General features: G+C 39.5%; 1 protein-coding gene across 1 annotated transcript; it reads left to right on the top strand.

Moving 5' to 3' along the window:
* Positions 1–14,849: 14,849 nt before the first annotated feature.
* Znf300 (zinc finger protein 300) lies at positions 14,850–29,139 on the top strand. The gene is given in 8 exon segments (XM_063232403.1): positions 14,850–15,011; positions 15,768–15,857; positions 16,117–16,926; positions 25,585–25,711; positions 25,924–26,019; positions 27,144–28,239; positions 28,241–28,638; positions 28,641–29,139. Coding segments are annotated over 6 exon segments (1,818 nt in total). The 5' UTR covers positions 14,850–15,011; positions 15,768–15,857; positions 16,117–16,914; the 3' UTR covers positions 28,730–29,139.
* Positions 29,140–72,089: the final 42,950 nt, after the last annotated feature.

Raw genomic sequence — 72,089 nt, 5'->3', positions numbered from 1 at the left:
TTGAATTTTGGAGGTCTGAGTTTTTGTAATTCTTTATATGTTTTAGACAAGAGTCCCTTGTCTGAGAGAGAGTTCACTAAAATCTTTTCCCAGTTTGTGGGTTTTCTTTTCACTATGCTGGAGATTTCTTTTGACATGCAGAAACTTTCTAATAAGAAGTGGTCCCAGTTATTGATTCTGGGAAGTATTTCCCGTGCGGTTTGAGTCCTGTTCATGAATTCTCTACCTACTCCTATGTCTCCAAGGTTTCTACCCAATTTGTCTTCCAATAGATTTAGTGTTTCTGTTTTAATATTCAGATCTTTGACCCATTTAGATTTTAATTTAGTACATGGTGATAGACATGGGTCTAGCTATAGTTTTCAGCAAATGGAGAGCCAGTTTTTCCAGCACCATTTATTAAAGAGACTGTCATTCTTCCAATGAACCTGCTTGGCTCCTTTATCAAAGATAAGGTGGTTGAGTGTGTTTGTAGTTGTGGTTGTATCTTCCAATCTATTCCATTGATCTTCGGATCTGTTTTGATTCCAATACCATGTTGATTTTACTACTGTTGCTTTGTAGTATAACTTCAAGTCAGGGATTGTGATGCCTCCTGCTTTGTCTTTGCTGCTTAGAATTGCCTTTGCGATTCTAGGTCTCTTCTGGTTCCAGATGAAATTTAGGAGTGATTTCTCTTGATCTATAAGGTATGTTGATGGTATTTCTATTGGGATTGCATTGAATCTGTATAACAGTTTTGGGAGAATGGCCATCTTCACAATGTTTGTTCTTCCTATCCATGAGCAAGGGATGTCTTTCCATTTTCTGAGATCATCTTCAATTTCCTTTTTCAGTGTATTATAATTTTCACTGTATAAGTCTTTCACTTCTTTCGTAAGAGTAATTCCTAAATATTTCATTTTTTTTGCTTGCTAATGTGAATAGTCCAGTTTCTCTTATTTCCCTCTCTGTAATTTTGTTGTTCGTGTATAGGAATGCTATTGATTTCTGAGTATTGATTTTGTATCCAGCCACATTACTGAATTTATTTATTGTATCTAAGAGTATTTCAATGGAGTTTAGGGGGTCTTCTATGTAGAGTATCATGTCATCTGCAAACAATGATAATTTAACTTCTTCTTTTCCTATCTTTACCCCTTTTATTTCTCTTTCTTGCCTAATTGCTCTGGCTAGTACTTCCAGTACTATATTAAATAGGATTGGTGATAAAGGACATCCTTGTCTTGTACCCGATTTTAAAGTAAAGGCTTTCAATTTTTGGCCATTTAGTATGATGCTGGCTGTTGGTTTGTCATAAATGGCCTTTATTATATTGAGGTAAAGACCATTTATTCCAATTTTCTGTAGAGTTCTTATCATGAATAAGTGTTGGACCTTATCGAAGGCTTTTTCTGCATCTATAGAGATGATCATGTGATTCTTATTTTTGGCTTTATTGATATGGTGGATTACACTTATTGCTTTGCGTATGTTGAACCATCCTTGCATTCCTGGGATGAATCCCACTTGGTCATGGTGTATAATCTTCTTGATGATTTGCTGGATCCTATTTGCCAATATTTTATTGAGGATTTTTGCATCTGTGTTCATTAGGGAGATCGGTCTATAGTTCTCTTTTATAGTTGGGTCTTTCTCAGGTTTTGGTACTAGAGTAATATTTGCTTCCAGGAATGACTTAGGAAGGATTGCTTCCCTTTCAATTTCATTGAATAGTTTGAGGAGTGTCGGCATTATGTCTTCTTTATATTTCTTGTAGAATTCTGCAGTGAATCTATCTGGGCCTGGGCTCTTCTTGGTGGGCAAGGACCCAATTACATTCTCAATTTCATTAGCAGAGATTGGGTTATTCAACAGATTTATATCCTCTTGATCTAGCTTTGGTACTTCATATGCTTCTAAGAATCTGTCTATTTCTTCTGTGTTATCAAACTTTTGAGAGTAGAGGTTTTCGAAATAGGTGTTGATGATCCTCTGTATTTGTATTGGGTCTGTAGTGATTTCTCCTTTTTCATTTCTTATTGCATGAATTTGAGCTTTTTCTTTCCTTTTTTTAATAAGGTTGGCTAGGGGCTTATCGATTTTATTTATTCTTTCAAAGAACCAACTCTTTGATTCATTGATTCTTTGGATTGTTTTCTTAGTCTCTATTGCATTGATTTCTGCTCTGATTTTTATAATTTCCTCTCTTCTTTTGGCTTTGGGCTTGACTTGCTCTTCTTTTTCTAGCTGTTTGAGGTGTAGCATCAAGTTATTTATTTGTATTCGTTCTGCTTTCCTGATGTGGGAACTCAGTGCAATAAATTTTCCTCTCAGAACGGCTTTCATTGCATCCCACAGATTCTGGTAAGTTGTATCTGCATTTTCATTTTCTTTTAGGTATTGTTTAATTTCTTCTGTCACCCACTGATTACTCAAGAGTGTGTTATTTAGTTTCCATGTGTTTGTGGAATTTTTGCAGTATCCTTTGTCATTAATTTCTAATTTGAGAGCGCTATGATCCGATAATATGCAAGGGATGATTTCAACTCTTTTGCATTTGCTTAAATATGTTCTGTGAGCTAATATATGGTCTATTTTAGAAAATGATCCATGTACTGCTGAGAAGAATGTGTATTCTGATGTTGTTGGGTGGAACATTCTGTATATGTCTATCAAACCCATTTGTTCACAGGTGTGATTCAGTTCTGTTATTTCTTTGCTCATTTTCAGTCTGGTTGATCTGTCCCTTGGTGTCAGTGGTGTGTTAAGGTCTCCTGTTACAATTGTGTTACTGATAATTTGAGTTTTCATTTCTGTTAATAATTGTTTTATATAACTGGGTGCTCTGGAGTTTGGTGCGTATATATTTAAGATAGTCATCTGTTCCTCTTGGAGTTTTCCCCTTACGAGTATGTAGTGACCTTCTTTGTCCTTTATGGTCATTGTTGGTTTAAAGTTCATGTTGTCTGCAAACAGAATGGCTACTCCTGCCTTTTTTTGGATTCCTGCTGCATGAAGAATTGTTTTCCATCCTTTGACTTTCAGTCTGTGAGTATCTTTCTGGGTTAGATGGGTTTCCTGTAAACAGCATATGGTTGGATTTTGTTTCTTGATCCATTCTGCTAGTCTGTTTCTTTTGATTGGTGCATTGAAACCATTTACATTAATGGTTATTACTGTTAAATGCTGGTTAATTGTAGGAATGTTATCTCTCTTCTGTTGCATCTTTATCTTTCGCTTCTGTTTAATTATTTGCTTTGCTTAGTGGTTTTTTCCTTTGTGTATCTAAACTCTCTTTCAATATTTTTTGCAGGGTTGGTTTGGTGTTCATGAAGTTCTTCAGCTGTTCTTTGTCATGGAAGTATCGTATTGCACCATCTATTTTGAATGATAGTTTTGCAGGATATATCAGTTTGGTTGGAAATCATTTTGCTTTAGGATCTGGAATACTTCACTCCATGCTCTTCTTGACTTTATCGTTTGTGCTGAGAAGTCTGCTGTGATTCTGATAGGTTTTCCTTTATAAGTGATTTGTCTTTTCTCTCTGACAGCTTTTAATAATCTATTCTTGTGTTGGATTTCTGGGATGGTGATTATTATACGTCTGGGTGTAGTTTTATTTTGGTTATGACTGTTTGGAGTTCTATATGCTTCACTGATCCTGATGTCAGTTTCTGATCTCATGCTTGGGAAATTTTCAGCTATTACTTCTCTAAATATCCTCCTGACATCCTTCATGTTGTCTCACTCTCTTTCATTAATCCCTATCATTCTTATGTTATTCTTCTTTGCATCGTCTTGTAGTTGTTGAATTGTTGTTTCCTGGTTCCTTGTTATTTTCAAAAGATCTTTCCTTTCCTGTTCACTAGCTGCAATCCTGTCTTCAAGGTCTGAAATTCTATCTTCACTTTCATTAAGGCGGTTTTTACAACTTTCAGTGGAGTTTTTTATTTCCTGTATATCTCGGTGCATCTGCATTATGTATTCTGTTTGTTTCTTATATTGCTCGTCTAGGGATTCTATCTTTTTGTTTAGTTCCTCCAATTTTTTATCTGTGTTTTCTTTAGATATATTAAGAATCTCTTTCATTTCTTTTATCATTTCTTCTTTTATCTGGGAGATTATTTCGAGTTTGAATTTCTTTAAAGCTTCCTGGAGTTGCTTGTCAATTTCAGTGGCTATTGTGTCCGATATATGAGGTGGATGGGATATATTTTCTTCTATATACATCGCTCCTAGGGTTTCTTGAGATGGGCTGGAGGTTTGAGGTTGTAATTTGGTCTTTCGTTTTGTCATTTTCCTATATTTCTGTGTTTCAAGTGTTATTTGAAAGCTTCCTCAGGATCTGTTGAAAATCCCCTTCTATGTTTGGAGCTACTGAGACTCTGGCGCCGCGCTACCCCAAGCCATTAGGCCTACAGAACCAGTGGCCCTCCTCTGCCTGCTCAGAGCTCCGCAGTTCCAGACAAGCTGGGCCTCAGGGACACTCTGTGCCCACCTGCCCCTTGGAAGCTCCACAGTTCTTCAATCGCAGCCGGGTTAGGGTACTCACCACAGGCCGCAGTGCTTCAGGAACCTGTGGACCCTCCCTGGTTGCAGAGATATCCACAGTCCTCCAGACACATGGAGAGGCCGATGCAGGCACCCCAAATCTGCCAGCTCCTCCTCTGTAGACCTATGGCCAGGCGCGGCAGCTAAACAGGCTGGGCTAGGCTGGTAGTGTGGGCCAGCCCACCTATCGGGAGCTCAGCAGGTCTCCAAGTGAAGCCGGGAATGGGGAGGCTGATGTGGAAGCCTCAAACCCACCTCTCTCCTTCACTGCACCTGGAAGCCTGAGGGAACTCCAGCAGTCTGGGCGTAGATATCCAGAGTCCTCCAGACACGCTGAGAGGCCGGTGAGGGCACCCCAGATCTGCCCAGCTCCTCCTCTGTAGACCTATGGCCAGGCGCGGCAGCTAAACAGGCTGGGCTAGGCTGGTAGTGTGGGCCAGCCCACCTATCGGGAGCTCAGCAGGTCTCCAAGTGAAGCCGGGAATGGGGAGGCTGATGTGGAAGCCTCAAACCCACCTCTCTCCTTCACTGCACCTGGAAGCCTGAGGGAACTCCAGCAGTCTGGGCACAGATATCCAGAGTCCTCCAGACACGCAGAGAGGCCAGTGAGGTCACCCCAGATCTGCCCAGCTCCTCCTCTGCAGACCTATGGCCAGGTGCGGCAGCTAAACAGGCTGGGCTAGGCTGGTAGTGTGGGCCAGCCCACCTATCGGGAGCTCAGCAGGTCTCCAAATGAAGCCGGGAATGGGGAGGCTGATGTGGAAGCCTCAAACCCACCTCTCTCCTTCACTGCACCTGGAAGCCTGAGGGAACTCCAGCAGTCTGGGCGCAGATATCCAGAGTCCTCCAGACACGCAGAGAGGCCGGTGAGGGCACCCCAGATCTGCCCAGCTCCTCCTCTGTAGACCTATGGCCAGGCGCGGCAGCTAAACAGGCTGGGCTAGGCTGGTAGTGTGGGCCAGCCCACCTATGGGGAGCTCAGCAGGTCTCCAAATGAAGCCGGGAATGGGGAGGCTGATGTGGAAGCCTCAAACCCACCTCTCTCCTTCACTGCACCTGGAAGCCTGAGGGAACTCCAGCAGTCTGGGCACAGATATCCAGAGTCCTCCAGACATGCTGAGAGGCCAGTGAGGGCACCCCAGATCTGCCCAGCTCCTCCTCTGCAGACCTATGGCCAGGCGCGGCAGCTAAACAGGCTGGGCTAGGCTGGTAGTGTGGGCCAGCCCACCTATGGGGAGCTCAGGAGGTCTCCAAGTGAAGCCGGGAATGGGGAGGCTGATGTGGAAGCCTCAAACCCACCTCTCTCCTTCACTGCACCTGGAAGCCTGAGGGAACTCCAGCAGTCTGGGCGCAGATATCCAGAGTCCTCCAGACACGCAGAGAGGCCAGTGAGGTCACCCCAGATCTGCCCAGCTCCTCCTCTCATATAATGAGTTTCTTCTCACTTCCTGCTTTCAAAATTCTTTGTTTTTGACTTTTGACAATTTGATTAATTAATGTCTCAGAAATTTTTTTAACCAACCTTGCTTGTAGTCTTTTTAACCTTCTTGGACTTGGATGTCTATGTTCCCCTGACATTTAGATCGTTTTTGGATATTATTTCTCCAACTAAACTTCTGTACATTTTTTCGCTTTTCCTGGGGCCACCACAATTCATATATTCACACATTCTATGTTATCCAGTGGGTCCTTACATTGTCTTCATTCTTTTTTCTTTTTCATTCTTTTAATCAGCTGTGTCAAACATCCTGTCTTGGGGCCAGTGACACAGCTCAATGGTACAGTACATGTCTGGCAAGCACAAGGCCCAGAGTTTAAGTCCCAGTAACCAAAAAAAAAAATCAAATGTCCTGTCCTTGAGTACATTAATTCTTTTATCTACATGATAAAACCCTTATATTTTTTCAGTTCAATTATTGAATTTTTCAGTTGTAGAATTCTCTTTGGTTCTTTTCCACAATTTGTATTTCTCTAACTAAGCTCCATTTGCTCATCTATTGATAATTTTATTTAGTTTTATATTTCTATTTTTTCCACATTGTTATGCCACTTTAGAACAGTCATTTTTAATTCCCTTTCAGGCCATTTGTATAGCACCATTTCTTTGGTGTGGCTTATTAGAATTTTACTGGTATCATATTTGCCTTCTCCTGTTCTGGGGTTCTCTCCAGGAATCCAGTTAACCAAGGTTGTATCCAGAACTTGTAGCTAAATCAGGATATGCAGTGGAGATCATAGTTAGTGAGCCTCTTGCTAAGGGCTCTACTAGACATACACCCTATTTGGTATTTACGTGGACTGTTCTGTTTCCAAGAACTTGGTCTATGGTGCTGGTGCAGGGATGAGGCTCCACTTCAGGTACAATGGCAACCAGAAACACCAAAATGACATGCAGGATTTAGAGGCAGATTTATTTATGTAGATGGGCACTTATTGGGATCATTCCCAAATTATCAGGCCCTGATCTCTTGTAATCTGTGGCTTATATGGGATAAGCAAGCAAGCAGGAAGTATAGAGGCAAAATGGCTTGTCAACTGGGGATTAGTTCTTACACTATGCATCATGGTGACCAGCCATGCATCACCAGGACCAACCATTTTCAAGAAATGAATATAATAGAAACTGTAACAGGAACAATAACCAGAACTATTACCTGGGCAAATAATAAGCTGAAGTATACTGGCTGGAGGGTAGGGTATCTTCTGCTACATAGGGTTCAGTTGGCAGACTGGCCTATTACCATGTACCTTGACACATGTGGCTACCTAGAGTCCTCTGGGAGGGTTTATGTTGGATTATTTGGTGAATCCTTAACTTGTCCATACTGTTTCATTTGGTAACTAAGAGGGGATATGACTAAGACATGATTATTTCAGAGTTCAGAGGTGAGACTGAAATCTTCAGGCTTATCTTCATTTAATATTATGCATAGGCACGTCTCCTGGTGGGTTCCCTGGGAAATAAGGCTAGTCTTAGACTTTGAATAAGAAGGGCAAGTCAATTTATAGGACTGTTCCAAGACTGATAATGTAAATGACTTCAACTCTGCTGTCAGCCTATAGTACTGGTACTACTAAATGTGCCTTTCTTCATTCCACAGGCAGACGTAACTGTTTTTAGTTTGTAGCCAGGAGGGGCTGGGTATGGGATTCAGGGTTATTTGAAGATCTACTGTGGAACACATTTTGTCAAGCCTGGCACAGAAACTTAGATGGACATATCTGTTGCAAGGATCCTCAGTGGGGAGAACTGCTCCCAAATCATAGCTCAGAGGAACCAAAACCAGGCCTCAGTGATACTGCAGAATCTACTGTAGGACTAATGTTGACAATCCTAACCTAGAAGCTCTGGCACATAAGACTCCACATAGCTACATAGGTAGTCAATATTGCTCCCAGACCATAACTGAGAGGGGCTAGAGTCAAGATTCAGGGTCCTTTAAGGGTCTATTGTGGGACTGATCTCAGAAATCCATTTCAGTGGCGCAGGCACCTTAGCAGTTCCCTGACCAGGTAAGATGACTCTTGCTGTGGCAGAAAGGGAGGGACTGGAACTGAGACAGGATTCCTTTAGAATCTGGTATTGGATATCAGCTGTGAGACAAATAGGCAAATTTTTCTCTAGGTTCTGTGTGAACAAGATTAACCTAACACAACTAAAGGGAACTAAAGCTAAGTTAAAAGATAAATTTGGGTCCATTTCCATAATCGATACTAGCAGGCCTGGCTGCTGAGACACTAGTGTGCATGATTATACTAAGACATTTTGCTGGATGATTTTGGTAGCAAGTTCAAGGCCAAATGTGACTGTAGCTAACCTTTTCAAGGAACAGTATCATTTTCAGACTTGAACCTGGGATCGTGATGATGGATCTGCTGCCTGGGCTTGGGTCTGCACTTTCAAAACAATCACGCTAAAATGTTGGGGTCAACTGGAGTTTCATGTTTCCTTATTTGAATCCCAAGGCTCCCATGAAGACTTCTGTGCACCTTGTTGTGGGGAGAAATGAGAAGAATATCTCCTATACTGGCATCTGATTCAGTGTGTATTATTTGAAACTACTACATTTTGAGGTAACTTACATTTTAATAGATAACTAATAATACCATTTATACATAGTATTTTATTTGATGGTTAACTCTTCCATTATGTTTTACCTTTCAGGAAATATACATATATAATGTGTGTATCTGTATCTCTATATATGTGTGTAGTTGACTTGTTATTCATAGATTCCATATCTACAAATTTGCTTACTTGCTAAAACTTATCTGTAACCTCAAAATCAATACTTATGATGTTTTCTCAATCATTTGCCAACATATGCAAAGTGATAATTCTGATGGTTCATATGCACATTTCTAGCTGAGACAGAACAAGGTGGTGTTCTGCTGACTTGTTTCAGCTCTGAAACAGAGATAACCAGATGATAAAAACAAAGAGCACTGCAATGAAGCATAAGAAGCTTCAGCTCAATGGTCAGATGGAGGTTTTCTTCTTAATTGAAAAAAAGTAAAAGAATTTCATAACAATAGTTAATACTTTGCACATTATCTTCAAAGTAGTTACCCAGAGTACAAGATCTGAGCAGAAAAAATTCTCCAATAAGTATTAGCACAAATCTTCCTTTTTGATGAACTAAGACAGTAATAGTATAACTTGCATTTTTCTTTTTTCCCTTTCTTCCTTTCCCCTTTCTCCCATCCTAGTTCCTTTTTCCTTTTAAACAATTTCTTCCCATTTCACACTATTGTATATCTTAGACCTTGTTTACTGTATTAATTTCTCACACTGTGGAGACCGTACAATGTTTAGACATGTGAGTTTCATTTACTTCACTTATGAGTATGGTCTCAGGTGGCATCCATTTACCTATACGTCTCGATTATACTTCTATATGGTTAAGTAGTACTCCATTGTATAAAAATGTCACATCATTTTTATCCATTCTTCATTTGATGGGCATTTGGGGTTTTTTCCAAAATTTAGCTATTACAAATTGTGCTGCTATAAACATGGTGCGCATATAGCACTGTGGTATGATGCTTTCAATTCTTCTGGGAAGATACCAAGAAGGGGAATAACTGGCTCCAATAGGACCTCCAATCCTAGTGCTTTGAGGAATCTCCACACTGATTTCCAGTGGTTACACCAGTATACACTCCCACAACAGGGAAGAAACAGGGACTCCTTTTTCCCCACAGTTCCTCCAGCATTTGTTATTGGTTGGCTTAATGACAGTCATTCTTTCTGGAGTGAGAAGAAATCTCACTGTTGTTTTAATTTGCATACCTCGAACGACCAATGACGTTGAACATTTCTTATACTTGTTATTTGTATTTCTTCATCTGAAAAGTGTGCATTCATCTCAGATGCCCATTTTGGACTGGGTCTTTGAATTTGAGGGGATCTGATTTTTTAAATTCTTTATAAATTCTAGATAAAATTCTCTGTCTGAGGGAAAACTGACTAAAATTTACTCCAATTTGTGGTTATCTGTTCTCTCTGTTGTGATTTCTTTTGATATGTAAAAGCTTTGTAACAAGATGAGGCCCCAGTTGTTGATTCTTTGAAGTATTTCCTGTGCAGTTTGGGATTTGTTCATGAACTCTCTACCTACACCTATATCTTCAAGAGTTCTACCTACTTTTTCTTTTTTTTTTTTTTTTATTTAAGAGGAAAAAGAGAAAAACACAAAACAAACCAAAGCAGTGTAAGGGTACACGTAATACAGAACTACAAAAAAAACAAAACAAAAAAAAAAAAAAACAAAACAAACAAAAAAAAAAACATAACAGTAAGAAATCACCTGTTAGTATATTACATATTATCATCTTGAAAATAGTTCCTCAAATCACAGTATCAAAGAATACAAGGTGGACATTCAAACAGGTAGACTGCAAACAGCTGTGTTCAATGATCCAAAAACATTGATACAGTCAGCTATTTAACACCCCTAAACACACTTGCTGTTATATCCGTTAGAGCTCTTTTTCTTTTCTTTTTTTTTTCCCTCTCTTTTTTACAACAAAATTCACGCACTTTGGATTTCATTACTCCTTAGTGCTTATTACTTTTTTTGGGGGGGGGGGAAGAATACAGTCAAATATGGCAAAACAAAGCTGTCAGTCAATACCAAGGATAGACATAGCACATGGTGTAGAACAGAGTACAAGTTTATCAACAATGGTTATCAACGTTGTCCCTTGTTTCCTTAAAAAGAATTGTCTCTCGTATTAGATATTATAAAGTTGGACAAAACAGTAGAGAACAAGACCAATAAAACTTAGGCATTGTAAACATTACAGGACTTCCAAAGAAGACAATAGTCAAACCAGAATGGGTATCTTAGTGAATCTTATTGTCTTCAAAGTAGTTGCCTATGTCTTGAAACTTGATACTATCATATAGAATGGAACAGAGTCTAATCAGTCAAAACAAGATCGTGGGAGTACTACAGGACTTCAAAACAAGTTAATAGGAAATCGAAAAGAGTTACTATTTATATATCCTAATTTTTTTGAATTTTTTCTTTAATTAAGACAAACATAAGAAATGACTAAATAATTTTTTTTTGAAACAATAAGGGGGAGATTGAGATAAAACAGGACATAACAATATAACAATAGAGGTCACAGCATGACTGTTTCAACAACCTAGTACTTCACCACCTTATAACCTGACTTAATAGTAGTTACCATAGTGTCTTTTTCCTTGAAATATTTGGATAAAACTTCATATACTCTAGCTTCAAATATTTTCATATCAAGAAGCCCAGAATAAAGCCTTTCTAATTAATGAGTGAAAACTTTATAAGGCTTCAAGGCCACCTAATGGGGAATCATGATTACCACATTTTTTTATATATTTGAATCATTATTTACATTAGGGAAACTATTCGGTATTCACACATGCGAGATTGATTTATTTCACTAATGAGTATGGTCTCAAGCTGCGCCCATTTATTGATAAATATCTCAATGTGATCCTTCTTTATAGCTGAATAATACTCCATTGTATAGAAATACCACAACTTTTTTATCCATTCCTCAGTTGATGGGCACTTGGGTTGTTTCCAAGATCTGGCGATTACAAATTGTGCTGCTATAAACATAGGTGCACATATATCACTGTGGTATGATGCTTTCAGTTCTTCTGGGAATATGCCTAGAAGTGGAATAGCTGGAATAAATGGGATTTCCAGTCCCAACGTTTTGAGAAATCTCCAGACAGATCTCCACAAAGGCTGTACCAGTCTACACTCCCACCAGCAGTGCAGGAGAGTTCCTTTTTCCCCACAGCCTCTCCAGCATTTGTTGTCGGTTTTCTTGATCCTGGCCATTCTTTCAGGAGTGAGATGGTATCTCAGTGTGGTTTTAATTTGCATTTCTCTAATGACCAATGATGATGAGCATTTTTTCATGTATTTATTTGCCATTTGCATTTCTTCATCTGAGAATTGTGTATTCATCTCAGATGCCCATTTTTGGATTTCTTCCAGTAGATTTAGTGTTTCTGTTTTAATATTTAAATTTTTGGTTTTTTTTTTTTTTTTAAGTCTTTTTCATTTTTATCAGTACCAGGGATCAAACTCACGACTGCCTGCTTGCAAGGCAGGCGCTTATGGCGCTGAGCTAAATCTCCAGCCCCAATATTTAAATTTTTTATTAATGCTGTGTGTGTGTGTGTGTGTGTGTGTGTGGTGCTGGGAATCTAACCCGAGACCTTGTAGGTACAAGGGTTCTACCACTCAGCCACATCCCCAGATCAGAGGGAGGAAATTTCTTTTTCTGGCATCTTTTAGATAATTCATTTAATATTTCTAAATCTTGTTATATCAGCTGTTAAATAAAATTTAACAGTGTAAGACATTTTTTAAGACTTAAGATTACAATTTCTGTGATGTGGTCCCCTATGAAAAATGGTTCAATAAGTGCTAATTCCCTGTTACAACTTCATAGAAGAAATGTTAATAAGGAAAATGTGTTATACATGCATTCATTAATTTTTGTATTTTACATACCTAAATGGTTATGACTTTCTTTCCATTTTGTGGTTTAGCACTTTAAAATAGCATTCTGAAATTCACTCCACATTAGTGTATTCCTCCCCAGATACTACTTTTGTTATGTGCATACCATAATTTATGCAAGCAAATCTGTTAGATATGTTGGTTGTTGGCTGTGTTGAGTATTAAAAAAGTCTTATGGAGAATAAAATTTTTACTTTTTTGCTGATAAATCTTTGAGACATCTTCCTCAAGCAGGGCTCTGAATCATAAGGTTAAAGGTATGCAGTGTTGTATTTTTAGAACTATGTCATAATTCTTTGATAATCATTCCCTTGGAAGTACCACTAAATTCCCATTTATTTGACTGTCAACTGCCTTTAGTGACTCTCTTTTAGTAAACATAATATAAAAGTAGGAGAGATCTCTTCCAATTTAAGTTATTTAAAAAGACAGCAGTTTATGTTGTGTATGCTTTCTTCTGATTCACTTGGTCTGTGCAGAAATCAGCTACCTCATCATAAAGCAGCCTTGAGGAGGATGACATCCTGTTATGAGGACAAAGAGAGAGCCTGTGGAAAGGCCCACATGGTAGATAACTGAGGCCTTTAAGCAGCCATGTAAGTGAGTTTCAAAACTAATATTCTGAAGCTTGCCAATAGTCACTTGCTGAGTTTGGAAGCATATACTGCTCCAAGTGTGTCCTGAAGTAATTTCTGCCCAGATCTGTGGTTTTATTGCAACCTTAGGGACTAAACCCAAATCACCCAACTAAGCTGTTTCCATACTCTTGACTGGCAAAAACTATGAAATAATAAAAGTAATAATCGTAGTTCTGCTAGTTATCAAACCGTCTATAAAGGGGCATCACCTCAACTCAAAGTTCTATAGTTACATAAATATTTACTGACTGATATGTGTTTATGACAGTGTAACCACAAAGGGCAAGCCTGCGCTATTACTATGAGAAAACCTGCCTTAGTCTCTGCTATATTGCTATATCAAAGTACTGAGCCTGGATACTTTAATAAAAATACAGGCTTATCTAGCTTACAATTGTGGTTGGTGGAAGGCCCGACCAGCACAGCAATGGTATGTGGCAATATCACATCACAGACAAGACGAATGGGAAATACCACATTCAGAAGGGGACTAAGCACAGGACCACACTTTAACGACCCACTTTTGTGACAGCCATTGCTTACCCTCTGCTGTGCCTTCACTAAACTTTAATCAAAGTGCTCTTGTGCTCCCAACGGGCCTCTAGCCTTAAGCTCACTTCCAAGTTTAAAAATTCTAACCACAGAGCTACATTCTCATAGTAGCAATTCTGAAGGAAGCTCTCCTGTTAAGTCCATGAGAATTAGAATTACTAGTATAAAACTCGCTGCTTATTTAATTATATGGCCAAAATCACAACCTATGTGGGAAATTATGATTCAAAATCATACCCATTTATACACACGAAACAACAGTGTAAAGTGCATTTTAAAAAACTACAAAAACTCGATGTAAGGTGTTAAATTTAAGGTGGCAATTTTAGTACTCACTTTCTGTAGCATTTTTAAATTATTTCTTTTAAATTTTGTGAGTTTAGAAGAAATTCCTTCAACTCTTTCTCAGTCTTTCTCGTTCCTCCCCCATTTTGTGGTCTCTTTTCTGTGTCTAGGTCTCGCAGTGTCTGTGGTCTGTCTCTGGCGCCGCCCTCAGCTCCCACCTCCGGCTTTCCCTGCATGTCCGCTCTCCCTGCTGCCGCTCCTCCAGGTCTTCTCTTCCTCTGCTCCACACAGTGCCATCTCTGTTCCTGAGTTTCCTTCCTCTTCCCTGACTCTGAAGTTTTCGCTTCTGTTTTCCTCTGATCCGATCGTCCCCCTCTCCGCCCCCTCTCCACCCCAGAAACCTATTGCTATAGTTGCACTCCTCCGGAATTCCTTCCCGTCCTTATTAGCATAATCACCGGTAGTCATGGTTACGCATCCCTACTCCGCCCCCAGGTTTCGGCCTGCGATGGAATCTCCCGCACCTTGAGAAACACGTTTACGCGGAATCACTGACAAAAAATATTTTACCATTCCAAAGATTCCTTTATCACCAAAGCATTCTTCCCGTAAACAACGGGACCACTACACCGGCTTCCCCTCCCCTGACCCAGCAAAATCTCTCTTTAAACGTTCGCGGTTTGCTAACTGACTCCGCCTTAGTCTTTTCTGTGATCTCCAACTGTGGTTACCACAGGGCTTGTACGGAACCGACTGGGTTCAAGATGGCGACTCCCTTGCCGAAGCTGCCTGGGAGCAGCCATATTGCCTCCAGAACAAAGTCCCCGGTACAGAAGAGCAGGGGCCCAGAGCCCAGCGCCCCGCGCTCCCACAGGAAGCAAGAGAGAGCTTACCAATATGGCTGTGATAGCTGTCACTTTTAAGCTGTGATGGGCGTCTCGGGGCCTGACCGAGCTGATGGTCAGAAGAGGTACATGTCCTGTGATGAGTGAGTCAGTGGGCTTGGCGTTGGGAAAGGAGGGGTCAGTGAGGGCCTGTGCCAGGAGATTTATATTCACAGGTAAGGGATGTAGAATTAGTAATAGACTTATTCGGGAGTCAGGGAAGGAATGTGAGCTACTTGATTAACAGTTGTAGAATGATGACATAATCGGTGTCTGTGGGCCCAGGCATTGCGCGTACCAGGGTGAACTGTTATGGGTGACTGGGTACAGTGGGTTAGGCTGCTGTGAAATACTGTGGTAGGACAATTTGGACTAAATGATGAGGGCATCCATATGGGTTATATAGGTGTCAGACCCAAAGATTCCCGCATCTGGAGGTGCACTTACAGAGTCAGACCATCATGGTAGTCATTACCAGTTTTCTAAAGAAGCCTTTAACTGTGTTAAGTTTGACAGGTCACAAGCAACTTTTGACTACTTAAAAGTTCAAGTCCGTCTTGACTTCGTTCCTCAGACTATCATGGTCCCTTTAGCCTAGTGCCCGCTCAATAATGTTCACTTTAAACAAGACCAAACAAATCAAAGTGAATAGAACTGTAAAAAGTTGGTTTCAGTCCTCCTTTCATTGAAATAGTTTTATATTTTACACAAAAAACGTTTATTTAGCATCAAATGGGTATATGGACATTCATATAACTATTTCTCTTAATTTTTCTTCCATATTTATTTTAATATATATTGGAATATCCTGCATAAAATATTAATCTGTCTCCTTTTCACAGGATTCCCCTCTTGCTCTGAACCAATTCAACCTTCTCATGACTCTTTCTAAGGAAATGAGAAATACCAAGTTTGTACCTTCGTATATCATGGTATATTTCCTTTTATGAATGATTGCAATTTAGCATTTTTAAATGCAGCCAATTGCATTATTAAAATTAGTGTCATGGTTTTTGTTGGTGGCCCCCAGGCCTCATGTATTTGCATCGTGCATTTGTGATTGGTTCATTGTCTAGCTCGGATTGGAGGTGTGAGTGCTACAGTGGCCTAGGGGTGGAGCCAGGATGTAATGTAATGGCAGAAAGAAGGTGTGACTCGCTGTTTTGCCAGTTTCTGCCTTGCTATTTGCAGCCTCCGTGAACTGCTGCCCAGCCATGCCACCCTGCCTTGGGGCCAACTGAGTATGGACTGAAACCTCCAAAAACTGTAAGAAAGTTTTCTTTCCCAACTTTGGGCTTCAGGTATTTTGTCTCAGCAACAAGTAAAAGGTAACTAAGACAATCAGCAGTAAAAATTTGAACAAAATATATTAAAATTAACATTTTATTTAATGAATATTGATTTGAGAAAAGAGTTTGCTATGGTAGGGGAAAATATGAGAGCTCTTGGGATTAAAATTTGAGCTGCTGGTTCTTTTTAGAGAAAGGGAAAAACGTTTAGTCACTCCTTACTACCAGAGAACTCTATCTGCAGTTATATCTTTATGAATATATCCATGATTACTGTCTTGTGATAATGTTCCACAACAAAATTGCTGGTTCCCAGAAGGCACAATAAGTTATTAGTAAATTAACTGGAAATGTGTCTCTACATCAATGAAAAAACACTCTTCCTTGTTCTGTGAGTAATCATAATGTAGCCATTACACGGCTACGTTCGCGTAGCCGTGTAATGGCTACAATAATACACATATAATAAGCACAAGAGGAGAAAACATTTGTTGATCAGTACCTTCTGAAATGGTGCTTACTGATGTTTCTGTAAGGCTCAAACAACTCTCTCCTTCACAGTGATCCTTATCCACTTGATTTCTGATGGTCATTGTTTCAGGAATGTGGAAGCCACAAATGAGTCTAGACTGCAAAAACTTAATTCTGATCACCAAATTTTGCTTTTTCAGGCATCTGCCCTTTTGGAAGAGTACAAAAAATGAAGTCCCAGGTGAGTTGCTTTTTAAAAATTAACCTCCTTTGTTTTCCATACAGTCAAGTGCAAAGTATTAGTAGCTAAATTTTACATTATGGAAAAAGAAACAAGAATAAAAATCAAGGCTTAGAAGGAGGTGCTAAGCAATATGTGGAAAATCTGGTTTATACCATTTTTATAATTTATGTCAATTTCATGTCCATCCTTATAAACATTAGCAGCGAATTCCTTAAACCTAAGCAGACAAATTTCCCATGGGAAGAAAATATTTCTTGCCATGTAAGACTAACAAAATTTCTTTTTGCATCTTTCACTATGTCATAGAATACATACTGGTTTCACCAAACACTAATGCAACAGTAGTTGTCTATTATTAACTTGTGTTTTAAAGTTATTTATTTTTATAGAAAATATAAATGTGATATATATTAACCTTAGTGAAAGGTTTTTGAGCAAGGATTGGTACATTATTACTCATGGGCCAAATCCAATTCTCCATCTTTGCAGTGATTTATAGAGGCACAACTATGCCATTTGTGTACATATTGTCAGTGGCTGTTTTTGACTTATAATGGCAGAGTAAAGTATTACACCAGAGCCATATGGCTTTGCAATGCTAGAAATATATACTTCACCTAAAAGCCTTGTTGACCCATTCCTTAAAATAATAAATTTGTTATAAAGTTTTCCTACAGTCTACTTTTATCCAGAGATAAAAGTCTACAAATTTTAGATAGACACAATTTGGATGCTGCTTAAAAATACATTTTTCCCAAGAAGCAGTTATCAAATTATATATATCTGATAAATATTTGGAGGGCAGAGTTCCCTAATGCTCTGTCCTTTGCTGTGCTTTCAAAATTCATAGGTTTACCTTCCAAAATTTTTTTCTAATTATCTATTTTTTAAAATCCATATTAATTTTATTTTCTCTGTGTCGGCATTCATTAAATGCATGGTATAAAATTTAAAACTACACAAGAAAATTAAAAGCAAAGAGATCTTTTAACTTACATTCCTCATCCCTGAGATGATCAATTTTAATTATTTGTTTTGAACCTTCCAAATCTTTTTTTTATATAACTGCAATTTAGTATGTATGTGTGAATTTACAAATAGGAAGTGTCTCTTATTTTGTTTTATTTTTCTTTTGGAAAAATAATAGATTTTTTTCCTGCAACCTGATTTTTAACTTCCTTTCCAGTATAAAGGTTTTTGTATATGTTTTATTTAAATTCCCATGTAATACATAGAATTTTCCTTTGTTATTTTTGCAGATGTATGATATTGTGACCTGGTCACCTGAGGTTGTTTCCTCATATGTGAAAACAAAGACTATAATCTTCCTAGGATTGTTGTGAAATTTAGGGGGTACAAAAGCATAACTAGGATGTGGCTTTTACTGTATGTGTTAGCTTTTATTGCATCATCATCCTCACTCTCTAATCTTAAAATATGCTTTCATATTAGTAGTCCTACAGAATTTAACAACACATTTCTATGGAGAAAAGATGCATTTGTTTTTCTTTTTAGCTATCAATGTCTTTAGAGTGATGTTCTCCAGTATAGTGGCTACCAGAAATATGTGGTATTGAGCACTTAATGTTGATTAATCTGAATTAAAATGTTTGAAGTATGATTTATAAGAATTTGAAAATGTGTTTTAAAAACTCACTAATAGGACCAGGGATTCAGCTCAGCAGCACAGCACCTGCCTGGCAAGTGTGAACTCCTAAAGTTCAATTCCTGATACAAAAAAGAAAGAAAAGAAGAGAAAGACTAACAGTTCTTAAAGATTACATATTGAAATAATATTTTGAGTGACATATTAAGATATATATTATTGGAAATAACTTTTTGATGTAGCTCCTAGAAACTATTTTTGTACCAGGATCAAACTCATGACCTCACACTTATCAAGCAAACCCTCAAACTGCTGAGCTAAATCCCTGGCACTCCTAGAAATTTTTAAATGATCTTTCCCCTTAGCATTCTAGTTCTATTAGATAGTATCTTAATTATTTTTTCACTTCTCATACAAAATAACCAACATATAAAACTAAAGGAAGAAAACTTTGTTTTGATTCATAATTTATAGAGGTTTCAGTCCATAATCAGCTAGCTCAAAGTAGGGTGGCATGACAGAGAGTTATTGCAGAGGAGAAACAGTTCATGGTAGGCAAAAAGCAGCAAAAAAAATCTAAGAAGCATGTTCAAGCAACCAGTAGCAAACAGCTAGCAGCAGGACTCTTTGTGTCCTTTATCTTATATCCAGGATACCAGCCTTTAGGGTGGATAGCACTCACACCCTTAATCCTAGTATTATACCATGAATCAATCCCAGCATCACACACTGGATCCAGACATGTCTGAAAAAGCCCCACTTATGACCACATGAGACTTTGAGGGACATCTAAACACAAGCTATAACATTCCACCTTTAGGGCCTCAAGGTGCATGAAATCCCTTTATACAAAAATTATTTAGTCCATCTCTAAAAGTTGCCAAAGCCCTAACAGCTTCAGTCCAAGTTCAAAGTTCTCCTTGAGATTCAAGGCAAACTCTAATTGCAAGGGCCTGTACAAATGAAAAGAAAGTTAAACACTTCCAGTATTCAATGGCAAATGATAAACATTTCTATTCCAAAAGGTAAAAATAGAGGGATACAAAGGAATGAGACCAAAGCAAGTCCAAAACCCAATAAGGCAAACAATAAGTCCTGTACTTCCATGTCCAGCATCCAAGACAGACTGTGGCAAGATGTGAACCCAAAAGGGCTTGTGTAGCTCCATCCCTATAGCATTTCTGGTGGTTGTAGCTCCCACATCTTCTCTTTTGGGCTGATTCTACTTCCTCCTTTCAGTTTTCTTCAGATAATACATGATACTGGATTCTTCAAACTTCTGGGGTCTCCACTGCACATTTGGGGTCACACACTGCCTTCTCAGGGTGCACAGCCTGGCATCCCAGGCCTTCTTCTGAAATCTGGATGGAAGCATTCCTTACTCTACAACTCTTGCATTGTGCATCCACCTAAAACCATCACCACATAGATAATGCTAAGGTCAGATACCAATTCAGAGTGGTAGCCAGGCTTTCTTGTCTCTTAGCTGAAGAAGTCCAGTGCTTATGAACCAAATCCCAAGGAAAAGCTCCCATAGGTTGCCACCATTCTGGAACATGATATGCTGGGTCTGTCTTCTAAAACCAAAGTCTTTCACTTTTGCAATTTTGAAGGTGCAAAGGGTGTAGTCCTACTGGTTCCTGTGATGTTCTCAGGCCATCTTTTCTATTGTCTCCTTGTGACTATTTGTCTTTCTCTTGCTAGTCTTTTCAATGTGACCAACTTCTCCTGTGTTCCATCTTTGAACACTAAAACTTTACAGGAGCTTGTTGTCTGGCCACACTTTTAATCCTAGCATTGAACCACAGTTCAGTCCCAGCATCACACACTCTAGATCCAGCCACCTCTGAAAAAGCCCCACCTCTGACTACATGAGAACTGTCATCTAAACACAAGCCAGATAACACTACATTAGAGAATAAACAGGACTTGTTTGTTTGCTTGGTTGCCCAATAGGCTCAACTACCATAACTCAACAGCTGATAAAATGTTTTCTCCTTGAGAAGAGGGCTTTATATTTTTCTGTACCATTGGGAAGTAAAGTCATCACTTTTCACATAGGCTTTTTTTCCTCTAATAGCTACCCCTCTTCAATTGATTTCATCTTCAAATGCTGCTTCCATTCTCCAAGCCTCCCACACTATGTAAAAGTTGTTTGTGGGCCAGGGATTTAGCTCAGTGGCATAAGCAGCTGCCTGGCAAGTGAGAGAGCATAAGTTCGATCCCCAGTACCCCCCCAAAAAAAGTTGTTTGCAAATAACCACGTTCCATTGATTATGCACTATATTTTTCTCAAAATTAACAAGATTTATACCTACCTAATATACTGAAGCTTCTGAAATATCATTAATAAAATGGTAAAATAACATTAATTGTCCATCAGAATGTATTTCCTCTATATTCCACATTTATTATTTTTCTCATATTACTACTTTTTGGATCAAATGAATGTAATTCATTAATTTACAAAAACTTTTTAAGTAAACAGAAGTATTCACTTATTTTAATTTCTATAATCTTCATTCATTTTTCGCAAACATTTCTTAAGTACTGTAATTGTGTATTATGTATTGGCTAGAAGTTGACTGTCTCAAGAGATTTCTTTCCTAAGAATACTGAAGACAAAAATGAGGTACAGAGGTATGAGAATTCAAAAAAACTATTACAGGTAGAGGAGCAGTGTGATATTATCACAGAAGGAAGGAGCAACCAGCTTTATAAGTTCAGTTATCAAACTTTGAGTCAGAAAGGAAATGTGATAAAGATGGAAGGAGCATTGTAGAAGTAGAAGATACAGGGCAATTTTTTTAAAATTTTATTTAAGGAGAAAAAAGAAAAAAACAGAAAAAGGGAACAAGGTATACAAAATTTCAGAAAAAAATAAATAGTAGGAAATCACTAGTTAATTACATATTGTCATCTTAGAAATAGTTGTTGAAGTTACAAAATTAAAGCATATAGAGGGGACTTTCAGACAGTGAGACTGCAAACAGTTTTATTCAATGATCCAACAAAACTCAGTAATATGGTTATCTGTCTTATACACTTAAATATATATGCTTAAATATACACTTAAATATATACACTTAAATTAGAGAACTTTCTTTTCCTTTCTTTTGCACAATGACAATTACACATTTTGGGTTTTATTACTCCCACAGTTCTTACTATTTTTTTTTTGAAGAAAGTAAAACCAAATGTGTTATACCAGGACAGAGTCAGTCAAATCAAAAGGATGGACATAATAAATAATGTAAAAACAAAATACAAGGTGATCAACAATGGTTACCATAATGCCTCTTGTTGTCTTAAAAAGAATTACGTATATCATCAGTTTTCATAAAATTGAACAAAACAGTAAAGAATAAGATGAATAAAACCAAAACACTGGAGACATTAGAGGACTTCAGAAGAAGATAATAGTCAACCAGAATGGGCGTCACAATGAATCTTATTGTCTTCATAGTTGTTGCCTATACTTTCAAACTTGGTACTATCAAGCATAACAGAATAGAGGAAAATCTGTCAAAACAAGATGGTGAGAGCAATACAGAGATTCAAATCAAGTTAATAGGAAATCAAAGTGGGTTACTATAATATATCCTGCTATTTTTATTTCTTTTTCCCTTAATTAAAAGGATAAAAATGAGAAAGTAGATAATAAAAAAGAGATTGAGATAAAAAAGAGGGCATAACAACAAAACAGCACAGGTCAAAACATAGCCATTTAAGCAAAATAGTGTTTCACCACAAGATAATCTCGACATAATAGTAGTTACCATAGTGTCTCTTCCCTTAAAATCTTTGAGTATAACTTCATATACTGTATCATCAAACATATCAAGACAATGTAAAACTGTTCAAGAGAATGACAGTATTACAGAGTATTTAGAATCAACTAATAGAAAAATGAACAATGGTTTCTGTATAATCTCCTTGTCTATAAAGGTTTTTGTTTATATTATCACATATAATAAAATCCAATAAGATACGACACATTAAAACCGATGGAGACAGAAGAACAAAAGCTTGATGGGACTTCAAAAAAAGAGGATATTAAATCAGCACTACCTATTATGATGTCTTGTTCTCTCCAAAATGGCTGTTCCTACCATCCAACCTTCTCTGCCTCATTTCTGTTAAGCTCTTTTTCTGTCGTTAATTGTCAGTTTGTCCTCTTCATTCCGCTTTCTGCTCCATTCATTGTGGCCGCTCTGCCACTGTTTGTGGAATCTTGGTATTTTTCATTTTTAGAATATCCTACAGTAACCTCTGTAGAGTTGAATTGGTGGTTGCAAATTCCCCTAGTTCCTCTTTATCCTGGAAGCACCTTGTTTTTCCATCAATTTCTAGGGACAGTTGTGCAGGATATATCAATCTTGGCTGGAGGTTATTATCTTTCAAAGCTTGAATTATTTCGCCCCGTGCTCTTCATGATTTGATGGTTTGTGCCGAGATGTCTTCTGTAATTCTGATGGGTGTTCCCTTGTAAGTGATCTGTTTCTTGTCTCTGATGGCTTTTAATATTCTGTTCTTATATTGGATTTCTGGAATTTTGATTATTATATGCCTGGGTGTAGCTCTGTTTGGATTGTAGGTGGCTGGGGTCCTGGATGCCTCATACATCTGAGTATCTTTACCTTTTTCTAAATTAGGGAAATTCTCCTTGATTATTTCTGTGAATAGCTTTTGTAGTTCATTTGTTTGAGTCCCTACTTCTTCTTTTATGTTCTTAATTCTTAAGTTATAGATCCTCTTATCATCTTCTAGTCTTTGTATTATTGCTTTGTTTTCTTGTTATTTTTAAGAAGTTTTTCATTTCATGCTCCCACCTTACAAATCTGTCCTCCAGTTCTGATAATCTATCCTTAGTTTCTTTCAAGCTGTTATGCCAGCTTACAATAGAGTTTTTAGTTTCCTGGTAATCTCTTTGAACCTGCTTCACGTATTCTATGTTTTCTCTATTTTCTCCATCAAACAATTCTCCCCTTTTTTTCTGTTCTTCCATTCCACCATCTGTTTTTTCTTGGGCGGTGCTTAGCATTTCTCTAACTATTCTACTTATTTCTTGCTTTATTTCATTAAATACTTCATTTTTTAACTCATCTATGAGGCTGCAGAGATACCGCTTTATGCCTATATGTGCCGTGTCTGATATTGCATGTTTTCTATCTTCATTCTCTTTTGCATTTACCTTTCCTGCATCAGTGTTCTCAGGATTGGGGACTGAGGACCCTTTCTTGTTGCTCCCTTTTCCCATACTTTTTGTTCCTTCCGTACAAGTGTATGTAGAAGGCCCAGTTTTTTTTTCCCCCTTTGTTACAGTTTGTTTGAATCCGCCAGCTAGGTGTTCCCACCCACTGCAGTGTACTGGAGAGACACAGACCTGGGCAGCCTCTGCTGGGCCCGCCCCTCCAAGTCAACCTACTGAATGCTTCACTGCTAGGGTGCACCACCAGGCACAGGGACCTGATTTGGGCTAGCTTACTGGATCTTAGTCCGCAGTGTCACCAGGCCAAGCGCTCCCCACCACTCCCGCTTGAGAGGGGAATATGTGACTAAAGTCACTGCAGCGTCCTGTTCCAGCTAGTCTGCTCGTTCCCAGAATGTCCTCTGTTGGAGCCTCCTAGTCTATGAAAGGGTCCCCATTTCTCTCACTCACCGTAGGTCGATGCAGAGCTCCCTGCCAGTCCCGCTCTCAATGCCATTTGGTTCACCAATTCCAGCTCTTAGAGCTTTCGCGCATCTCTCTCCCTGCTGTGCGAATTAGGACATAGTAGCAGCAGCAGGAAATTCAAATCGAAGCTTCCAATGGCGCAGGATCCAGCTTCCGCACTGAGATTTTATCTGTTCCTGTTATAGCATCAGGATTGCATTTCCAGTTGGTTTATCTCAGCTTAGTTCGTTCCTAGGTCGGCAGGGTACATCTCCCCTTGTGTAGGACTCCTCACACAGCACTGCTCCTGGATTCTAAGCTGGTAATCTCAGAGAGCCTCCATGGCTGCTGTTATTTGTCCACCATGTTCTCCCGGAAGTCCGATACAGGGCAATTTTAGCAAGGCTAAAATGTGAATCTGAGAAAAATTGAAGTAGAGATTGCTTCATAGAAAGATTGACTAAGGTGTGGTACTAAAGTGATAAAATATTAAAGAGTATGTTTACAGTGTTTGCAGTACAGCATGGGAGAGGGTCGTGGTAGATGAAAAGCTACTCAAATCACTGTGGCCAGGAAGCAAAGAGAGGAGGAAGGAACCATGGAGGGAGGCATTTACCCTTCCAGGTCCCACAGCCAGTGATCTGCCTCATACCAGGTCCTACCTTCTAACAGCAAGTCAGCTATAAACTCATCGGTGTTCTAATCCACTGATGAATATAGTACCCTCATGATCCAGTCACTTTCAAAACACAGGAGGTTTTGAGAGGAGCACTTCACAACACTTTACAATTATTAATTTGCTATGTATACTTGGTAGATTTGTTTCTCCATTTTCCTGTTATACCGAGCTCTTTTTGCTTGAGGCAAGACCTTACATTGTTTTTGAGAAACAAAACACTATAATGCAAAACTAGGTATGAATATATTTTGGGTACTATCATGGCTAGATGTGTAGCCATGTTCCCCAAAAATTCATGCAGTCATAGATGGGGCTTTTTCAGAGTCGCTGGTCTAGAGTGTGTGATGCAGGGATTGATTCATGGTGCAATGCTAAAATCAGTGACACTAGGATTAAGGATATAAGTGCTACCCTCTCTAAGAGCTGGTGGCCTGGATAAGATATAAGGGACAGAAAGAGCTGTGGTCATCCCTTGTTGCTTTGCTACTCTCTGCCAACCATGGACTATTTCTCCCTTGTGAAGCCATCGTGCCTTGAAGCCAGCCAATGAGGGACTGAAACCACCGCAAACTGTAAGCTAAATAAACCATTCCTTCCGTAAATTTTGACTGTTGGGTATTTTGTCTCAACAAAGAGAAAAGTGACTAAGAGAGGTGCCATAGCAGAAATGGTAAGAATGAGCCCTTCAAACTGAACAGGAATGTACTCTTACAGAGGTTGGTGTCATTCAAGGATGTGGCTGTGGATTTTACCCAGGAAGAGTGGCAGCAATTTTACCCTGTTCAGAGGACCTTGTACAGAGATGTGATGCTAGAGATATATAGTCACATGGTCTCAATGGGTAAGGCTACTTTGCCCACATAACTTATGAGTTCTACAGTCAAGTGCTTTTCTTTATCAGTTACTGTATTGAAGTTGTTTAGACATACATAATTATTTTTATGATCTTCTTACCTCCCCAAATGGTGAACATTATTTTGTTAAAGTTTCATAGTAAATCATCTTCTCTTCCCATATAGTTAATCCAGTTTCTTCATGATTTCCAATCAGTAGGGTATCCTGTTTCCAAACCAGATGTCATCTCCAAATTGGAACAAGGAGAAGATCCATGGATCATAGAGACAGATATGCCAAACTGGATCTACCCAGGTGCAGATCACACAGATAAAAGACAAAGAAAGTGAAATATCTGCTTGATTGATTTTTGATTGGTCTCAAAAGCTTAATGTTTATCCTTATTTAAATCTCCTATTCTTTATTCTTGTGCTGAGAATTTAATGGGCCTTTAAGAAATATTCTTTTTAGACATTTAGTAAGCAATCAAGAATTAATTGAAGGTAATATGATCCTTTAAGTGGAGAACTGTTTCTGATTCATTTACTGAATAGGTAGATAGATAAATAGATAGGTAGATAATAAGTTTTTCTATGGTATGAAAGAGCTTTAAAGGTAATAGAAGATAAAATCTTTCCAAAAATATGGGTGTACTTTAGAGGATAAAATTTTCTGATACATAATGTACATAATTAAATGGTAAGTAACTATTTTAAAACTTGAAATAAATTCAGAATTTAAGCAGATACAGCAAAATTTGAAAAGGTATTTTTCAGAACATGCAGATGTAGCTTCTCTAAATGACATAAGTTCTGGTGATGCTGCAGAAGATAATGGAAGGCTAGAATGGTTTGGAAAAGAAAGTATATGAAAAACATTGGCATTAGGACGTTACGACTTTTCTGTGTTTAGGTAGTTTTACTTGATACACATAAAGTATTGTCATGAATAGTGACATTTAGGTGGGTATCCTTGGTGTGAATCTGATATTGAATCTTTAGAAGGATCTTGAGTTTCTTTTTTTATACTTGTTAGGAAAATAGAAGAGTGTTAAAAGTATTTTGAGTACAGAGAATACCTTGTTTTTTGGAGTAGTCTCAAATGGTTTGTATGTATAGCAAATGGTATCTAAGACAAAGGAATTCAGACAATGTAAAGAGTTTTTTTTACTAGGAAAGCAATAAAAATGGAAAGATTCTAAAAGCATAATTCAAGATTAAATAATGACCTAGACACTTTTCCATCTCCTTCAAGTCTAAATTTTATACAGATAACTTCCCTTTAACATAATCACATATTCTATCAGTCATATTTTAGGATGTACTGTCTTCCAAGGTACAGTCTTTGAGTTCACATACATGATGGATCAGCCATTCTTCCTCTTTTTGTACTCTTAATTTTCTGTTATGCCTTTTTTATTTTATTTCCCCTTCTTTTAGGAAAGAAAAATAATCTTCATAACTCACAATCATGTATTTTGGGAACTGTTTCATTCCATAATAAGATATTGAAAGGAGTGGCACCCATTATAAAAATCTACCATAATGATGGACAGCTGCAGACATTTCAGGAAAATCAAGACAAACTTTTCAAGCCATTTACATTTACCAGTAGCAAAGCAGTGTTTGATGCTCCAGTGGTGCAAGTGGTTAGCGTGTGGTACTTATACAGCAAAGGAGTGTTTGAAGCATCAAGTCATAAATATAATGCATTGGAAAAAATATTTCAAGAGTACATAAAGCCAGGTATGCTAAAAGAAAGACTTCATAAATATGATTCATTTAAAAAGAATATAAAACCAAGCACTGACCTACCTAGTTACACTGCAAATAATTCAAGGAAAAACTTAGATGAGAATTTTGGTGATGCAAAAACATCTAGCCACAATGTATCTAATTCTAATCTTGAGACATTACACAATGGAATAATAACCTATAATGATAATCTATGTGAAAACATTTTCATCAATAAACAATCCCATATTCAATATAAGAATATTGAAACTAAGGAGAAAACCTGTGTCTGTATAACATGTGGAAAAGCTTTTGCTAAGAAGTCACAGCTCATTGTACATCAAAGAATTCATACTGGAAAGAAATCACATGATTGTGGCACGTGTGGAAAAGCCTTCAGTGAGAAGTTTCACCTCATCATACATCAAAGACCTCATACTGGGGAAAAACCATATGATTGTTCTGAATGTGGAAAAGCATTCTCTCAGAAATCATCTCTCATTATACATCAGCGAGTTCACATTGGAGAAAAACCATATGAATGTAATGAATGTGGAAAGGCCTTCTCTCAGAAATCACCCCTCAATATACATCAGAGAATTCACACTGGAGAGAAGCCTTATGAATGCAGAGAATGTGGGAAGGCCTTCTCCCAGAAATCACAACTCATTATACATCATAGATCTCACACTGGAGAGAAGCCATACCAGTGTACTGAATGTGGAAAGGCCTTTTGTGAAAAGTCCCACCTGATTATACATAAAAGAATTCACACTGGTGAAAAACCCTATAAATGTGTTCAATGAGGAAGCCTTCAGCAGGAAGACAGAACTCATTACACATCAGTTAATTCATACTGGGGAGAAACCCTACGGATGTGCTGATTGTGGGAAATCGTTCTCCCATAAGTCACAGTTCATCATACATCGAAGAACACACACTGGAGAGAAGCCTTATAAATGTAGTGAATGTGGCAAAGCCTTCTGTCAGAAATCACATCTAATTGGGCATCAGAGAATTCACACTGGAGAAAAACCATATGTATGTACTGAATGTGGGAAAGCCTTCTCTCAGAAGTCTCATCTCCCAGGACATCAGCAAATTCATACAGGAGAAAAACCTTATATATGTGCTCAGGGTGGAAAAGCTTTTTCCCAGAAGTCAGACTTGGTTTTACATCAGAGAATTCACACAGGGGAAAGGCCTATCAATGTGCTACATGTGGGAAAGCCTTCGTTCAAAAGTCACAACTCACTGTGCACCAGAGAATTCATACAGTGATTAAATCATAATGAACTAACTACAGGAAAGCCTTCAGTATTGGATCAGGCCTTAATAATTACTAGAAACATATTAATTTGATAAATATGAGTATGAAATCTTTAAAGATAAATTTGTACAGGGGAATTAATTTTTCTAGGATGATGATAACTGATGTTTTCAGCTAAAATGATCAAAAATAATTGTATAAGTGGACTTTTTTGAGACAGGGTCTCACTATGCAGTTCTGACAGGCCGTGAACTCACTTTGTAGTCCATTCTGGCCTCAGATTTGCTGTGATCCTTCAGCCTGAGCCTCAAAAGTGCTGGTGTTGCAGGAATGTGCCACCATGCCCAAATAAGTGGACTTTTTTGATACAAACATGTAAAAGTTTTAAAGTTTCAAACTCATTAATCTGTGGAATAAAACATGTATACAGAATATTGTCAATTTATATCCTTCATGCCATATCATAATGTTAATGAAGCACTTAAATTGCTAATATTTGCTTGGCATAAGTATAACCATACAGTTCACTATAAAGGATATAGAAGAAATCTTAGGTAAAACTTCAATACAAAACATCAGTTGTTGGTTTTGTATTATAAGAAAGGGCTTAAGCATAACATCTAAAACTAGATATAAAATTCTTATACAAAAGTAGGAGAGTGGCTTGTGCATATTCAACAAAGATACAGACATATAATATTTTCCATCTCAAGTATCTGTGTTGACTTGCATCTCTAAAAGGACCCTAGCCCTTGAAATTGATGCGTTTTGACCAGATTCCCCCTTTACTGTACCCAACCAGAAATTTAATGTAGAGACTTTAGTACTGAAGCCAGATTATCCTGAGTTTTAATCCTCACTCACTTCTCACAGATTGTGTGACTTCAGACAAGAGTACATCACTTATCTGATACTTTTTCTTATCAGTAATAAAACTCCAATGTAGAACATATATTCATTTTAATATTAGTTCTTTATCTTTCTATTCTCGTGCAACGATGCTAAGACAAACATGTAAAATCTTTGTCTGCAATTGCTTTGCACTCTTGAATACTGCTTTTGTTCACCTATCATATTTTACCATTTGACCTTGATGGCTTTACTCTTGCTATGGTAAAATCATATTTTTAATGCTTTTGGTTTTTTACATGTATAAAATGGTGGTTAAACATAACAACCCTGCCTAATGTCTCTTCAGCTCTTTCTGACCTAGAGCTCCAACTCTTTTCCCTGAAAACTGAGTATATTTACAGAGAAAAACTCTATAGGTGAGATGATATACCTGATACCTGCAAATACTGGAGAACTTAATATCTCTAAAATGCCTCTCACCCAACTCTGGTATTCCCATTTATTCCTTTATGAGCAGCTTTAGTTGAACAACTCTACTGATAGTACCTGCAGGAAGAGCATGTTTGGCAAGGATGAAGACATCTTTGTGATAAAAACAGCACCTACATATAATTTCTGCTTGAGTCCTTCACATTTCCAGCATATCTGAGCCCTTATTGACTAGTCTGTTGTAGAAATGCAGGGTTCATCTGGGCATGAAACCTTGTAGAGGAGAGACACCACTGAAAGGAATGTGGGAAGTCGGTATGAAAGATGTCAAATTTCCCGAGTGTTGATTATTCAGGTAAATGAAAAAAAATTGAAAGTCAAAGGAACAAACCCATTTGTGAATACAAAGTTAACTAATTTTATTATTAAATAACAACAATAACAATACCATTAACACACAGGTAGCCAGGACTTGTGTATGAAGCTTTAGTGAGTTTCTAGCTCTATTTATGTGGAATTAAAGATACATTTGTCATAAAGCATCCTATTGTTGGTTATCAAATTACAGATACTAAATTTTCATCAGTAGATACACTGTTTGCTCATGCTCTCTTCTTTACTCATGAACATATTCTGCTATTGCCTCTTACAGTGTATCAAACATATCATTAGTTATATTATTCAGCATTCCTCATTGAAGTTAGATCAAATTAGTTCTCTACAATAGTCAGTGTACCTCATACCAATGTCACACTAAACTTTAAAAGTATCTTACTTTAGTTCTAGAATTATATACAGAAATGTTCCAAGCAGTGAATAATGAAGAAACTTTTGAAGAAAAAAATTTAGAAAATTTACCTGGTTAAGATTTCCTGAGAGCTAGTCCCTAAAATAATACTAAAGACAATATAGGTAGTCAAATAAACCACGGGTAAAAGTGAATACAAAAATACAATTATCTGTTGATACTTGAATTATGGCAAAGATGCCAGTGTAAAGTAATGGGAGGAATGCAAGTCAGTTACCTGGGTAAAATAGTAAGATTTGAATATTAGAGACCATTCAAAAAACTGATTGCAGATGAAAGTCTCCAGGTTTTTTGTTGTTGTTGTTGTTCATGGTATCATGTCTCTGTTACCAAACCACCTGGCGACAGAGGCAATAGGAAGTAAATGTCTCTGGTGTGATCTAAAACACAGAAGTATGAGACAACAAATGCTTTCTTTTTCCATACAATTGAAGATACCTTCCTGCAATTTAGCTAGGAATCAACTCAACATTCGTATCAAAACAGTCCAACTGACCAAATGTGAACATTTTTGCCCAACTCACTAGTCTCACACAGTTAAAGGTCATCATCATCTTACCATATTAATAATTCAGGGCTACTCATAACACTGAAAATGAGCTGTGTTAGATTTAAAGACAGTTCTAAAACAAAGAAAATTGTTAGGAAACCTACCTTAAATTAAAAGGTGGCTGGCACATGAACGATCCCAACCTCTCTCTCCCCCTCTTCCTTACCTTCTCCTCCTTTCCTTCTTTCTCCCTCCCTTTGCTTCCCTCCCTCCTTGCCTCTCCATCCTACCCTAATCAATATGATAATTTGGACTGTTAAGTTAAAATTCCCATACAAGCAGACATGGGTAGCTATATTGTGCCGTGATCTTTTGCTGGTAGAGAGCATCTTCTCTGTGTATCCTCTATGCTGAGTACTAATGAGCATATCTGGAATAAATGGATATAGGAAGTGGGCCAGTGCTTAAGCCATCCCTGTTAGATCAGTATTTTTGAGTGTCACCCACAGATCCCTAGACAAGTCAGCAATATGCAAATAGGAAAGCTCAAAAGAAGAAATGACTGATAGGACCTACGATGAAAGTAAATCAGCTTCCAAAACATGGAGAGTAACTCTTGTTCCTGATCATTCCTCCCATTGTTTCCCTTCTGCCAGGACCTGCATGTGTAGCAGGCTGCCCTTGTTCTTCTGACTACCAGCTAACCTCTCCTTGAGCCTCATAAGGAAAAATGTGCCCTGCCTCCTTGAAGAAATATCAGTCAGAACAGAAAATTAATGAAACTAAAAGTGACTATATGCTTCAGAATTTAAGTACACTTACATTTTTCCTTCTTCTTAATCTTCAATAAAGTGAATAATTGTAAGACGATGACTCTCAGTCACAATACAAGGAATGTGCTGCACACTGTTAGGGACCTCATCCGACTTCCAGAACACTTTTTCCCCTGTCAGACAGATGCCCATGCCCTGCCTCAGCTCTGCCATCATGGACTAGCACTCAGTAAAGAATTTCATATCTCTTCCCTCACTCATAAACCCCTCATAAAAACCAGCTAACCTTTCTACCTTTCACTTAACAGGCTGCATTTGGCTCTGACTTCTCTGCTCTTGGGGATCAAATCCAACACATGTATTTTCTTTTACTTTTTTCTTGGCAAATTTTGACTGTCATCACCCTAACCAAGAAAAAGGAGCTAGCAAAAACCTTTGAAACTTTCCTCACTGTGTCTCTGGGGCTCACAGTGATTAAGAGATAGCCAGACCCTCACTGTGAGGCAATCCTGCATGAGGCCCTCTGGATCGCTGGGCACCTGAGAGGTTTTCATAATGTGGTTTCCACAGCTCTGAAAACATAACTGCTCATTAATGTGCAAAGTGAGGAGGGCCAAGCAGAGTAATGAGTTCCCAGGCCCTCATTATATGAAAGACTGGGATTCACACCTGACTACTTCACCACAGTCATAGTACGTGGAACAAACAGCCCTAAACCAGCTACTAAAGTGTGGGATAGTGTTGGAATTTAAGTCAGAGACTGGCATTTTCTTCACAGACTCCTTTCCTAAAAAGGAAACTAAAAGCAGGTGCATTTTCTCCTCCTTCCAACAGAGTATATGCTTCCCTGATTTGGAGTGTGAAAGGCTCTCAACTAATCTGGTCACCCTTCACAGCTGGTTCAGTGATCCAGTGAGGGCATGAATCCAGTTGGCTAGGAGAATGGTTCTCAGTGACTGAGAGGTAAAGATTTTGGACATGCCTTCAGTAACTGTTCTTGGTATTTGGGCTGATAGAACATGGCTCTGGGATCAGTGCAAATCCAGCTCTTAGGACCTTTCTCCCTCCTGTCAGTGCTGGTCAAATGGAGAGCTCTTATCCACGCAGAGTCTTATTTACTGAGAAAGAACTGGCTAGTGGGCATTAGTGACACAATGAGACAGAGTTGAGGAATCTGAAACATAGACAGCAACTTGACTCCTCATTACCATCCCCTGCATCAGCATTGCCCAGGGAAACTAGACACTCCTGACAGCTGGATGAAATATTATTCAGGGTCACTGGCTCTCTGCCCATGCTCAGGGAACCTATCCCTCTCCTGGACAACTCAGGTAATCAGATATCTCAGTAAACAATATGAAGACCCTTGTCAATCTTAAATTTCTGCTCTTCCAGCTCAATTTCATCTCAGACTGAGAAATCTAAACTAAAGAAGAATATGCTGCTGAACTTTTCCTCCTTACACCTGTTCTTCTTTGACTTTCTGCTGTTTGGGATCTTATAAAGAGATTATAGTTGTGTGATGAGTGAAAAGTAAGAAGGTAGGGAGTTAGAGGGTCCAATGCAAGAAAAGTCTCATTCATGTGCTACTTAGCAATATGACCTCAGTGGCCTCTGCACTGGGAAATGCACACTACTGCCTCTCTCTAGTATTAGGGATCATAGGGGCTCACTCTGATATCCTACTTGAATAGACAAAGCCCAAGTCCACAGGCCTTCTATTGCTTCCTGGATGTCTACAACAGGTGGTCAGCTCCCATCTCTTTTTCTTGTAAACTCATCTTGTACCTAGAATTCTATGTCCTGCTATCTGGGTTCTTCCCCATAGTCTCCCAACAGCAAGACAGCTATACAGCTCCCATAATACACTCACCTTCTGTTATGTCCAGGTGTCCCTCCAAAGTCTCATGAAGTCATAGGTGGGGATTTTTGAAGTGGTTGGATTAGAATGTGTGAATGTGGATAAGTGCATGATGCTAGGATTAAGGGTGCTCCACACTGGAAAAGGTAGCACTAATCAATAATATTGCAGCCTGGGTGGCCTATGAAGCAATAAAAAAGGCTTTCTGCTGCATCCTGCCTTCCATGCCATGAACTGTTCTCCTCTGTACTGCTCCTCTGCCATACCACCCTGCTTCGGAGCTGGTTGACTGTGGACTGAAACCTCTACAATTTGTGAGCCAAAATAAAGCTTTCCTCATTTAACTTTAGGTTCTGGGTATTTTGTCTCAGCAAAAAGAAAAGTAACTAAGCCACTTTCCAAGTACATGAAACTTTAGGGGTCATTTTAGAATGAGACCATGACATTGTGACTCAGAAGTCTTGTGCTCATCTCTTCTTTAAAAAATGCATTTTGTCTATCTTTAGGAATGGCTAAAGTCTTAACAGGTTCACCATTTCCCTAAAGTTCATGTCTAAAATTTCCTCTGAGACTTAAACCAAACCCTTAGTTGTGAGTCCCTATAAAAATCAAAAAGAAAGTTAAATACTACCACCATACAATGGCATAGGATAAACATTCCCATTCCAAAAAGGTATAATAGGCATACAATGAAATCACACCACAGAAAGACCAGAATCCAGCAGGAAAAACATTAAATCCTGCAGCTCTATGTCCTGCACAAGTTATGGTGAGATGTTGACTCCAAATGGCTTGGTTGACCCCACACCAATGGCATTGCCAATGCTTATAGCATTACAGCGTCTTTGTTGAACTGACATTGCTCACTCCTTGTGATTTACTCAGACTTTCTGTATTTCTGGATTTTCCAACTTCTTGGGGTCTCCACTACCTTTCAACTTCACTCTCAGAGTTTCATGCAAGAACATTAACACATTTCCTAACAACGCATCCCTTTTTCTAAAATCTGTGTGGAAGCCTTCCTGATACAAGAGCTCTTGCATTCTGCTTATCTGCAAAACCACAACCACCTGATTGATGCCACTAGCTCCAGCGTAGCCAAGACCTTTTGGATCATGGATGAAGAGGCTGCTGAACATTTATATGCCTAAGCACTGTGAATCAAATCCCAAAGAACAAATTTCCATGGTAGTCATCCAGGAGTGTAGGGAGTGGCACGACAGCCCCATTGCTGCCTCCCTGCCTCTTTCTCCTTTGGGCACATAATGCATCTGCCTACATTAACCATAATCCTCTCCTGCTTACATCACATACCCGGATGTGATGATGACCCTGTTTTATTCATCCCCATAGCCTCTTCCTGTCCCACCAGCCCGCCCTTAGCCTATAAAAGATGTGATCACTTCCTGAATAAACAAGGCTTGATCGTATTCTCTCGACTTTCTTCAATCTCTCTTTGTCTCCCCCCTGTTTTATTTCATCCCCATTCCCCCTCCAGGTACACCCCAAGGATTGATCCGCGGGCCAGATCAAGTGGTGCCCAGCGTGGGGCTCCTGGCATGGGGGAGTCAATGAGGGAGCCATTCAAGAGTGCCAGCTAGAAGTAAAAGCAAATTGAATCAAGGACCAAGGCTAGAAGTGAAAGCAAATTGAATCAAGGACTGAGGCTAAGAGTGAAAGCAAATTGAATCAAGGACTGAGGCCTGCGCAGATGACCACCCAGCATGCTGCCCAAGTCACAGTGAGTGAACGGCAACCCCATTCCCTTTCCCAGACATGGGTCAAGCATTGAGCGAACATAAATTCTTCATGGGAGGCCTTCCCAAGACATTAAAGACAAGAGGGGTAAAGGTTAGAACAAAAGAATTATTGCAGTATTTTCAGTTTATCTATAAGGTTTGCCCTTCATTCCCCCCAGAGGGCTCCATAGATACCAAGAGGTGGAAAAGAGTAAGAGATGCTCTAAAAGATTATTATAAGGTTTTTCAGTCTGGAAAAGGTTCCGGTGACCACCTTTGCATATTGGAATTTAATCTCTGAGCTGCTGACCCAGCGGCATGCAGATCCTCAGATTGAGGAGACAGTCGCACAAGGTGAGGCCACCCTGCACGACACCATTAATCCTATCCCAAAACCATCCTCAGAAAAATCTGAAGCCTCTGACTACTCAGACACAGAGGCTGATAGCCTGTTAGAAGCCCCAAGATGGCGGCCACTGCCATCCAAACCGCTACCACCCAAGGCCCACCACAACTCTCTAAAATGGAGCTTGCCTCACTTCTGCCACATCAGGGTGGGTCCCTCCCTGAAATGGCGTTTCCGGTGATGGAAACAAACATACCTCACTAAGATGGCGCCGCACAGCTGCAACAGGGCATGATCACTGCACCACTAGCTCCACAAGTCATTAGGTCACATACGCCATTCACAGTGGCAGCTTTAAAAGAATTAAAGACTTTGGTTGCCCAATATGGTCTTACAGCTGATTTCACTCTTGCTGTTTTAAATTCTCTGGCTGACGGCTGGCTTACAACTACAAATTGGCAAAGATTGGCCCAAGTGACTTTATCGGGTGGGGATAATCTTTTGTGAAAATCAAAATATGGAAAAAAGTGCAGAGAAACCGCCAGGCACAATACACAAGCTGGCAATGGGTGGGACCTTAATATGTTAATAGTGAAAGATGCCTATGCATGCAGAGAAGCTCAAAAGGAGTTTAATCCAGCACTTTTCACTCAAATTCAAGCAGCAGCTACTCGAGCATAGAAAAAGCTGGCTGCAAAAGATAATATGGGCTCCTCTCTCACTAGCATTAAGCAAGGCCCAGATGAACCCTTTTCAGAATTTGTTGATCGCTTGATTACTGCTACTAACAGAATCTTTGGCCACGCTGATGCAGGCACTGATTTTATTGAAGAGCTGGCTTTTGAGGATGCTGGCACCGCCTGCCAGGCCACTGTCAGACCTCATAAAAATAGGACAGACCTAACGGGATATGTACACCTTTGCTGTGACATTGGAACTGCTTGTCGGTGAGGCCTTGCTGTGGCTGCCGCCATGCAGGGATTTGCAGTTGAACAGTTCTTATCTCAAAAGCATAAGCAAAACTGTTTTACTTACCCACAGGAGTGTAAGTCATATCAGATAAAGATGCATAGCTCCTGTTATGATGCTGTACAAGAATGTACTGGCTTAGATAATGCCACTTATTTTATAGCCATACTTACAAAAATAAAAGTGCCAACAGCTGGAGGCAATTGGGGCCTCAACCCCTCTGTATCAGGAAGCCCCATATACACCCAAGCCTCCTGCGAAGGCAAAATCAACAAGCTGGTCTGTTGGTATAAGAGGGCTCCAATCCATGTCTCAGATGGGGGAAGTCCTCAAGCCAAAATGAGAGAACTTTATGTTGAGAAAAAACTAAAAGAAATAAAAGACAGTCTATTCCCAAAGATCAATTACCATCAGTTATCTCTCCCCAAATCACGGGGTGTGGATTTAGACCCACAAACTTATATCCTTTCAGCCACTCACCATGTACTTAACCTCACTAACCCTGCTTTAGCACAAGACTGCTAGTTGTGCATGGCCTTAGGTACTCCTATGCCCTTAGCCATCCCCTCCAACTAAACAATTGACCCCTCTCGTGATCCACATAATTTTATCTGTACACCTTCCCAATCATTTCTAGTCCAGCTATTAATAACACCCAACATATCCATGACCTACCTACAAGGCTCCCTCGAAAATGATTCTACCCTTATAGATATGGGCCATTGATCTGGCCCACAGATCAGTCCGTGGGTCTCACCTGGAGAGGGAATGGGGATGGGGGCAGGGCAAGAGAAAAGAGAGACAGAGACAAGATGAAGGGTTCCAATCAAGTCTCGTTTATTCAGGAAGTGCACATGGCTTTTATAAAGTCCAAGAGAATGTGGCTTTATAGGATAGGTCAGTTTAGATCTCCTCATATGACGTGGATCTATCAGATTAGCAGGAAAGCATGCATAGGCAACTAGGTAAGTGGAAGCGGAAGTATGCAAGCAGGAGAGGATTATAGGAGATGTAGACTGAAGTGAAAGAGTGCTTATGACGTGCATGTTGTAGGCAGAGGAGGATCATGGGAAATGTAGGCTGACACAAAAATGCCCTCAGGTGGGAGGGGTGGGACAGCAGCCACCGTTTTGAGCCACTCCCTACATCTCCTCCCTTATTATATATATTTTTAGGAATATGGCAAGCCCTATGAGGACAGTGCCTGTCTTGGGTCAAGGACTCTTCATATGAACCCAACTGAGCCTTACCCGTCGTGGGCCTGCAGGACAGCAATTGGTCCTGTGCCTGTCTTAGGTGGCCGATGACGTAAAATATGTGTCCCAGTTGCCTGTCTCTGGCTGCCTGTCCAGTGCCTCAGGGCAATTGGCCTACATCATCATGTGAGCCATTTGTAGGGATTGTTTCCCGATAAGTTTGTTGATCTGCCATCTCCAGCTGATGATAGTGTACCTGAATGGGCTTTGCCATAAATTTGTCAAGCCTGTTGTTAAGAAACATCAAGATCCTCTGGAAAATGCAGGGGCCTACAGTTAAGAGTAGCAATAAGGCAGCTAGGGGTCCCAAAAGGGGGGGAATATAGGGGAAGAATGTAGGGGAATATAGGGGAATACAGGCTTACCTAGTTGCCTATGCATGGTTTCCTGCTAATCTGATAGATCCACGTCATATGAGGAGATCTAAACTGACCTATCCTATAAAGCCACATTCTCTTGGACTTTATAAAAGCCATGTGCACTTCCTGAATAAACGAGACTTGATTGGAACCCTTCATCTTGTCTCCATCTCTCTTTCCTCTTGCCCTGCCCACATAGATGAAAAAGGGGATTCCTATGGATAGTTTTGTTTTTCTCTATTTTTGATGTGTTCTCTCAACTTTGCCATGGAGTCTTTGACGATGTCCAAATGATCAGTGTAGAAACAGCACTTTTCTTTGAGGGCAGCACATAGTCCTCCTTCCTTTAAAAATAAAAGATCTAATCCCCACCTATTTTGTAAAACCACTTCAGACAAGGAGGTTAAGGATTCTTGTAGAGCTGTTGTAGAAGCCTCTATTTCTTTTAAGTCTTGATTTACTGCAGCCAGTAATTGATGGAAGTGTTGTTGTCCTGTGACCAGTGCCACAGTTCCTGTCTCCACACCTGCTGTAATCCCCAAAAGTATGGCTAAAGTTAATGATACTGGTTCTCATTTAAACCTATAGTCCATTTGGGAGGTCTAAAAAAGATAAATAGTCTGGGTGATATACAATGTGGGGAAAAACATTCACAAGGATACAATAATCAGCAGAAGCATTAAAGGCATTGGTTGCCACACACAGGGTGAGGCCAGTGTTGCAAGTCCAGAATGTCCCAGAGGGTGCAATGAGGTATTGGTCTCTGTTAAATCCTTTATAAAATTTGGCACATAGGGACCTGTATCTAGGGGGCCAATTTTTGGGTTCACCAAGGCAGGTTCCTGTTCCAGAGATGTCAGGAAGGGTTAATTTATAAGATTGGTCCCATGGACATTGACTTGAATCACTGGAAGTATGGAAGGATGCATTGCATGCTCTTCCTTCATAGTATCGGGGTGAGGCGCTTAGACATAACCAACAAGACTGAGTTAGGTCTGGCTGTGTATGGTTTAAAGCAATATATGCCCCTTCAATCAAATTGAGCAGGTTAGAATTTGGATACGGGGGGAGGTAGGTATGTGATCTGATTGGTATCTGGGGGTCGGGGTGGATGGGAAGGCATGGGAAGCGCTTAGGCTTGGGTGATTAATGGTGGTTTTTTGGACAGCAGCAACGGGATTTGTATTGGACAGATTGTATTTTGGCTTTAGAACAGGATTTGGGCCTATGGGTGTGGATGAAATCTGTAGGGGAGCCTTTTTATGAGAATAAGGCTGGCCCTGTCTGAGCCAGATTCGTGATATCACATTCCCCAGGTGCTCCCTGTCAGCCAGCCAGTTTCATTAGAGGTGGTGATGGTTATATCTATTTTATCACAAATTTGGCCTGTTCTGCTATCCCACTAGGAGAGAAAATGGGCAGAGTGCCACAGTGGGTGGCAGCCTGATGGCCCCCACTTTACTTTAAGATATTTATCAGATATGTTGGGGTCCCATCCTGTAATTTCACAGCCCCAGTAGGAACAATAATAATGTCCTGGGGAATTACAATATGATCTGGCTCCTACTGTAGCAGGACAAAAATATACTGGCAATGTATTTTGGCATGGATTAATGGGCACAAGGACACAGGATTAGACCTTAAAATTTGGATTTCCTGATCCTACCCAGGTTGTAACCTCCGTTTGATTGTCCCAATGACTAATTGACTACCCCCAAGGTTTATGGGGATTATCAGTCGTTGTGCACAGGTGTAATCATGTTAGAAGTCCAACAATTGCCCATGAGATCTTCAGGGTCAGCATCCTCCTGTAAAAGAGCACAGAGAAAAAGCCTCAGGGGATGGCATCACTCCTGGCCATCATCTGGATTTTTAGATGAAGGGCTGTCTATTTGCTTTACAAGTCATTCAGGTAGCCATCGGGCTCCCTTTTCCTGTTTGTAGTAAACACACACAGAGCCTTGTCCCCGGATAAGAACTGGGTCAGGGCCATTCCATGTGTTGGTTAGGGGATCTCTCCATAGTACAGATGCAAATTGTGTTGTTGTTTGCGTGTGCCAGAAACGAGATGCCGCTGAGCAGCCTGAGGCATCCAGGGATAGAAAATTCAAAATAAAGAGAGCATGTGAAAGAATATTTCTAGGAGACCCTCGGGTTGGGTACCAGGTTTCCCCTTTTATTTTATCTATAGTAGATTTGAGGGAGCGATGTGCGTGTTCAACAATACCTTGTCCTTGAGGATTGTAAGGTATACCCGTGGTGTGTATAATACCAAGACACTTGCAAAATAGGGTGAAGGAGGAACTAGTATATCCTGGGCCATTGTTGGTTTTGAGCTGTTGGGGGCATCCCAGAACCGAGAGGGCTGATAGCATATGAGCTATAATATGTTTGGTAGCCTCTCCAGTCTGGTGTGTGGCAAAGATGAAGCCACTATAGGTATCAGTGACCACATGTATATATTTTAAGTTGCCAAATTCATTAAAATGAGTGACATCCATCTGCCACAAGGCATTGGGGATTAGGCCTCTTGGGTTAACTCCTAGGTGTTGAACAGGCAAATGAGCATCACAAGAGGGCAATTTTTTACAATTTGTCTGGCTTGTTCTTGGGTAATTTTGTGGAGGAGGTGAAGGGTGTGGGCATTGAGATGGTGCAACCAATGAGTCCGTTAGGCCTCGGATATCTTAGAGTCTTCTGTGGGCTCAGAATGGCTCACGAAGACCTGTGCTGGTGTGGCAATATCAGCCAAATGATTTCCCTGAGCAAGGGGATCTGGGAGGCCAGAATGAGCTTGCAAATGGCCAATGAAAAACTTACGACTGCAAAGCCGAATCATGTCTTGCAATTGCTTGAGTAGGTTTGCAGCTGGGGAGACATGATTTATGGTGGCAACAGTCTCTAATAATGGAACAGATTGAGCGAGTTAGGCACTATCAGTAAACAAATTGAAGGGTTGGTCAGGATACGCAGTAAAAAAACACAAAAATAGCCTGTAGTTCTGCCATCTGTGCAGATGATGTATCTGTCTGTAGGATAAAAATACTATTTTGTGCTACGCAAGCAGCCCTGCCACAAGAGGAACCATCAGTGAACAACACTGGGGCATCGGGAAGAGGTTGTAAGGCTGTAACCTTGGGGAATACGAACGGGTGGCAGTTAGCAAAATCAATCAACTTGTTTGGGGGATAATGATTGTCAATGGTCCCTGAGAAGGGGGCTATAGCAATAAGCCATGCCTCAGTGGTCTGGAGTAGCCAGTCCACTTGATCTTTGGTGAAGGGTTGAATGATAACATCTGGTTCTTTTCCAAAATAACATTTTCCTTACTTTCTGCCTTGAATTATCAGGTCAGAGACTGCTTGGTAGTAAGGCAGTAATATTCTCTTTGGGGAGACTGGCAGATGAAGCCACATAAGAGGAGCTTGCTGCCAGAAAACTGCTGTGGGAGAGAGTTTTGTGTTAAAAATGAGATATTGTAGTGGCTTATTATAATCTATGAAGGAGACGGTTTGTTGAGTGATAGCCTCTTCTACTGTATGAAGTGTTTTCCTAGCATTGGGTGTGAGCTCATGGGGAGAAGTTGGGTCAACGTCTCCTCGGAGGATCTCATAAAGGGGTTTTAGATCATGTTTGGTCAATTTCAAATAGGGTAAAAGCCAATTAATATCACCTAGAAGCTTTTGAAAATCATTAAGTGTCTTAAGGTTATCAAGTCTTAGTCGGGGCTTTGGTGAATATATTTCAGTGCCCTGTAGCTGGAAACCCAAATATATGTATGGGTCTGTAAGCTGGACTTTATCTGGCGCTATTGGGAGTCCAGCCTCTTGTAAGGTAAGGTAACCTGCAGCACCTGATAGCACTGTAAGGTCTGGTCTTTATTTTTCCCTGCCAAGAGGATATCATCCATATAATGAAGGATGTATATGTTTGGCCAATGATCTCTAACTGACTGTATGGCAGCGGCCACAAAAGCCTGACATAAAGTAGGAGAGTTGGCCATTCCTTGAGGGAGAACACGCCATTGAAATCTCTGCATAGGGGCCTGAAAATTAGTGGATGGGAGACTAAAGGCAAAACGTTTTTGATCTTGTGGATGTAGGGGAATTGAGAAGAAACAGTCTTTTAGATCTATGACAATTTTGAAAAATCCTAGGGGGATGGCACTGGGTGAAGGAAGTCCTGGCTGTAATGGTCCCATTATAACCATGGTTTTGTTTATCACCCTGAGGACCTGTAACAGCCTCCACTTGCCTGACTTCTTTTTAATTACAAAAATGGGTGTATTCCAGGGGGAATCACTTGGTTATAATGTGGCCTGCATTTAGCTGGTCCTGTGCCAGCTGTCAGGCAGCTGCAAGCTTTTCAGATGTAAGTGGTCACTGATCGACCCAAACAGGGGCATCTGATAACCATGTAATTTCTTTGGCATGGGTCACAGGAATGTCAATGACCCCTATTGAAAATGGCCTAAGCCTGCTCTTGAAGGGTTTGGGGTTGGGGAAATAGGGACTTTAATACCTGAACTCTGTTTACCTAGGCCTTGATTAGGAAGGAATCCCTGAGTGAGCATTTGTTTGGTGAATATGGTGTTAGGGCTGCCCATCATCATCCCCATTTGGGTTAGAAAATCTCTGCCCACAAGTTAAGGAGTAGCCCTTCCACAATATAGGGCTGTATGTGTCCTTGATTATTTTCTTTATCTTTCCAGGTAAGTAGATTGGCACTGCACTGTGGATTTTTAGACTGTCCAATCCCTTGTAGATGAGTCATAGTGGTCTCTAAGGGCCATGTGGGAGGCCAGTCCTCTTTTCTAATGACAGTCACATCAGCACCTGTATCTATGAGCCCTGAGAAGCTTTTCTCATTGAGCAAGAAAGCCATAAGGGGTTTATCTTTGGAAATGAATTGAGCCCAATATATATCTGAAGACCCAAGGGAAGAATTTCCCCTATAGGAAGCCACAGCTGCATTAGGAGTTTGAACTAAAGGCAATAGCACCAATTGAGCAATACATTGTCCTTGACTAATGGAAACCAGACCAGAGACAGAGGCTGCCATAACAGTAATTTCACCAGTATAATCATTATCTATGATTCCTGGGACAACTTGTAATCCTTTTAATATTGTGCTGCCACATCCAAGGACTAACCCACAGGTGTCCTTGGGAAGGGGGCCAAAAAACCCAGTAGAGATGGCTTATATACCCATGTCAGGAGCTAATACTGTGTTGGAGGAGGAACAGAGGTCCAGTCCTGTGCTTCCTGGTGTGGCACGGAGGAGGTCTGAAATGGATTGTTTTGTGTTGGATTGCTTTGTTGCTGTGGGACAAGTCATTTTCTTCCTTGCTATCATCAATTTGTATTTCCCACCTCTGTAGATGTGGTGGCTATCTCTCCTAGTTGTTTTAGTAGCCCATGTTTTGTCCCTCCTGCTTTCCTGATTTGGGGATCGATCCTCACGTCTAGTTCATCTTTTTGTCTCCCTGTTTCTCTAATTGTCTCGTTCTCACCATCTTGTGGACCAATGCCATCTTGGATGGGTCGAGTTGTCTCTCTGCCATCTCGTGGGCTGACACCCGCTGTGGCAGTCTGGGCAATTTCTGTTAGTGGAAACATTAAGTGACACGCCATTCTTAAGGCATCCATTTTTGGAGGGTGAGTTGTCTCTGTTACCGGGAACATCATTGCTGGTGCATCTGAGAAGGGATGAGAACTTACATCTAATGACTGGAGTTGCAAAATGAGTCTCTGTCTCTCTTGTTTTAATTGAAGCCACTGTTGTAAATAATGGATTTCTGTCTCTAGATAAAGAAGATCAGGAGGTGGACTGGGCGGCTTTTGAAAGTCGAACAGAGGGTTATCTATTTTTTTATTATGCCTTTTGTCATTGATTTAGGATCAACAGATAGCACAGGGGCTGCAAAAGGGGGTTTTTCACCCTGATACTGAATAGCTTCTTCCGCTAGTTGTGACCAATTAACCTTTGGGAGATCAGAAAGATCAGGATATATAGGTTTATATAATGGAGGGGGTGTGGTGGCACCAAGCTCTAAGGAGCACTGGAAGCCATTCTGAATAGTGGCACCATTTTTAAGCATCCCCATGTGCTCCAGAAAGGGGAAGTGGTGGCAAGTCACCATTTTGGGAGTCCCCGGAGGGGGAGAAGCTGCCATCTTGAGGGAGGTCTGGAATATCAAGAACCACAGAGCCAGGAGGGCTGGGTGCTTTAGATAAGTCCGGTGGGTGTGGGTACAACTGTGGGAAGCAGATAATGCAGCCTCACCCTGAGCAAGTGTCTCTGCAATCTGGGGATCTGCGTGATGTTGTGTCAACAGCTCAGAAATTAAAGTCCAATATGCAAAAGCAGTTACCGGAACCTTTTCTGGACCAAAAACTCTATAATAGTCTTTGAGAGCATCTCCTACTCTTTGCCATCTTTTTGAGTCAATGGTGCCCTCTAAAGGGAACCAGGGGCAGACAGAATGCACAAACTGAAAGTACTGTAATAAATCCTCTGTTTTAACCTTAATCCCTCTAACCTTGAGTGCCTCCCTGAGGCCATTCATGAACAATTTGTACTCACTAAGTACTTGCCCCATGCCAATAGAGAAATTAGATCCATTGACCGTGATTCAAGCAAAATGTAAGTTGGCCATCTGCACGGATCACAGGGACGAAGCCCTTGAATCAGTCATGCTGTGCAGCGATTTACTCCTGTGAACGGTCCTGCATTGATACCCCTCATGCCAGGCCCTACATTTGGGCACCACTTGATCCGGCCCATGGATCAGTCCATGGGTCTCACCTGGAGAGGGAATGGGGATGGGGAGCAGGGCAAGAGGAAAGAGAGATGGAGACAAGATGAAGGGTTGCAATCAAGTCTCGTTTATTCAGGAAGTGCACATGGCTTATACAAAGTTCAAGGGAATGTGGCTTTATAGGATAGGTCCCTGTGATCCATGCAGATGGCTGCCTTACGTCTCGCTTTATATCTATTGGTGCCATGTCTGCTATTGCCTGTTTCTCAGGATTGGGGGCTGAGGAGCCTTTCTTGTTGCTCCCTCTTCCCATATTCTTTGTTCCTTATATATGCAAGTGGAAGTGGAGGTACGTAAGCAGGAGAGGATTATAGGAGATGTAGGCTGAAGTGAAAGAGTGCTTATGACGTGCATGTTGTAGGCAGAGGAGGATCATGGGAAATGTAGGCTGACACAAAAATGCCCTCAGGTCGGAGGGGTAGGACAGCGGTGGCCATTTTGAGCTGCTCCCTACAGGCCATCTCCTGTCCACCACCTGTGTTTAATTTGTCAATCATACAGGCCCTCTGGGCCCCCCAACAGGACACATTTTTGTCTGTGGTAATAATAGGGCTATCTCCAGAGCCTCATAGATGAGTTCAGGAGTGAAGTTATTAATGACCTCAAACTAGACATAAGCAGAATAGTTAGAGAAATGATAAGTACCACCCAAGAAAAAACAGATGGTGGAATGGAAGAACAGAAAAAGAGGGGAAAATTGTTTGATGGAGAAAATAGAGAAAGCATAGAATACGTGAAGTAGGTTCAAAGAGATTACCAGGAAACTAAAAACTCTATCGAAAACTGGCATAACAGCATGAAAGAAACTAAGGACAGATTATCTGAACTGGAGGCCAGATTTGTAATATGGGAGCATGAAACGAAAAACTTCTTAAAAATAACAAGAAAAAAACAGCAATAATACAAAGACTAGAAGATGATAAGAGGGTCTATAACTTAAGAATTAAGAACATAAAAGAAGAAGTAGGGACACAAACAAATGAACTACAAAAGCTACTCACAGAAATAATCCAGGAGAATTTTCCTAATTTAGCAAAAGGTAAAGATACTCAGAGGTATGAAGCATACAGGACCCCAGCCACCTACAACCCAAACAGAGCTACACCCAGGCATATAATAATCAAAATATCAGAAACCCTATATAAGAACAGAATACTAAAAGCCACCAGAGACAAGAAACAGATCACTTACAAGGGAAGACACATCAGAATTACAGCAGACTTCTCAGCACAAACCATCAAATCACGAAGAGTGTGGGGGGAAATAATTCAAGCTTTGAAAGATAATAACCTCCAGCCAAGATTGATATATCCTGCACAACTATTCCTGGAAATTGATGGAAAAACAAGGATAAAGAGGAACTAGGGGAATATACAACCAACAATTCAACTCTCCAGAGAATATTGCAGGATATTCTAAAAAAGAAAAATACAAAGAATCCAGAAATAGTGGCAGAGAGGCCACAATGAATGGAACAGAAAACAAAATAAAGAAGACAAATTGACAACTAATGACAGAAAAAGAGGTCAAAAGAAATGAGGCAGAGAAGATTGGAATATATGAACAGCTATTTTGGAGAAAACGTCATAAAAGGTAATGCTGATTTAGTATCATCTTGTTTTGAAGTCTCATCAAGCTTCTGTTCTTCTGTCTCCATTGGTCTTAACATGTTGTATCTTATTGGATTTTATTATATGTGATAGTATAAACAAAAACTTTTATAGACAAGGAGATTATACAGAAACCATTGTTCATTTTCTGTTAGTTGATTCTAAATACCCTGTAATACTGTCATTCTCTTAAATGGTTTTACATTGTTTTGATATATTTGATGCTACAGTATACGAAGTTATACTCAAAGATTTCAAGGAAAGAGACAATATGGTAACTACTTTTATGTCGGGATTATCTTGTGGTGAAACACTATTTTGCTTAAATAGCTATGTTTTGATCTGCGCTGTTTTGTTGTTATGCCCTCTTTTATCTCAATCTCCATTTTATTATTTACTTTTTTATTTTTATCCTTTTAATTAAGGGAAAAATAAATAAAAATAGCAGAATATATTATAGTAACCCACTTTGATTTTCTATTAACTTGATTTGAAGCCCTGTATTGCTCTCACCATCTTGGGGTTTTTCTTTTTTTTGTTTTTGGTTTTGGTTTTTTGCGGCACCAGGGATTGAACTCATGACCTCACACTTGCCTCGCAGGTGCTTACGCCACTGAGCTAAATTCCCAGCCCTCACCATCTTATTTTGACTGATGTTCCTCTATTCTGTTTTGCTTGATAGTACCAGGTTCGAAAGTTTAGGCAACAGCTGTGAAGATAGTGGGATTCATTACGAAGCCCATTCTGGTTGACTATTGTCTACTTTTGAAGACCTGTAATGTCTCCAATGTTTTGGTTTTGTTGGTTTTGTTCTTTACTGTTTTGTTCAATTTTATTATAACTGATGATATAGGCAATTCTATTAGAGATAGCAGGAGGCATTATCGTAACCATTGTTGATCACCTTGTGTTATGCTTTTACATTATCTATTATGTCCACCCTTTTGATTTGACCGACTCTGCTCTGTTATGTCACATTTGGTTTACTCTCTTCCAAAAAAAGTAATAAGAACTGTGGGAGCAATAAAACCCAAAATGTGTAATAGTCATTTCCCAAAGAGAGGAAAAGAAAGTGCTCTAAACGATATAACTGCATGTATATTTAAGTGTATAAGATAGACAATGATATTACTGAGTTTTGTTGGATCATTGAACAGAAATGTTTGCAGTCTCACTGTTTGAATGTCCACTTTATAAGCTTTAATTTTGTAATGAACAAATATTTCTAAGATGACAATATGTAATCCATTAACTAGTGATTTCCTACTATTTATTTTTTTCAGAAATTCTGTATAACTTGTACCATTTTTCTGCTTTTTTTTCTTTTTCTCCTTAAATAAAATTTAAAAAATAGGACCTAACCATGTAAGCTGTGGAATTATGTACGAATGTTTTATAAAACACTAAAAGATGGGGTCATTAGGAAAGTGATTATCTATTTGCCCCAAAAAATCAGTGAAAGTAGCCTGATGCAAAAGAATAGAATGTTGGAACAATTCCAAAGGTAACATAATCAAAGAAGAGTTTAACCAAACAACTGGTTGCAGTGAGTCCTACCAGCCACTGTAACTTTTGCAATTTGTGTATACCTGTGAGAGTTTTACTATCTGATTGGGGAGGTATAGACATTCAATAGGAAATAATTGAGAATTATAAAATTGTCCTATAAGTCTAATTGGGAAATGAAAAGTATTCAAAAAGCATAGGTTAAAGTGTTTCTGCTAATTAACCTGATACATTTGTCCCTCCTGTAACATTATTAACAATTGTGATCTTTCTGTGCCTTGGTAGTTAACTAGGGGATTCACCTAAGAAGATGCCTATAAGGTATTGCACAGGTATATTTTGGTGACTTTTTTCTCATTGCTGAGGCAAAATACCTGATCCCTAAGTGAAGAAAGAGAAGGTTTATTTAGGTTACAGTTTTTGGAGATTTCAATCCATACTCATCTGGCTACAAGGCAGAGTGGTGTGGCTAAAGGGCAGACATTCATGGTGGCCACAAGCAACAAGAGCAAAAAGGACAAAAAGGGGGAAAGCACGCTTCCCTCCCTTATGTTGTATGCCTAGTACACAACCCCTGGGTGGATGCAGCATTAACACCACCAAAGCAGAAGTAGACAACGAACCTATCACACGTGCTAGACTCAGCCACCTCCATGACTGCATGCGGCTGAAAGGGGGCACCCAAACACAACCTATAACAAGGTGTTTTAATTGGTATGTAGCAAAACCTAATGTAGGCCAAATCCAATTAATGTCTCCCAATAATTTCCGAAAATCATTCTAGCTTAGCAAACAATCTTGTCTTATTTTTATCTTATTTTATATTATTTTTATCTTTTGGGGTCTCAACTTATTCTGTAAGTAGTATCCCCAGATATGGATTCTGGCTAAATGTCTGTACTTTATCAGAGAGCTACACAAAGCCTATTTGCTTAAGATTCTTTTTTAAATTCCATCCAAGTAATGTGTTATATAAACCTGAGGCTAAGCCTGTTGAGCTGGTTGTAAGGCTCTACTTATAAAATGTTGGCATACTGTGGGGCTGTGCATCATTCCCTGAGGCAGAACTGTAAACTGATATCTAAAATGAATGTTAAGGGCAGAGAAAGCAAAACATTAGTAATCAGAGGGATATAGATAGATTGTGAAAAAAATTTAAATCATTAATGTCATTCTCAAAGGATGGCCTCGGGAGATGGAATGTCAGTTATAAGCTTAAAACTGGCATTTATAGCTCTTAGGTATTGCAATAATCTCCAATTCCCAAATTGCTTTGGAATTAGGAACACGGAAGTGTTCCAAAGACTGATAGAGGGTTCTAAATGTCCCTGTTGAATCTGTTCTTCTACTAATTTATGTAAGTGTGCTAGCATCACTGATCCACCCAGGTGAGTGGGCTCCCATCAAAGTAGCAGAACCACATTGCAGGGGAAACATCAGTGACCCATATCAGAAAGAAGATGATAACCTATTCAGGCATGGTCCAATTTAGGAGTGATGGATGGTGGCTTGGGACCACCCTGCAAGTCTTTTCCCAGTCCTAAATCTGACTGGTATCCCATTTTTTTCATAATTTATTCTGCTATAGTAACACGTTCATTGAGTAGCATAATTCTCCATTCCTTTAAAAGATCTCTCCCTCATATGTTGAAAGGTATAGGGACCACATAAGGTTGAGAAACCCTAGCCTCATTTTCTGGACTTGAATATGGTTTGGAAGTTGTACTTTGTAACACTTGTTAAGGTGAAATTAGTCCCACTAATGAAATGGCTGAAGCTTTGTTAGGCCAAAGGGGAGTCCATTGCTTAATGACAGACTCATTCTAATGTTCAGCAAACTCTGGAAACAAGTTTTTTATCTTTATGCTACATATGGATCTTCCTTCATTCAAGTCTTATATCAAGTAAACTTACTTGGGATGCTACTGAAGCCCCCTCCCTTTCTCTGTTGTTTTCTATATTCTACTGAAGGAAGCCCTACTTTAGGGAGAAAGATTATTTGGGAAATGTAATCAGCTGGTGCAGAAACACAAATTTCCATAGAATGAGCCACAACTTGAATATCTCCTTCATAATCTTCATCAGTTATCACATGCACTGTAGTTATATCTTGTAGATTTAAGCTACTTTTGCCCAGAGTTAATCCAACAGTACATTAAGATAGTGGTCTCCAGATGTCAGTAAGTATTTTGTAGGTTTAACCCCTCCAACAGGCATCATTTTTTGAGCAGTAAGTAGGTCTAATCCTGCACTTTGAGGGTCTGGAGAATAAGAGAACTAACACCTCACCAGGAACTCAAGCCCAAAAGCTCTTCAATGTCTGTGCTGGGAAGGCCTCTGTAGTTTAAAAGGCCCAAGTCTGATCTCAATTCCCATTTCCTACAAGGGAAGTGCCAATTTTATGGAATTTGGAATGGATAGTTTTTTGTCCAGTGTTTCCATTTTTACATCAGAGGCAAACTACAGTAGCTAGGACTGGATTACTTCCCTCATCTCTCTGTGGGCAGAGGGACTTGTGAAAGAAGTACATTGTTTGCAGATATGCCCCATTTTCCACAATTAAATCATGAGATATTGGCATTTTTTGTTTTTTTGGTTTTTTTTTTTTTGTGAAAGTCAGCATGGCCTGGGCCAGCATTAAGCTCTTGTAGGACTCTGCTCCTATATTTTAACAAGCTCTAATGTAATTTTCAAGGTCTCTGGTAGCCATAACTGCAGCAAGGGCTTGTTTGCAATCTTCGTTTACATTTTCCAAAAGCCAGTTGTAGGACTATAATTTCAGCTGCATACACATAGGGATCTCTCTACAGTTGGTTTCCTGTAACAGGGCAAGAAACTGAGCATGAAGCTCTCAAAAGCTCTGTAAGATATGTAAAAAGGACTGAACCAGAGTACCCTCTTCAGATACTGTAGCCCATTTCATATAGTAAGGTATATGCCTATTAGGCTATTGCAGTTGCTGTGTAACATCTGCATGAGGTCCTATTCTCAGTGTATCCTCTGTAACAACCTTCCAGCTGCTTTTCTACTGGCCTGCTCTGCAGTGATCTCTGATAGTTGTACATTAAAATGGAGATACCGACTGATGATAAGCATGAATAGACAAAATGGTTGATATACTGCAGGGACACATGCAAAATTCCCAGTACGGACTGCTAAAGTCCTTGTGTAAAAGGTCCCTACACTCCATTATCCATTGCTCTGCTCTTTTAAGATCTTTTACTCAAGTTCCTGAGGCTCATGTATCGTGCTGAGGAGACATTGGAGACTTGCCTGAGCATAATGGGAAAACAGCAGAACCTGATAGAGTTCCCAGTCACTGTAGCCTGTTGAACAAGAAACAAAGAAAGTTGGACCTTGCTATCCTCTTGGGACTCCAGAGACACAGGCCTTAATAGGATTTCCTTTTCCTCTTTCTGGATTCTTTCCCTTTCCTATTTAGAGGGGGCAGTACCAGCAGTAGTGACCATTGAAGTGCATAGAAGTACTAACACCAAAATTAGACTTCGTAACAAAGAGGTATACGAAGAGATCGCTTATGCGCTCTCTTTCAGTTTTCACCCACAGTACACCAATTTTCTGTGTCCAAAATTCCTACCTTCAGGAACCACAGATTATATTTAGTAATATCTTGCAGCAGTTTTGAGAGACTGGGTTCTAGTGTGGGCTCTGAACTACTCCAGTGCCACCACACACAACAATTTCATATATCTTTACTTTTCCACTGACAAATTCTGACCCATTACCCCTATTAGAAAAGCTTTTCCATGACACCACTACTTATTATCACTTCTGTTTAGTTGACTCCAAAATCATCTTGCAGAGTTCTCTGACACCTGTGTTGCTTCTTTCAGCTCTGATGGGGCCTCCTCTCCAAGTCTCAAGTCCCTATTTGGGTGCCGGTTGCTGGAGACTGATCAGACCTTCAGATACCTAATGGGCAGTGACAAGGAAGATAGACAAAAGACAAATTTCAAGGTACAAGGGAACGGAGAGGGGCTCACTTCTAGGGGACTAGCTCAGTGTATCCATAATGTTGCCATTTTTATTAGCAAAGGAGAAGCATGAAGAGAGAAAATCATACATCATTCATGTAACAGTAATGGTTGAAAGATAATTTGAAAAATAGGGAACAGGTTAAACTTTATAAGGGCGATGAAGCACAAAAGGGACAGACCCTTCTCTATGCACAGATGCCTGCACAAGTTAATAGGAAACTGATATTCTTTACATTGTCCTCAGCAGATGTTATCTTACCAAGAAGTACTGTGTTTACAAGCTTTCCCCCACGCATCCAGAGAGCAGGAAGCTTTTAAATACTTTTCCATTCCCAAAGCAAGTCAACACTGACCGCAGGACTTCACGGGCCTGAGTGATGTATTTGGGCCCCCCATAATCTATCACTTAACTGGTCCCAAACAATAACACACATGGCTTTAAATCCAACTGCCAATGGAATCCTTGTTCCTAACTGAAACTTCATAAGCCTGGCCTTTACTATCTGTTATAGCATGTCCAGATACCCCCTCCCAAAGCGTCATGCAGTCATAAGTGGGACTTCTATAGAAGTGACGTGATCTACACTGTGTGACACTGGGATTAATTCAAGGTGTAGCATTAGGATCAAGTGCTCTAGAACTAAGGGTTTGAGTGCCACCCTCCCTGAGTAGGCTGGGTAAAATATAAGGGGTAGAAAAAGCTGTGATCATCTCCTGTTGCTTTGCTACCTTCTGATGCCATGAACTGCTGCTCCTCTGCAATGCCTGTCTACCATGCTACCCTGCCTTGGAGCCAGCCAACTAGGAACTGAAATATTTACAAACTTAAGCTAGACAAACCTTTCCTCCCTTAACATGTGGTTGTTGGGTATTTTGTCTCAGCAACAAGAAAAGTAACTAAAACACCATCTGCCTTTTATCTGACCTTCTAACCTCTGACAGAAATCTCACAGCACCCTACATCTTTTCTAGTTGGTTCCTGCAAACATTTCCAAGCTTCTTTTTTAAATCCATTTTATTCATAGATTAAAAAGAAGAAAAAACAATAAAATTACAAAGCATATCAATCAGGGGGTGACAATGGCACATACATTGCACATTGTCATCCCCAAATCATTCACCTGGAGCACAAGACATTTGCTTTCAATTGTCTGAACAATACCAGTACAAATATTTCTTTTCAGCAAACTCAGAGAAAGTAGTATAACTATCTTAGCTATTTTTATATACATATACATACACATATACATATACATACGCATACACATATACATATGTTTTTTCTTTCAGCTTGTCACATTAATGAAACAATATGATGTTTACTCATGTGTGTCTTACTTATTTCACTGAGTATTTTTCTCAAGGTGCATCCATGTATGTTTCCAAGGTACATTTATTCCAATCTTCTACAGCAAGCCAGTTACAAATGTCTCTGAACCACATGATTAGTTAGAGAACAATTCCACTTCTGGTACCAAAGTCTATCTTAATCACTTTGCTCATAGCTGCCACCTACAATTTAAAAGAAATGAGGTTTGTTTTGGTTCATGTTTTTAAAGTGTTAGTCTTTGCCCGGTCAGTGTCATGGTAGAAGTGCCTGGGTGGAGGAAAGACGCTTACCACATACAAAACAATAAGCAGAATATAATGAGAGGAACTGAGGAGAGAGAGAGAGAAACTCTTTGAGGACGTACCCTCAATGATTCATTTCCTCTGACCAGATCCAGCCACCCAAGAGCAAAGCCCACTGCTATAAGCACTACCCTCCTAACCCAATCTCCCAAACACACCCAAAAGTAACTAAGGCAGACATTGGTACAGCAATTGGACTGTTGCTGTGACTAGACATGACAATGGGGTGTAGAAAGATGTGGTAGTGGTTCACGGAAGGTGTTTGGAAAGATTTGTAGATTTATTTGGTTACTTTTCCCTCACTGTTGAGACAAAATACCTGATGCCTAAAGTGAAGCAAAGAAAGGTTTATTTAGCTTACAGTTTTTGGAGATTTCAGTCTCCAAAACTGAAGGATCTCAAAGGATAAGAGTAAAGGGGAAAAATAGGGAAATCATGCCTCCTTCCCTGTCCTATATTGCATGCCAGTTATGACCCCTGTGGAAGGTGCAGCACTGACACTGCCAGTCCCAGCACTAGACAATGAACCAATCACAAATGCTAGACTCAATTACTTCCATGACTACGTGAGGATTTGCAAGGACATTTAAACAAACCACTACAGAGATGCTGGCTACAAAAGACCTAGAATGTTGTAAGAGAGTGAGATGGGTGATTCTTTTTTTTTTTAATTTTATTTAAGGAGAAAAGAAAAAAAAGCAGAGAAAGGGTACAAGTTATACAGATTTGCAGAAAAAAAATGAACAGTAGGAAATCACTAGTTAATGGATTACATATTGTCATCTTAGAAATAATTGTTCAAGTCACAAAATTAAAGCTTGTAAAGTGGACATTCGAGATGGGTGATTCTTGTCAGAACTCAAAAGGCCAAAATGTTAATCTGAATGAAGACAGTAAAGGCCAGGCTCATGCCTATTCAGTTGAGAAAAAGGAATCCACTGGCAATTGGACCAGGAGCCCATTTCTAAACATTTTGGTAGAAAATTAGTTTACATTTTCCCAGTGTCCTGAGACTTTACAGAAGACTGAGATCAATAGTGACAGACTAACTAACTAAACTAGAAGAAATTTCAAACCACCCCAATATTTGGTCTGTGCCATGACTTTCAGGCAGATTCACAATGAAAGTCAGGAGCAAATGGCACACTTAAATGATTTTTTAAACCTTTGGTTTTATCAGAAAGAAAATATGCTAGGACCAGGGATATAGCTCAGCAGCACAGCACCTGCCTGGCAAGCATGAGGTCATGAATTTGATCCCCAATACAAAAAAAAAAAGAAACTAACAAAATCCATAAACAAAATTTAGAGGCAGGCAGAATGTGATTGCTAAAAGGCTAGAATTAAAAAGAAGACACATACCACACATCAGCAGAATAAAAAATATGCCTTAAAACATCTCAGAAACTAGCAAGACCTGATGCTTCTCCGGGTCAAAGGTACATGCTATGGTTTGTGTTCGATGCCCCCACCCAAGTCTCATGCAGTCATGGAAGTGGCTGAATCTAGTATTTATGAGCTAGCACTGGGACTGGCAGTATGAGCGCTGTATCCCACCCACCCAGGAGTGGGGAGCCGGCATACAATATAAGGGAGAGAAGGAAATGTGCTTCCCTCCCCCTCTTTTTGCCCATTTTATTCTTGTTGCTTCCAGCTGCCATGAATGGTCCCTCAACCATGCCACTGTGCCTTGGAGACAGCTGAGTATGGACTGAAATCTCCAAAAACTGTAAGCTAAATAAACTTTCCTTGCTTCACTTTGGACATCAGGTGTTTTGTCTCAACAATGAAAATAAAATAACTAAGACAGTACAAAAGAAACCAGGGCCCTGTGCTCAGCAATGTTCACCTAGGGAAATGGTTCTTTGGGATTCATTTCATAGTGCTCTTCCATCCAGGTATTCAATATGTGCCATTTCACAGTGTCTCTGCAGCCATGACACAATGGGGCCTGGTTACTGCTCAAACTGTCAACAGACCTTGGCATTATGCACCAGATGCTGCTATTACATGCATGCAGAATGAAACAGTTGTAGGGTAAGAGAGGCTACTACCCAGAAATCAGAGGAAGAAACCAAAGATGAAGCAATGTGCCCCTGAGAAGAAAATATATAAGACTGTAGGGTTAAGCTAAAATGTCAGTGGAGACCTCATGAACTTAGCAATGCCGGATACATGAACTAGCTGCTGAAAAATGCTGAAGGCAGTGATTGGACATGCCCTCAACGAGACTCAGACATACATTTGACCATGAAACAGGGATAAGATTATTCCCCTACAGGCTTGAATAGTCAAATGGAGAAGCAGGTGACTTGAGTCTGAAGGTGGTATCTGTATAAAGAGGGCCAGCTTACAAAAGCACTGGCAAATGGTAGGTTTGAAACCTACCACCAAGAGTCTTAACAAGGAGAAAATAAAATTGTCCTTACTTCCCCCCTGACAGATTCATGCCAGTGAGGTCCATTAAATCAATCCAAAAGAATCAAGAGGGAGAGACCCCAACAACAGAAACATTTGCCAAATTCATGGAGACTGAAAGATCATCATCACAAGAATGAATTGGAAATAACTTCAAAACAAGTACAGGATATTCCAATGCCATTAAATTCCAGTAAAGTAAATGTTGAGTAACTGATTTGAAGAGCAAACTTCGATATTTATGACATAAGTTAATTACATTCTTCAGTTTATTTTGAGCTTTGCCACTTCATTACACTTGGATAAATATTTAGAGATATATATAAATATATATTTATATATCTATATATCTGAATTAGAAATATTTATACCATTATTATTCTAGCTTTATATCAGAGATAAATAGCTTATCATCATGCATACACCTTTGCTCAAGAATCTGCTCCTTGTCTGTTCCCATCTTAAATTATTCATTGATCAAGTGATGGAGACCACACTAAGACGGTGTTGGAGCAGGCTTTAGAATCAATCAACTGACTCTATCTTAACTTCCTATATTGGCTTCCTATATTAACTTCTAAATCTGTCCCAGGCCTGAATGAATCACTGGATAAGCCAGTGGCTGGCATGCAGAACACTCTCCATGCCACTGGTCGTAGTAGAGGCCTGAAATAGCCTGTGACATTGTGACATCTATGAAGGCAAGATAACACCACAGCTGAGGACACTGACTTTCACTTAGAATTCCAACCTAAGATATTAAACAGTTCTCTCACTAAGCAAACATTTAATGCTTGTAATGTATTTTTCCTATTTTCACAAGGCCTTGCTCACCCTCACGCCTTTTTGCCTCAGCTATTCCCTGTATTTTTTTGTGTCCCTCTGATATGCTATGTGCTTACGCAGGGTACAGAGGGTTGCATACTATTGTACTTTGCTCAGATGCCAAGGATTTCTGCTGCCTAGACAAAGGCTATCTGGCAGCATAGGACCTCTTACATGGCCCCCATCCATGACTTTGTCCTAAGCTTGTCTTCTTAGGTGTTGCCACTGAATTCTGCGTGAGTTACAGTGTCTCCCTAAATGAGACATGGGGTCACAAATATGTTCAAGAACATTGAAAAACTGTTCCATGGATTGCATTTTCCCTGCCTAAGCCTAATCCCATTCTTCTCCCTGCACCTCTCCACATACAACACATGTCCAGTTCCTCCTGGATTGTGAAGAGGCCACGAGGCCTCCCTATCCTGACAACTACCCTATTACCTCCCACAGCCTATCTCACTCTGCATGTTAATGACCACCTAACCCACACTCAGAGTTTTCTACCATTTGGGTTGTTTTCTCAGGTCTCAGAATCCTCATCTGATGGCAATCCTGCTCTGCCATATCCTCTTTTCTTACATCAGAACTAGAGGGTCACTAGACCTGGGGTCACTTTGCCTTACTGGAAATGATATTTGGAGTGGTTTCACTTTTCTCTCCTAGAAAATGCAGGGGCACTATGCTCAACTTTGTGTAGGGCATGGATACCATTCAGAGAATCCAAGTCTGCCATGTGTCTGAAGGGTGGTTCAGACATTCAATGTGATGGTCCCCTTTTACTCTGTGGCAAGCAGAGGGCCACACACAACATGATGTCACATGAGTGAGCAGTTATGTGAAAGAGACTTTCATGTATGTTCTCAAAAAATCCAGAAAATTTTAGAATATATGTACACCTCTGTTTTGGCATTTCTGATATGCTGTATGTGGTATTATGAATATGTCAGGAGATCAACACATTTATAGGATGGTGGATGTTGACTGATATCACTTCATACCTTTCTAAGCATATCATTTTATATAGTAAACATGAGCAAGGGGGCTGAACATTGTAACACAGAATAAAGAAGAAATATAATTTACCTTAGAAGCTTTGTTCTAGTGGGGAATTCTCGAATCACATCATTATGGGAGGGTAAGGCAGGAGGATCAAAAGTTTGAACCCAGTCTGGACAACTTAGCAATTTGGTAAGACCACGTCTCAAAATTAAAAAATAACTGGGGATGAAGCCCAGTGTGAGGGTACTGAGTTCTATCCTCAGTACCAAAAAACAAAATCAACAGCAATAAAAAAGCTCTGGAGAAGATCAGGTGATCAGAATACAATTGCATCCCAAAGGTTTTTCATGTATCAAGTCCTCGGTCATTGACAGCCTCTGCTTTTAGATTATTCTACACCTGAGTTTGAGAATGAATAGCAGTAAAGTGGGTAGTATTAAAATATTGTAAAAACAAGTGATATAAATATCATTAGGCTAAAAAGAGATGATTATTCCCTAACTAAGAAGAGAAATGTGGAAAATGGCAAAGTGTGACAATTTGAAAGTGCCGATAAATACTTGCTTTCATGTATTCTTGAATTAATACAAAGTGACACAATCCATAGAGAGGGGAATATCTTTAAAAAGTAAGCATACACTTACACTTTGATCCATTAATACCACATTGAAGGCTCTATGCCCAGAAATTCAGCACAAGAACAGAATATTAAAAGCTGTTAGAGAGAAGAAACAGATCACCTATAAAGGAAAATCCATCAGAAGCATGACAGACTTCTTAACCAAATCATCAAATCAAGAAGAGGCTGGAGTAAAGTATTTCAAGTCCTGAAACAAAACAACTTCCAACCCAGATTGATGTGCCCTGCAAAACTATCTTTCAAAATTAATGGAGAAACAAAATACCTCCATGACAAAGAACACCTGAAGGAACTCATGACCGCCAAACCAACCCTACAAAGAATACTGAAGGACATTCTAGAGAGAGATAAAAGTGACCACATTTCCAGAAATAGCAGCAGAGGGGAAAATCACCAAGTGAGGCAGACAATTGAACAGGGGGGAAAGTAGGCAGGAAAGTAGCAGGAAAATAGCATGGCAGAGGTTAGCCAGTGCATATTGGCCATAACCATTGCTATAGATCAATTCACCAATAGAAAGAAACACAGACAGAGCGGATCAGGAGACAGGGTGTACCAACATGCTTTATACAAGAAACACATTTAACTTAAAAGAAAATTCATAGACTGAAAATGAAAAGAAAGAAAACAATGTTCTATATGACAGGGAACAGAAACAAGTAGAGATAGCTTTGCCCACCAACTGCAAAATGCATACAAAACATACGGCGTTTTATACAATGGAAAGTTATAAAGAAAGATAACCCACCTCCCTCCTTCCCCACACCGCATCCCACCCCTACAGAGTCTCCCTCTGTTTCTCTACATGGCTTTGATAATACTTATATTTAGATTTTTAATATAGAAAAACCAGGTGATATTTAACCTTTTGTGACTGACTTATTTCACCTAGAATTACGATCTCAGAATCCGTCCATTTCCCTACAAATGACTCAAGATTGCCCTTCTTTATGGCTGAGTAGTACTTCTTTGTGTGTAGATATCACACCTTGTTTCTCCAGTCATGTAGGCATATGGGCCTCTTCCAAGAAACTGCTGTTCCGAGCTGTGCCGCTGTACATATGTATCACTGTGGTCTGACAGCTCTAGATTTTTCAGGAAGCTAACTAGGACAGAAGTACAGCTGGGGCAAATGGAATTTCTATTTTTAGTTTTTTTGAGAAATCTCCCGCTGATTTTCAGGATGCTTGTACTTGATTTTTAATATAATTATTGGTATAAATCAAAGGCTTACTTATATAGGAAAGAGTAGATTTCATAGAAAATTCAGTTTTTTTAGTTTACCATGTGTAACTTTTGGGATTTTAATTTGTCATATTAATTGTGTCAGTGGATTTACTTAAGATTACTGGTCTACAAACTATCTTAGTTGTCATTTTGGAGTTTTTTGGAACGTTAAGATTGGTTTGTATCTGTAAAGGGACAACTTAAAAGATGTTTGTTTTTAAATTAATATTACACCAATAGAAGACAGAGTTGTATAAGTTCTATTCAGTCTTGTTTTAGCACTTACACTTTTATAATATGTACATAAAAATACTTTTACTTTATTTAAAAATTATAATGCTTTGACTTCTTTTTTTCAGTATTTAACTGAGTTTCTAGAGTTAATCGCCCAAACTCCCCCTGGAAGAAAAAGAAAAGTGCAGCTTAGAAACTCCAGCAAGGAAATTGATGTGTGCATTAATGATTATTATTCCCCAGCTGAAAGTGTGGAAATCTTAGTTCAGGATATTATCTGTAAAGTCAGCAGCCAGGATATGTCTCTCAAAATGATGGAAAATGTTGCTACCGTGGCAGCGAATTATTTGCCTGTGGTGTGGCTTCCAGGCCACATTTTTTTTTTTTGTTTGTTTATTTTCTTTATCTCAGAGCAGTGCAATTTCTTTTCTCTTCATTAGCTGAGTTACAAGAAAGTGAAACAAGCCAGGAAATGTGCTTTCACTTTCCTATTTTTGGAAATGCCGTGGTTTCTGAAATGCACATAGAGCCATACTGCTCCTTGATTGGTTCACGCTGAAGGATAAAAGTCAGGTGATTTGCCATACTGCTCCTTGACTGGTTCACGCTGAAGGATAAAAGTCAGGTGATTTGCTATACTGCTCCTTGATTGATTCACACTGAGGGATAAAAGGTGATTTTCCAAGTCCAGCTGCTGCCTTGTGCTTGCCACTTGCAGGGGCTGAGCAGAGGACAAAGGAAGAGACTGGATCACAGTGGAGGACAATCCCTGTGCCCTGAAGTACATCAACCAACAGTAGGTATTTCTAGTCATTCAGGAAGAGCATGCAAAGCTGATTTCTGACCTAAAGGACCTCTTTTTCTCTATGGAACTCATGGGTAAAGGATACTGAGAAGCATGAGCTGGAGAGCTGGGACACTAGGTTTGCAAGCAAGAGAGCCTGAACAGGAGGGAGGCAGGATTGACTTGTGGATTGCATCGCACATTACTCAAACTATCAAATATACTGAATAGTATTTACTTGGTAAAATTATCCACTTGTTTTTGTCTGTTTCTAGTGCCTTCACCTAGAATAGCTGACAATGCATATATCTGAATACACATCACCAAATATAGGGTATACGAGGTTTGTTATGTCTCAAGCCTGTTATTTCTTATCTTCTCTATCCACTTCAGGATTTTAATTTCTCATACTTGAGTAAAAGCTAGACTTGGAAAAGAGTTCTCTGCATGCCATTTGTGCTAAGACAAACTCTGGAATGTTTACAATTCAGGAGTCTTTTTCATGTTCTTGTTGTTCTTTTTTGTTTTTACTGAAAAGTAGGATTGCTAATAATCTTTTCTTACACTTGTGTAAAAAATTAAGACTTGCCAGGATATATTGATAAAATAATATCAATTATATGCTATAATTGTTGATATCAGAGAAATCCCTCTCATTTTTGTGTACATACTCAGTGGATAAGACTAGTAAAAAATATTTTGGAATGTGTATTATTAAAACAAGGAATTTGGACTGAATGAGACAGACAGGGAAAACCAAGTAGGTGAAATCAGCTGGGAACGGGAGGTGCTTCTTCACTGATGGTCTGTATATGCCTGGAGATCCCTGTCTGCTTCCTCAGTTAATCTTGATGCAATATTTATATCTGTGGTCACTTGCAGGTTTAACTTCTCTTCTTATGGTCTCTTGATCTCTGTCTTCCTGTTCGACACTACTGGACTTTGCCATGAATGCTGTTTCCAGGCTCCATTTCTCCCAGCACCAGCTACCTCAGGTGCTGCTTCTACCAGGTGTCCCTGGGCCCATCTTCCCTGGGACACACAGCTCACTGGATTTTTTTTTTTTTTTAATTTTGAGACAGCGTCTTTTTATGCAGTTCAGGCTGGCCTTGAGCTCACTTTGTGGCCTAGGCTGCTCTCTAACTCGCAAAGATCCTCCTGCCTCAGCCTCCTAAGTGCTAGGATTGTAGGTATGAGCTACCACACCCTGCTGTCACTGGATTCTTTTAATTCATTTTCACAAGCAGTCGCAGGCAAGGATAGATTGCCATGCTGCTTGCTTTATTCTTCTTTTGGTCTTTGTGTTCTTTATCATCATCCCAACTTCTAGTCTCCTTTAAAGACTAATATGGAAGAAAACTCCTATTTGGCCACCTGAAGGGTCAGCACAATTCCCACCATTTATCTGCATCTTATCCCTTGCCCTGCATTATATCATAGTGGATGAAATTCTTTACATTTCCATGTGCTTTTCTTTATTTCAAGTGGAACAACTAGCATAACCATCTGCAAGCTCCCCTACTGATGTTCTTGAAAAATGAAAGTAATTTCTTCCAAAACTGTCCCCAGTCCTATTCACCCCACCCCGGAACTATGCTGTGCTATAAAGTGCCTCAGTGAGGAGAGACTAGGTTGCTCACTCTTTCCCAGAAACCAGAGCACCCCACCTTAGCATTACTGACATTTTGGGCCTGTTCATATGTGTGAATGCACGGAGATGAGGGCTGGGGTGGAGGCAGGTGTTCTTGTCTTGTATACTTTGGATATCCTGCAGCATCCTTAGTCTCACCCCGTAAGCCAATAGCTGTGGCCACCAGAAATGCCTCTAGAGATTTCTAGCATCCTCAGCATAACACAGTTACCCTGAACCACTTCAGAGGTACATGCATGTCTGCACCTTGATCATTTTCCTTATCATTGGTTCATTGTCATGTTTTCCTGATATCGTGAAGATATGTTCTGTCATTCTGCATCTGTGTTCTCAGAAACCACTTGGCACCTTTAATGTTCCAATACTCAAGACTGCATCCTGTCTTAAGGCTAAAGGTAATGCATACTGTATACTTCCTATGTTTTGTTTTTCTTCTTCTAATTTATATGTACTTTGTGAGCATTAGATCACTGAAAATTGAATTTATTCATGTGTAATTTCTTTAACAGTTTAAGATTCCCCTGGACTGATTGATAAGTATGTGGATGCTACTAGCAAAATTCTAATTAATGTGTTCATGAAATCTGCAGAGGTTTTGAATTTTATTCAGCTGCCTTTTGTTTTTTGTTTTGTTTGTTTTTAAACAAGCAGCCATGATGGATTGTTGGATGTGGGTTACATTCCTCTCTTCAGACTGCAAGGACCTTGTATCTGTAGTCAGAGCACACAGCATTCTGGAGCTCTTCTTTTCTGCACAGCTCTATCCGCTTTTTCCTGATTAGATAGAGGTAGACAGCCTGCACGGTGACTATACGGGCTTGTGCGGGCTCATGTGCACAACATTTACTCATTCTAGGGAGGCCTCTATTTTGCATTAGGAAGTTGTTTGACCTGTATTAAAATCTTTGAACCCATTCTGTATAAGTGGAGTAGGACTTCGATGACCTCTGGACAAGCTGGAACCACTGTTCACAAGAGCACTCACGTGATTTCCTCTCTCACTCTTCTCAGTTCCTGAGAAGTAAATTATCACATTTTTGTGCACATTGATGATAGATCAACAGACAAAACCAAACTCATACTGCCACCCAGAGGCTCAAGTGTACTGTGGGACTCTGACAGTAAATAAAAACCACATGTAGCTCTTAGTGCTACAGCACAAAAGAAACAGAAATAAGATGAATGATAGCAACAGGTACAGCTTTTTATCTTAATGAGAATATAAAATTTAAAGAAAGTGTGACTTAATTTTTTTATTAGTACATGTTTATAGAATGTAATGTTTACATTCCTTGTGGGGAGTTGGTATATATGCATAATACATCTTGATTCTCTTTTTGATCCTCTTCTCCTTCCCACCCCTTCCCCTCATGGGACATAAACAGAGCCTAAGAGTAGGTGATTGAGTTAAGGACCTGTGGCTATCCAGGGGAAAGCAATGAAGGATGTGAAAACAGTAAGTACAAACTTCTTGAAGTAAGAACATGGTTCAGGGATAACAGGGTGTTGGGATGCAGAAACCAGAGGACCCAGAAGTAGTAAGTGAGTTCAAAGATGTGTTCTGTGTGGTGAGTGTGCTGGGAATGTGAAGGGATTTCACTTAGAGTGAAACAAGAATCCCCTAAAGGAGAGGAGTGACAGGACCTAACTTATTCATTAAAAAGGACAACTCTAGCTGTGCTTCAGAATTCATATGATTGGCAAGAGCAAGGTCACACAGTTACCTAAGGGTTGACATAATGCAAACTGGAAATGATGGCGCCTTGGAGAAGGCAGACTGGCTGATGTATGGCAAGTGAGTCAGTACTTGGAGACGCAGCCTGTCATGGTTACTCTTCCCCAATGCTGAGACACAGCAACTGATGCCTGGAGCTCAATGAGAGGTTTATTTCGGCACATGGTCACGGGCAGTGTTCTGCCTGCTCCAGGCTACTAACAAGATGGCACTAGGGCATAGTGGGGAAAAGCTGTTCACTTCGTGCCAGCCAGGAGGCAGAAAAGGAAGGCAGGAGCTGGGAAGAAAAATACCCCATCCCAGGCAGACCAAGCAACCTATCTCTTCTGACCTAGGAGGAACCTAGCTGCTTCCTCCTTCTGGCAAGTCAGCTGCAGCACTCATGGTCCAGTCTCCTTCACTGCCTACCTATATCCACAGGCCTTTGGGGGACATTCGCCATGAAAACCATACAGAGCCAAAAGGATTCACTGACAAATTTAAGACAGGATGAGATGGAAAGGAAGGATCAAGGATGAATGCAATGATTTTGCAGCATTCCCTTAGTTAAGGATGAGATGTCTGCGAAGAGATAGTTTGGGGAGAAGAATAGGTCAGAATACCAAATCTAAGTATTGAAGTGAGATGAAAATCCATTTCAACAACCATCTTGTTTCCTCCAACTTCTAGAATGTCACACTCATATATTGCTACCTGAGTTTGTGTTTGTGTATATGTGGGGAGGAGTGTATTTATGTCTGTGTTACCTGTGTTCAGGTAGCTGGTGTTATTACTTTGAATAATTTTGTAGCTATGATTATAATTCACACTGATTTGTCATTTTCTCTTCTCTTAGTTTAACTATTCAGATTAACCATCAGTGACATTTCACATCCAAAATGAATTAAGGATGAATGCAAAGTTTTTATTTTCATCTTTAAATCTACAATGAATGTATATTCTCTAATCTTTGATAATTTGTAGAACCTTTTGAATCTTTTTAGATCTGATCTCTTATTTTGCAATAAGGAAGCTTAAATATTTTTCTCAATTTCTATCATGATTTCTGGTCACTGCATTTTTCCATTTACCATCTCCCTAATTTCAACCTTATGCTCTATAGAAATACATTTATTTCATTTGGTTTCATATTTATTGACAAATTTGTCATGGCCCCTTGAAATTCATATTATCACATTTAAGTTTTGTGTGACATTCAAACTCTCATATATTTTTTGCCTATCTCCGTTTGCTCCTGTCTTGTTAGACTATTTTTGTTTCAGTGACATTCTTTAAGGTTCTAATTTTGATAATTATTCACATTTTAAGGATGCCCCTTAAAGGCTTGGGATTTAACTCAGTGGCTTAAGCACCCTGGTAGCCATGTGGTCATTAGTAACATCCCAGGTACCAAAAAAAAAAAAAAATGCCCCTTAAAGGAATTTCCATTATTTTCTTCATGCTCTTGTTCTTTTGGGTTTACTCCTGTTCGTTTTGCATTAATTTAGGCTAACTTCCTTAGATCACTAGTTTTCTTCTTCTTTTGCTCTTTGAATCTTCAGTTGCAATGTAGAAGTAAATTCTATCGCTTACTGTATGGGTGCAGCCCTTCATGGATCCAGCAAAGGCTCTCTTCCTCCTTCAGTTATTCCCTTTGCACAATGCTGCTCTTGTTTAACTCCAGTATCCATATTAACTATCTCGGTACTTTAATATGTTTAATATGTGTAGGTTTGCAAGATATACCAAGTGAGTCTATAAATCTATGATTTTAAGTGATGTGGTATTGGGTCACAAATGTGATTCTCTTTCATCTTTTTTTCTCTTCTTACATTTGTAGGATTATCCACTGCATGTTCATGTTCTGTCTCTCTCCCTCTCTCTCTCTCTCTTTCTCTCTCTCTCTCGTTCTCACTGCCCCTCTCTCTCACTTGATCATTTCATCTCATTGTAAATTTCCCCAAAACCTAGCAGCTTAAACCTATACACATTTACCATCTCATACTTTCTCTAGCTCGTGAGTCTGAGCATGGATTAATGGATGCTTCACCTCATCCTTTCTCACAAGTCTGCACTCACGGAAGTCAGACAGGACTGGTGTGTCAGCAGGGGACTCAAATGAGGACACAGTCTTTTCTACACTCATTTAATTGGTGGAAACAGGATTTAGGTCCCTGAGAACTATTGCAGTAAAAATTCAGCTCCTTGCTATATACTGAATAATGGATGCCCTCAGGGTATTGCTACATGGACTCTGGAAATGGCAATTTACTTTTCCGGGAGAACATGGCGGACAGATAACAGCAACTACCGGCGGCTCTCTGAAAGACTCGGCTCAGAAGCCAGGAATGGTGCGGACTAAGGAGACATAAGCAGGTGGAGATATGCTCTGCTGACTCAGGAACGAACTGGGCTGAGAGAAGCCAACTTGAAATGCAGTCCTGGTGCTAAAACAGGAACAGAAAAGACTCGGTGTGAAGGCTGGAACCGCACCATTGTAAGCCGCGATTTGGGTTTCCCGCCGCGCAGCGGCTGGCTGCCTCTACAGCGGCTCGGCAAGGGGAGAGACGTGCAGAAGCTCTGAGAACGGCAATCTGCGAACGGCAGGGAGGCGTGCACTGACTTATGGTGAGGTGAGTGAGAGAAACTGACACTCTACCACAGTTTGACTCCAGCAGAGGACTTTCTGGGCCCGAGCAGTCCTGCGGGAGCAGGGCGCGGTGGCGACTCCAGCCACACATCCCCCTCTCGGGCGGGATTGGTGAAAAGTGCCTGGCCTGCGTGACGCTGCCGGCGGACCTGGTAGACTGTCCCAACCCAGATCCCAGAGCCTGACGGTGGCCGGGAGGGGAGACGCGTAGGCTGCCTGGTCCGTAACTCCCTGGTGCGCAGCGGTGAGCGGGAACACCTAACTGGCGCAATTCGATCAGGCTGTGGCTGACTGGGAGAGAAGCTGGGCCTCTTATATAAGCTTGCATATATAAGGAACAGAGAAGAAGAGGCAGCATGGGAAGAGGCAGCAACAAGAAAGGCTCCTCGGCCCCCAATTCTGAGAAACAGGCAATAGCAGACACCGCACCAATACACATAAGGCACCATATAGAGAGCCTCATAGACCAATTCAGGAATGAAGTTATCAACGACCTGAAGCTAGAAGTATGCAGAATAGTTAGAGAAATGCTAAGCACCACCCAAGAAAAAACAGGTGGTGGAATGGAAGAACAGAAAAAAAGGGGAGAATTGTTTGATGGAGAAAACAGAGAAAGCATAGAATACGTGAAGCAGGTTCAAAGGGACTACCAAGATACTAAGAAGTCTATCGAAGACTGGCATAACAGCTTGAAAGAAACTAAGGACAGACTATCTGAACTGGAGGGCAGACTTGTAATATGGGAGAATGAAATGAAAAACTTCTTAAAAATAACAAAGAAACAAACAGCAATAATACAAAGACAAGAAGATGATAAGAGGATCCATAACTTAAGGATTAAGAACATAAAAGAAGAAGTAGGGATGCAAACAAGTGAACTACAAAAGCCACTCACAGAAATAATCCAGGAGAATTTTCCTAATTTAGCAAAAGGTAAAGATACTCAGATGTATGAGGCATACAGGACCCCAGCTACCTACAACCCAAACAGAGAAACACCCAGGCATATAATAATAAAAATTCCAGAAATTCAATACAAGAACAGAATATTAAAAGCTGTAAGAGACAAGAAACAGACCACTTACAAGGGAACACCCATCAGAATTACAGCAGATTTCTCTGCACAAACCATCAAATCACGAAGAGCGTGGGGGGAAACAATTCAAGCTTTGAAAGATAATAATCTCCAGCCAAGATTGAGATATCCTGCACAACTGTCCCTGGAAATTGATGGAAAAACAAGGTGCTTCCAGGATAAAGAGGAACTGGGGGAATTTGCAACCACCAATTCAACTCTACAGAAAGTATTGCAGGATATTCTAAAAAAAGAAAAATACAAAGAACCCAGAAATAGTGGCGGGGAGGCCACAACAAATGGAGCAGAGAACAAAATGAAGAAGACAAACTGACAGCTACTGACAGAAAAAGAGCTTAACAGAAATGAGGCAGAGAAGATTGGATGATAGGAACAGCTATTTTGGAGAAAATGACATCTTAATAGGTAATACTGATTTAGTATCATCTTGTTTTGAAGTCTCATCTAGCTTTTGTCCTTCTGTCTCCAATGGTCTAAATAGGCTGTATCTTATTGGATTTTATTATGTACGATAGTATAAGCAAAAACCTTTTAAAGACAAGGAGATTATACAGAAACCATTGTTCATTTTCTGTTAGTCGATTCTAAATACTCTGTAATGCTGTCATTCTCTTGAATGGTTTTACATTGTTTTGATATACTTAATGCTACAGTATACGAAGTTGTACTCAAGGATTTCAAAGAAAGAAACAATATGGTAACTACTTTTAGGTTAGGATTATCTGGTGGTGAAACTCTATTCTGCTTAAATGGTTATGTTTTGATCTGCGCTGTTTCGTTGTTATGCCCTCTTTTATCTCAATCTCCACTCCATTATTTACTTTTTTATCTTTATCCTTTTAATTAAAGGAAAAATAGCAGGATATATTATAGTAACCCATTTTGACTTTTCATTACCTTGATTTAAAGCCCTGTATTACTCTCACCATCTTGTTTTTGACTGATGTTCCCCTATTCTGTTTTGCTGGATAGTATCAGGTTCGAAAGTTTAGGCATCAGCTGTGAAGATAATGAGATTCATTATGACGCCCATTCTTGTTGACTTTTAGCTACTTTTGAAGACCTACAATGTCTCCAATGTTTTGGTTTTGTCGGTTTTATTCTTTACTGTTTTGTTCAATTGTATTATAACTAATGATATAGGCAATTCTATTAGAGATAGCGGGAGACATTATGGTAACCATTGTTGATCACCTGTATTATGTTTTTACATTATCTATTATGTCCACCCTTTTGACTTGACCGATTCTGTTCTGTTATGTCACATTTGGTTTTACTCTCTTCCAAAAAAGTAATAAGAACCGTGGGAGCAATGAAACCCAAAATGTGTAATAGTCATGGTACAAAAGAGAGGAAAAGAAAGTGCTCTAAACTATATAACTGCATGTATATTTAAGTGTATAAGATAGAAAATGATATCACAGAGTTTTATTGGATCAATGAACAGAACTGTTTGCAGTATCATTGATGGAATGTCCACTTTACAAGCTTTAATTTTGTGACTTGAACAATTATTTCTAAGATGACAATATGTAATCCATTAACTAGTGATTTCCTACTGTTCATTTTTTTTCTGTAAATCTGTATAACTTGTACCCTTTCCCTGCTTTTTTTTTTCTTTTCTCCTTAAATAAAATTTAAAAAAAAAAAAAAAAAAAAAAGAAATGGCAATTTACTTCAGCAAGGGGACAGTCTGCAGGCAAAACAGAGCCACAAACTCACTGGACTGCATCAGGATAGGGGCACTCAGTCCACTGCATTGTATTGTCTCTGTGAGAAGCAAGATGCAGGTTTGCCAACATTACGGTGAAGGAAGTTACACAATTAACTGAGTGTAGGACTCAGGGATTACCGTGGGCTGTCTTAGAAGACTGCTTAACACAAAGATCCACTTGTGTTTTTTTCTTTTCATTTTTTCCTTAGACTTTATTCTCTTCAGAGACGCTCCTCTACTTCATTTACCATTTCTCCTGGGAATTGGCAGTCTTCCAGTCTGTATTGATACAGGCAATGCAATGAGAGGGGACATGCAGAGAGCGCATGACCGCTTCTCCACGAATGCATAAACATGTCTTGTTCTCAGGCATTCTTAATATTTATAATTTCTTACTTTTTCCTCCTTTTTCAGGTTTTCTGTCTCAGTCCTGTTTAAGTGTGTTTTATCACATTGATTTGTATTTAACTTGTCTTATTTTATTGATTTTATTTATTGATTGCTTATTGATTGATTTTTTATTGATAGATAAGGTTTATTTCCATCTTAATTCCTACTTTCAAATTGTCATGCTTGGTTTATTATCTTTTCTTCTCTTCCTTCAGTAGTTACACTGTCTTGCAAGTTTTTGAAATGTTGTATCTCTAACTTATTGAGAAAGTGTCACAAACACAGAAAAAATTAAGAGTAGACTACTTGAAACCCTTTAACACTGATTTTTGAATACACTGGCTTAAAATATAGTCATGCAGATCACTGGGCTTCAAGAATCAGAAATCATTTTTCTCCTAAAAGTCCTAGGTGTCTTACGAGTAGATTAAATACAAATAATTCATGACAGAGGGGTAGCATACAAAAACTGACTGGCATAATTATTTACAATTTATCTTTTGTATTACTGTGTTCATTTAATCCACTAAGTTTTTTGTTATGCAGCACTCTTTTAATTTTTTATGATGCACATTTGCAGTACATAATTCTTACATTGTCTGCCGGTATATGCACATAACACATCTTAATTCTTTTATCATTCCCTAACCCCCCAACCCCTCTCTCTCTTCCTGCCTCTCCTTTTTGCAAAGAATCAACCACCCTGCTTCCTACTACCTATCTTTTATTTTTATTTTTATTTTTATTTTGTGTTTCTCATGTAAGAGAACCATGCAATATTGAAGCTTGTATGTCTGATTTATTTCACTTAACGTGATGGCCTGAAAGTGCAACCAGTTTGCTACACATGACTCAAGTTAATTCTTTTTGTGGTAGAGGAATACTCCACTGTATATAAATACCATACTTTATTTATTCATTCATCTATCTGTTCATAGACATTTAGGCTGCTTCTGAGATTTAGTTATTATTAGTTCTGCTGCTATAAATATGAATATGCATGTATCTCTAGAATGTAGTGTCCTTAATTCTTGGGAAGAAACCTAGCTGGGAAATAAATGACTCCAATGGAACTTCTGCATGTAGTTTTTGCGGAATGTCCACACTGATTTACAGTCGTTGTATTAGTTCACATTCCCATCAACATGAATAATTTGATTTCTTGGTGGTAGCCATTTTTCCTGAAGTCAGATGGAATGGTAGTTCTGTTTTAATTTGAATTTCTATCATGTCCAGATTAAAATGTTAACAGATTTTTTATTAAATGAGTTTATTAGTACATTTTAAATAATCATAATGATCATATTCATAAGGAATGTTTACCTGTACATGAAATAACTTAGCTTTTTCCTATGCCGCTCCCCTCCCTTCAACCCCTTTTCCCTCATTTACAAAAGCTGTGTTTCGGTTTTGTCCTTCTTTGATCATTTTTTCCTTTCTTTCCTTCCTTTCCTCCTCTGCCTCCCTAGTTTCCCTTCCCATTTGAACATTTTCTTCCTATTTCACAATATGTTATATAGTTTGATTCTTATTTAAACTTTAAGTTTCTCACAACAGAAAACCAATTTGGTATTCACACATGTGTGTCTGAT

This window comes from Cavia porcellus, unplaced genomic scaffold (assembly GCF_034190915.1).
Source record: "Cavia porcellus strain 051 isolate PalLab524CR breed Dunkin Hartley unplaced genomic scaffold, mCavPor4.1 scaffold_21, whole genome shotgun sequence".
Taxonomy (NCBI): domain Eukaryota; kingdom Metazoa; phylum Chordata; class Mammalia; order Rodentia; family Caviidae; genus Cavia; species Cavia porcellus.
The sequence above is the reverse complement of the archived record's forward strand: the minus strand, read 5'-3'. Positions and strand labels throughout refer to the sequence as shown.